At 35.5% G+C, this 72,089-nt stretch overlaps 1 protein-coding gene and 5 non-coding genes across 6 annotated transcripts; 5 read left to right on the top strand and 1 right to left on the bottom strand.

Moving 5' to 3' along the window:
• Positions 1-11,481: 11,481 nt before the first annotated feature.
• LOC143529184 (small nucleolar RNA Z157/R69/R10) lies at positions 11,482-11,584 on the top strand. The gene has a single exon (XR_013134606.1). It is a non-coding gene; the product is annotated as a small nucleolar RNA Z157/R69/R10 (small nucleolar RNA).
• A 55-nt stretch (positions 11,585-11,639) lies between these two features.
• LOC143529187 (small nucleolar RNA R11/Z151) lies at positions 11,640-11,735 on the top strand. Its single transcript, XR_013134608.1, has one exon. It is a non-coding gene; the product is annotated as a small nucleolar RNA R11/Z151 (small nucleolar RNA).
• A 32,974-nt stretch (positions 11,736-44,709) lies between these two features.
• Positions 44,710-44,812, top strand: LOC143529186 (small nucleolar RNA Z157/R69/R10). Its single transcript, XR_013134607.1, has one exon. It is a non-coding gene; the product is annotated as a small nucleolar RNA Z157/R69/R10 (small nucleolar RNA).
• A 55-nt stretch (positions 44,813-44,867) lies between these two features.
• LOC143529188 (small nucleolar RNA R11/Z151) lies at positions 44,868-44,963 on the top strand. Its single transcript, XR_013134609.1, has one exon. It is a non-coding gene; the product is annotated as a small nucleolar RNA R11/Z151 (small nucleolar RNA).
• Positions 44,964-45,169: 206 nt separating this feature from the next.
• LOC143529189 (small nucleolar RNA snoR80) lies at positions 45,170-45,294 on the top strand. Its single transcript, XR_013134610.1, has one exon. It is a non-coding gene; the product is annotated as a small nucleolar RNA snoR80 (small nucleolar RNA).
• An 8,223-nt stretch (positions 45,295-53,517) lies between these two features.
• Positions 53,518-58,896, bottom strand: LOC143529178 (uncharacterized). Its single transcript, XM_077025022.1, has 13 exons — positions 58,809-58,896; positions 58,650-58,726; positions 58,246-58,284; positions 58,041-58,133; positions 57,835-57,951; positions 57,512-57,607; positions 56,774-56,887; positions 56,629-56,682; positions 56,219-56,266; positions 54,902-55,052; positions 54,160-54,325; positions 53,957-54,026; positions 53,518-53,876 (listed from the first exon to the last, which is right to left on the bottom strand). Exons 1-13 carry the CDS (start codon positions 58,894-58,896, stop codon positions 53,625-53,627), a joined length of 1,365 nt encoding a protein of 454 aa, XP_076881137.1. The 3' UTR covers positions 53,518-53,624.
• Positions 58,897-72,089: the final 13,193 nt, after the last annotated feature.

Below are 72,089 nucleotides of genomic sequence, written 5' to 3' on the forward strand. Positions count from 1 at the left end.
ATAGATCCATGTGCAGGCGCTCAAACGGTAAGTTGATGGAGTTGATCATCTTCTTCGGATGAGGTTTCCTTGTTTGCTTCCTTTTCTTACATTCCAAGCAATCTTCGTTCATATGAAAACTCCTCAAACTAACCCACTCGACCAGATTATTGTGAACCAAGTGGTTCATCTTCCTCACGTTGATGTGTCCCATCCGATGATGCCATAAGACAGACTCCCGTTCCAAATCTATTGAAATGAAACATTGAGCACTTGATGCAGCCGTTGATGCGGTGCTCATGTTGAGACCACAGAGATCATTCTCACAAGGTGCACGCATCAATATCCAATCGTTGGGAATGTTGAAACCCGGTTTCAAGATAAGGCACTCCTTATCGGTAAAGTGAGTCGAGAAGCTTTTATCACATATTTGTGATATGCTGAGTAGATTGTTCTCCAACTCCGATATGTAGTTCACTGTCAAGCATAACCTTGCCATTTGTTAACGTTCCTTCACCCACAATCTGACCTCCTTGGTTACCAGCAAAACAGACAAACCCTCCACGAATAGATCTGACGTTTTCCAGTAGGTGTAGGGTACCCGTCATGTGCCTCGAGGCTCCACTATCCATTATCCAACGTGGGTCATGGGATCTTGGAAGCCCCTGCACATACGATTAACGATTTAGTGAAACAAGGAAACCCAAGCCTTCTTGGTCTTAGGTTGTTTAAACTTCTTAAACAACATCTTTACATCTTCTATATCTGATTCACTTGATAATAAATCACAACAAGACACATGTGAATCAGTAACAGATCTCTTGTCATCTTCAAAACTCAGTGGCTTATCATGTGACACTGTTTTGGCCACCCAGTTTTGACCAACGTTCTGTTTATTGATGTAAAAAGTGGATGGTGCAGCCTTGGAACATTCAAATTTGTTACACCCACTTTTTACAACCTCTTCTCTCTTTAAAATCCTAACCGGCTCAGATTTTAAAGTGACTTTAGGTTTGTCAACATGACCTAAACCCGGTATCTTAGAGATACACTTCTGTGGCCGAACGTGTTCATGCTTTTGACGATTTAGACATGCATAGAATACATGCCCAATCTCATTGCAATTAAAACCCCGCCTCCGATCAACGAATTTGTTGACCTGAGGTGCTGTTTCAGCACTCTCATGTTCCTCTTTCAATCGATAAAACTCCTGATTTGATTGATTTCTAAAGATTGCTTCTTTTTCTTATTCAGAAGTGACCCCTTTGACAAACACAATCTTGTTAACACATTTTGGTTTGTTAACTCCACGAGTTTGCATATTATAAACTTGTCTTAGCAAACCTCATGGAGTTACCAAGACCCTCTTTTTCAGAAAGATTAACCTAAACAGGTTGTTCGGTTAACACTGATTCTGCAACCTTAACCCCTGTTGGACTATCACAACCAGAACTATCATTTTCAGCAGTCTTAGAAGCATCAACTATATCATCAACCGCCAAATTGGAATAGTGAAGTGGGGTGGTAATCTCCACGTTTAACTCCTTTTTAAAACCTCTCGGTTTCTTTGGAATGTATGAATTCCAAATTGGCGGCGGAACAGCATGATATTCCATGTTCAGTTTGATGTTCTCGGTCACGTCATCCTCATATTTAACATATGAAGATGTTTTAGGCGTAATTTGATCGAGGACATAAGATGAAGCAGCATAACTTGTGAGTTTCAAGTTTACACACTCAGCCTCAATCTTGAGTGTTTGTAACTCAAGTTTGTGTGTTGCGTTTTCATCTATGTGCCTGTTAATAGCTATTTGTTTGTCCTTAACCGTGTGTTTCAGCATCAAGATGGTTTTCTCATCTTGTAGGATTTTCTCCCACAGCTTCTTTTCACACGTTTGGAGCTTATCATATGCTTCCTTAACATATTTTAAGTCAAGTAAAACATTGTCATAATGTTTTCTGACTTCTCTTAGTTCTAAGTCTTTAAACTCACACTCATTTCACGGTAATTCACACTTTTCACATAAAACATTTGAAGATTGTACCTGATTGGCCATGAATGCGTGTTCAGCTGTTAAACTTTCCTCTGTTGAATACTTAGATTCTTCATCAGTCACTTCTTCAACGATTCCATCAACCTGATCATCCTTAACTTTCACAGCAGTTGATTCACCCTCGTCCTCCTCTCCGAAGTCAATCTTTCCAAATGGTACCTCTTCTCCGTTGAACCATCCTGCAAAACTCTCAATAATATCAGGTGGAAACAAATAAGTAAGGTAATCAGAAGGAACCGGATGAATTCTGTCGTATGTGCGTGGCAAGTCATCATCTGAATCCTCAACTTGATCAACATCAACTTGATCATCATTCAAACTCTTTTTACCCAAATGGTCCTCACAAACCTCAGTCACATTCTCATCCTTACTAACATCATTTACCAACATAACCTCATTCAAACCCATATCCTTTTCCTCAATCCCAACCTTGTCATCAAACATAATTTTATCCTCTAACTCAACCTTGTCCTTAATATCCAAATCAACCTTCTTGATCAACTCTTCCTGAAGCTCAGGACATTCTTCAATCAAACCAGAATCTTCCTCAACAACCTCAGCAACATTTGCTTGGAACACCGAGTTCTAATTAAAACCTTCATCGACTTGTGCAGTAGCTGCCTTTGGTTGTGAAGTAGAAGCTTCTGTTGTTTGCTTCTTTCCATTTGAAGACTCAATATCACTTGGTCGATGATAGATGGCCTGTTTATAATAGTCTCTCCCGAATGGATTTGCCCCATTGTCATCAACAACCTTGCTTGTTGCATTCCCTTTTAAATTGGCCTTTTTCCTTGCACCTAAAGCAACGAACCTTGGACTTATCAAAGCCAAGTTTTTATGATGAGTACTCAAGCACATTCTTACCTGCAATATCTTTGAAGCGTTGAGCTCTACGAATGGAACTAGCCATGCACCATCTGATATCAATCATTTCCATCTCCTCGGGATCGATCTGGTCATAATCTTCGTTCGTCATGTTGTAGTTACCGATCCTCCCCGCAACTAAACATTCATATGATTCCAGAACAGAACCAAGAAATGCCATGTGCTCCTTGACCGTTTCAGTAGTCATCCCGCCAGTATTCTTGACATTCACAGCAATATTACAGTGAAGGACATCAGGATCAGATTGCTGTGATTTTGATGATGCTTGAGATGCTGGGATTGTGCCTGAGTAACTGCTACCATATTGTGGAGTAGCTGGCACATTACCCAAAAAGGCTTGACCCGTTGGTTCCACACAGAAAGCAGTTTGGATCTTAGGGCTTTGTGATACACGGATTGAGAACTCTTGTAATAGAGACCAATATCCTGTGAACCAGCAGTTCTCTTCATCTTCTGTTTCTTTCTCAGTTCCAGCTCGTGTGCCTCCAACTTCTCAATGAATCTAGCAAGGTTCAAACGGGCATAGGCAACATGATTGGATTGCTGAATCATAATGAAGGTGCCCCACTCCTCAGGTAAAGCATCAGCAAGCTTATCAATGTACTCATATTCAGGCTTGTCAATCCCCAGCCTCTTCATCTCATTCACAAGATGACAATATCTTTCAACAAGTTGTGCAAACGATTCACCTTTCACTTGGGTGAATATATCAAACTCCTTCTTAAGCAATGCCATCTTGCTTTTCCTCATATTAGGGTTTCCCCGGTCTTTGTTCAACAGGGCTTCCCATATGGAGTAACAAGACCCGTTGTGTTGCAACAGTTGGAAAATCTCTGCCTTGATTGCTTGTTGGAATAAGTTCAACATTTTATTTTCTTTCAGAAGGATGCTTTATCACGTTCATCAATCTGAGATAGTCTGTAGTTGCTTCCATTCTCATTCTTAGGAATTATGTATTGCTCCTCAACAGCAGTCCACATCTCATAATTTAAAGCTTGCATATAGGTTTCAAATTTTTCAGCCCATGATGGATAGTCTTCCATCTTAAGCAGCTCCGGCGACTTGTTAGAAGTATCCATCTTGTTCTCCAGGTTAATGTTCTGTAACAAGGCTGATGGCTGAGATACATAAGCACTGAGATTGTCCCTGGTTAAAGAATCAAGGTTAGAACAAGACAAGATTTGGATAACAAGGTAAAGATTTTGAGTAATCAAGACAACGGATATGTAATGATTTGAGATGTATGAGCGGATATCAAAGTCAAAAGGATATGTGAAGTGGTCAACGGATATGTGAGGTCAACAAAGTCAAACAGATATGTGAAGTCAACGGATATGTTTCACAAGCGTGTATGTCTCAACGTATAACATATACGGCGTATATGTTATGCGCTGTATATGTTATGCGCCAAAGACATATACGCTTAGAAATATCAAAAACTGATTTTGGCATTTTGGAGATGAATTTGATGATGAATTGAGATGAAATTTGGTAGGGTTTGTCACGGATGTATAATGAATGATTGGTGAAATTTTGAAGAAATTTGAACGGTGAAAAATGAAGATATAGAGAAAAAAATAGAATTTTTGCATTTTCCAAGTGAATAACAAGCCTAATGCTCTGATACCACTTGAAAAGACGTTGAAGGGTGACGTATGATGTACGTACGGATCTGAATGTTATTGCTCGAGCCTTGAAGTGCGGAAATCAACAAGGATGGAAGAACAGAAGAAACATTAATCTCATTTTCATTAATGTAATCAACAAAATACAAAAGATATGACTTTACAGATCACTTTCTTTCTCTACTTTCTATCTCTAGAATCTGACAATATGCATAAGTGTTACTATTCACGCATAAGTCAAACTATATATAGGTTTGACAATTAAGCACTATATGGCGCATATGTTATGCGCCGCATAACTTATGTGGCATCGTGACTTATGCGCTACCTTTAATACAAAACATACATTTGACTTTAAAAGCACACAAAACAAACTAATACCCTAGCAATTGACATTATGCTTCTACAGTCACCAGAACCTAATGGATCAATTAAACTAATGGAATCAAAACCATTCTACAATGAAGTGTATTTGAAAAACTCAAGTTTTTTTTGTCATCGCGTGCTTTGATCTCAACACTCACAAATGTTGCATACCTTCTATACGATAAGCCATTTTTGTATAGTAACCTGCCTCTCTCTCTCTCTCTATATATATATATAAGCCATTTTTGTACAGTAACCTGCCTCTCTCTCTCTCTATATATATATATATATATAGGGGAGGGTTAAAATAAAAATAAGTAGTTTCCTATGAATGCTAGGAATAAATCATAGCCATTGGATCATGTTAATCAATAGTTGAGATTTAAAATTACCAAAAGCCGACATAGTTTCCTAAAATTACTCTTTCACCTTTATAACCAACGTAGTTTCCTAAAATTGTTCTTTCACCATATGCTTTAATAACACATGTCAAAAATCTATTGGTTCTTAAAAGGGTTCAAATAAGAATAAGGTGTTTCCTATGAATGCTAAGAACTAATAGATTTTTGACATGTGGTATTAAAGCATATGGTGAAAGAACAATTTTAGGAAACTACGTTGGTTATAAAGGTGAAAGAGTAATTCTAGGAAACTATGTAGGCTTTTGGTAATATATAGAAAAGGGTTCAAATAAGAATAAGGTGTTTTCTATGAATGCTAAGAACCAATAGATTTTGACATATGGTATTAAAGCATATGGTGAAAGAACAATATTTGAACCCTTTTCTATATATATATATATATATATGGAAAAGGGTTTAAATAAGAATAAGGTGTTTCCTAGAAATGGTAAGAACCAATAGATTTTTGACATGTGGTAATAAAGCATATGGTGAAAGAACAATTTTAGGAAACTATGTCGGTTTTTAGGAAACTATGATTTATTCCTAGTTTTCTTAGGAAACTACTTGTTTTATAATAACACGCTCCCCTATATATATATATATGGGAGAAATAATTTGAGAATCTTGTTGTAACATCTCGGATTTTTTATATTTGTATTCGTTTATGTTTTAAAATGATTCAGGAATGTAATTCGGATCTTTCGAACTATTTAAAACTTGTATTTATTGGTATTTAGCTTGGTTCAACTTATTTTATAATTTCATAACTTTTAATCATACCAAATAGTCCTTAACAACTCTCAAAATCGCTTAAAATGGCTAAAAAATGCATTTTTGGGAACTATTGGGACTAATTTTGTCAAATCTTTCCTAATTCCAACAAAATTAACGACACTTAAACTCCAAGAAATGTTATAGCGGGTCTAAATTCATTTTCTTATTGTCCAGGCCGAACTTTTTTAGTTATTATACCCGACTTTCTCATTTATCGCTTATTTCCTTTCCTAATCGAGTGCGTTACTTCATAAACAAGTTATAATCCATTATACTTAATAAAAACGCATCTCTAAACCCTAAATACTACTGATTTCTAGCTATCCTCCCCATATCCCATGAAATTCCCTTCCCCATTGCCGGTTTATCCAAAATTATTCAATTTCTTCAAGCCTCGGTTGACTTTCAAGCTTCAAGGCTCTTTGACCTCGTTTATCTCCTTGTTCCTTAATCTTTCTGGGTAAGTTGTATTCTGATAAAATGTGTACTTTTGTATAACTAATAAAAGCCCTCAATCAATTTTACTGATTGATGGGGTTTTGTCGGTCAATTGCACTCTAACCCGTTCAACGGGAAACTCGATCAACAAAGTTGACTAATTGATTTCTGTCACTTATGGTCGGAACTAGCTTTCGGTTCAGAAGACTTTTAGTTTATCTTGAGATTTTGAGTGTACTGACCAAAACCCGGCTCCCAACTCGCTGTTCGGATTCTGGTCAGTACCAGCTCACTTATTTACTGAAAATCTTATATCCGGAGTTCTAAATATCCGTTTAGGTTGATTCCAATGGCTATGTTCACAGTTTTAATTGTAGTTTATTTTCTCTAAGTTTCAGGTCTATTCGGATTAACTCGGTCAGCGCGTTAAAGGATGGTTTACTCGTTTATTCTTATTTTAATCTTACTATCTCGCAAACTCGCTTAAGTAATAAGGTGAGAAGTCATTCCCCATTTTTTATAGCTTTTAAACATTTTGAGGACACTTGTGTATTTATCAATTTTGGACATATTATATATTATTCGCTCTAGCAAACTATGAGTGTTGCGTGTTATCAATTGAATGCTAATTGCTTAATTGTTTAATTGTTTACTTTTATCGCATTCGGAGAAGTCCATCATAAACACATTAAAGTATGATTATACGCCGTCTTAGTTGCCAAAGCCCGATTCGCTAGGTGATGATCAACCGACACCATTATTTGTATTTGCTTATCATAGTAGCCAAAGCCGATTCGCTAGGCAACGGTCAATTGACACAAGTATTTGCACATGGCTTGATTGATTTATACTCACAATATCAGTTTTGCTCATTTTACTTATGCATTATTATTAGTGTCAAAACTGGTGACTTTTCTCACTCAACCTCGTGTTGACAAATCTATATTATTTTGTACGCATTTGCAAGTTATCATTTGGTTGAAGCTAAGGAGAAACACTTAGAGAGATCTTAGTTAATGAAATAAAAGATATTTGTGTACTATTTTTATTTTGGTAATTTGTTAAACTTTGTGTACTTGATTGATATTTTGAAATAATTAAATAATTAGATGTTGTCATATTTAAATTGTATAATATTACCTTGTGAGCTGTGAACCAACAGTTCGCGCTCCTGCATTTCCGCCTTAAGTTGGTGTGTGACACCTATTGAGTTTTAAGAACTTAAGAACTTTATTTTTAATCACACATTTAATTAAATAGATTAGATTATGTGGTTAAGATTAAATGTGATTAATAAATTAAGTAGGAGAGAGAATAAAGATGTACAATAATTACACTAATTTAAACGCCCGTTACACCTATGTAAAAAGTCGACTCGGTGCGTAAAAAATTTTGTAATTTTTCTACGTACATGTAACCTACATATATTACATGTATGCAAAAATAACACAAAAAAAAATTTGTTACTTTGAGTTCTTTCAAGTTTTTAATTTAAAGTGGTTCTCAAAAGAAATCAATAATATATATATATACACACACACACTAGATTTTATCCCCCGTATTATGGGGGTTGTTTTACATTATTCGTTTTCAATATATATATATGTCTATTTGGATTTTAATTTTATTTATTGTAAGAAAGTTAATAATTAATATACTTGAGGTTTAATGATAAAATGGTTTCACAAATAAATGATATGTTATAATCCGGTTTAAAAGCTATCTGGGTTTGGTGATACCTATTACCTATTTATTTTCTTTATTATAAAATTGTTTCTTAATTATAAATAATATCTTTTTTTAAATAAAATTGGATATTAATTTTAATATATCCCTATTTTATAGGTTTTCATATCAAATATTTGATGAGATTAATTTTTAATATAATGAGAGTAACCCGTTTAAGAGCTATATGGGTTTGGTGAGACCTTTACCCGTGAATTCGAGTCAAATGCGTGAGAAGTCTTCATTTACAAATAAAGCAATCTGATGGCTTGAGAGAATGGTTGTTTTACATTTTACGTTTTTTAAGATTTACTTTTTGGATTTTAATTTTCTTTATTATAAGAAAGTTAATAATATACTTAGGGTTTGATGATGAAAGGGTTTCATAAAACAATGATATGTTATAACCCGTTTAAAAGCTATCTGGATTTGGTGACACATGACCTGCTTATGTTTTTACTAAAAAATTGTTTATTAATTATAAATAATATCTTTTTCTTTTTAAATTGGATATTAAATTTTTGTATATCCCTATTTTATAGGATTTTCCTATCAAATAATTGGTAAAATTAATTTTTAATTTAATGAGATGTTATAACCCGTTTAAGAGCTATCTGGTTTTGGTAAGACCCATACCCATGAATTTGGGTTAAATCAATGAGAGGCCTCCATTTAAAAATCAAGCAATCTGGTGGCTTCCATAAAATGGGGGAGCGACCACATCGGGACACGTAGGATTTAAGGGGTTTCAATTTTATATATATATAAAATTGGTAATAACTTATCATTAATTCAATTTTATATATATATATATATATATGATTAGGTTCATTTCAGAAGTATTCTTAATGCGAGAAGAAATTCTAACCAATCACAAGATTTCTTTTTTATTTTCTAATTATTTAAATACTAGGGCATATGAGTAAAATATAAAGTGCTTGTTTTGTAACTAATACTCATTAATAGTTTAATTAATGATAAGTTATTAACTAATAGTAAGTTACAAACTATCATTATTATTACTTTTTATTTGATCTCAAATGTGAAGTTTTTTTTTCTTTGATTTTCAATCATTAATATATCGTTAGTTTATCTTATGTAATGTAGATATAGCTACGTAATGTTGTGTAGTGACACTTTCAGATGTTATGTAGTCGAAACTAATATAGTGTAGGTCCACTTTCAAATATTCTGTAGTCATAACTAATGTAGTGTAGGCAAATCTAGCGTAGTGTAGGCACACTTTCAGATGTTGTGTAGTCGTAACTAATTTTGTGTAGACAAAAGTAATATAGTGCAGGCACACTTTCAAATGTTGAATAGTTATAACTATTATAGTGTAGGCAAAACTAGTGTGGTGTAGGCACACTTTCAGATGTTGTGTAGTCGTAACTAATGTAGTGTAGGCACACTTTCAAATGTTGTGTAATCATAACTAATGTAGAGTAAGCAAAACTAGCGTAGTGTAGGCACACTTTCAAATGTTGTGTAGACATAACTAACGCAGTTTAGGTAAAACTAATGTAGTGTAGACACAGTTTCAAATGTTATGTATTCATAATTAATAATGTAGTGCTTGTAAAACTGATGTTGTATATATTACGATGATATAAAATCTATAAAAGTATTAATTTGTTTTTTTCCTATATCATTAGTTAAAAAATGTTAACAAAAAACAAATATTATATCTATTTGAAAAGGAATGAATATAAAATGCAGCTAATTATAAATCATTTATGCTTTGATATTTATAAATGTTTTAGCTTAATTTTAGAAGTAATAAATGGGAGTTTCAATATTGAGTGCATACATTTAAAGTACAAAAATACCCTTTTCACATTAAAAAACATGCATATGAAACTATTAATAATTACTAGTTTGCCATTATCAATATACACCATTGATTAATGAAATCAATGGCACAGATTGATTTCTTACACTTCTCGCTATAACTTGATTTCTAGTATGAACCATCCCATATATATATATACATATATATATGTAGGGAAGGGATATTTTGAGAACCATGTTGAGTTTTAAGAACTTAAGAATTCAATTCTTGGCCACACATTTAATTAAATGGATTGAAATATGTGGTTGAGATTAAATCTGACCAAAAAGTTAAAGTATGAGAGAGAATAAACATGTAAGTGATTACACTAACTTTTACGTCCGTTACACATGTGTAAAAAGTCGACTCGGTGCATAAAAAATTATGTAATTTTTTTACGTATATTTAACCTACATATATTACGCATGTGTAAAAAAATTTCGAAAAAAAATTCGTTACGTTGAGTTCTTTCGAATTCTTAAAACTCAAAGGGGTTCTCATTTGAAATCTCCCCTATATATATAAGTTAGTTGGTGTGAATAAATTCATTATAGGGTAATAGTTAAATGCAATGTTTTAATAGCTGGTACGTACCGACCGATTGAACCAGTTATATCGAGTTCCGGTAAGGCAACTGACATTTCGAGCCTGATATTTTTAGACTGTTTGCTAGAACATCATACGCCGATTTAAAAAAAATACCAATTTAAACCGGCAAACCAGTTTAAAACCAAGAGACTTTTGATATGTTTTTGCGGCTTATATTTTTTTAACAATGACTTTTAACCTAGCAGATAAAACTAAAACAAGTAAACGCAGTAAAGTAGTAAACAATGATTCGTTAATCAACCAATTTTGTATCCTGCAAATACAAGGTTGGTTTCTTTACATATTTTGTAATCGATTAATTTCATATAAAAAGTACAAACTTCGTATTTGACTCGATCATTGTTGATGTGTGATGTTTGGTTCATGTGTGATATTTATTAATGTACTTTAGTGTTATTTTTTAAGTTGGTGTTGTATTTATATGGTATTACAGGGTAAATATTTAATCTGTTTGAACCTCCCGAAAAATTCCAGTTCAACCAATTGTACCATATTTGAATTAAATCCGGTACGAGTAAAATACCGGTTTTTAAAACATTGGTTAAATGATGATTTTATATATATTGTATAGTCGTAGGCTAGGGGGTAAATAACAGCCCAAAGCCCATTGGGTAGCCCATAAAACCAACCCTAGTTACGTAACCCTAATCTGATTCTTCTTCTATTAGTCTATAAATTCACACCGCCATTACGTCTTCTACCATCAATCAGTCATATCATATCCAAGTTTGATTATTGATGGTCGATTTTCATTTTCTTCATTTATTTATGTTGTTTTTGAAATTTTGATTTATTGTGCGATGATGAAGCAATTATTGTGGACTAGAGTTTCTGATGTTGGGCTCTTCTTCCCATTTTGTTTGACGACAAACCCTTGGCTGTCTGAGCACAATCGAATCAACTTAGTTTTGCGTTATCATTACTTCTTCTTTATGTCTGATTCATTTAGGGGCTTATGATGATAAATTTATATATCTTAGCGGATTTCAGTGAGATTTATTTATATATTAAATCAATGATCTGATTGTTACACACACTGAAGCTCTCTTCAATATTTTCTAATGTTTTTGCACATGGAATTTTTAATTGCAGTGATAAAGCACACACATGGGAGTGTGTTAAACTTGAACATAGTTTGTTTCTTATACTGTGTTCCCGGTTTCATTTAACGATGGAAAGGAAAAGAAGAGGAATTAGGAGAGAAAAGAAACGAATGTAAAAGTTTTATTTTATGTTCTTGAGTTTAAAAGGAAGGAAAGAAAAATAAAGAATTTTAAATATTTTATGTGTTCTTGAGTTGTAAGGAAAAGAAAAGAAAGTTATAATTTTACTATTATACCTTTAAGGAAAACTAATTTACTTAAAATAGAAAATACATTAGATGACATTTGTTGCTTCTTTTTGTTAACAAAATTCGGTCAAATAAATGGCACTTTGATCAAATCACATAATCTCATTGTTAAGCATGAGTAATGTCCAACAACTTCAAGATTTCCATCAATCGATTTTAAGTTACAAGCCATTTTCGGTATCTACTTAAAAAATATGTCACACGGAGTTTGTTAGTGTTTAATCTATGAAGTTTATATAGATCACTTAAAGTGTGTTTATAGAGGTGATGAGTGTGATGGGAACTGATCGAATTTGTATAGACTTACCGCCTTAACGTTTGGGACCGACAACGTCTGGTTTCGCCAGTGTTTGAGTTTACCGACTGACATCATCTCATTGGTACTCTTAATTTATATACTTTTCTCTTTTGTAGCTTTGGTACCGTAACGAACGTAGCTGAAACCAATCGAATTTGTGTCCGGCTACCACCTCAATGGTTAGGATTGACGACGCTTATGTTTTACCATTGCACAGGTTTACCGACCAAACAAGTGCTATTCTAAATAATTTATCTTTTTATATTTGACGAACATATTTTTCTAGGTTTAATGTTAAGATTTTACCAATGGTATCTATACCATAATGAATGTAGGATACCGACTAAATTCACGTTGAATTTTATCTACGCACTATTGAGGTTTTACCAACTCCTCTGGCACAATGCGTAAGAGACAATATAGTTTATTTTGAAAGAAGAACGGGAGGAGTGAAATGTGAAATAGACAATTGAGGAGGCCCTGACCACTTTCTCCCCTGTACCAACTCACACGTGATGTCACCATCAATCACATTATCACTCTTCCTTCCTTCAGATCTCATGTCCCGTTTGATTCCTCTTTTTCATTCTTCAATCCATGCTGTTGGTTAATAATAATGATACCCAAGTACACTAGTTAATACTTTAAATGAAAAACTAACATTTCCAAGTCAATCTAACATGATACCAACTACACTTTTAACAAACTTAAATTTGACTTAGGTTGAGGGGTGCGGGGCGCTAACCTGGGCGCGAGAGCCCCTCCGCTCGCGCCTCGGGGCGCTAACCCCACACCACCGGGGCGCGAGCCGGGGCGCGAGCGGGGCGCGAGCGCGGAAATCCAGGCAGGCGTGAGCCTGGTCGCGGGAGAAGAGAGAGAAATAGCCGTTGGGAATGGAGAAATAGCCGTTGGGAACATCTTAAATTAAAAAAATATATATATTTTTTACCTAAATAATACTCCATTTCATCTACAAAATACCCCATTTCACCCATATCAATCACCACAACTTCAAAATAAAACCCAAAATCAACCCATCTTCCCAATTTTTTTTTTTAAATAATGTCGTCGTACTCGTCTGATTCTGACTCCTCCGAAGAGGATGATTTGCTTCTTCATGTAGGGGGAGTTTTGACCGCAACCGTGGTCGATCTCTTGCAAAATCAAGCCCATCAACCTCGACTCCCGAGGGTTAGAGCACCACCTCGTGATCGTGATCGATCGGGTGCTAACGATACTTTGTTTAGGCATTATTTTAGCCCTCAACCGGTATATGAGGAGTCGGATTTTCGAACTCGTTTCCGAATGAGCAGACAATTGTTTATGCGTATAGCAAGTGATTTAGAGGCACGGTATCCCTTTTTTCAACAAAGGGAGGATGCTAGGGGTCTCCCCGGTTTTACCCCTCTTCAAAAATGCACGGCTGCTATCCGTCAATTAGCGTACGGCATCTCGGCGGACGCTTTGGATGAGTATTTACAGATGTCGAAAAGGGTTGCACGTGAATCCCTTCATTTTTCTGCCAAGGTAAAAAACATTTATTTTACTTTTTATTAAATATTTATTACATTTTGTAATATATATTATACGTAGGAGTCATATCGACTTACGCTCGGAGATATCTGCGTAAACCTACAATGTATGACATCCAACGCATATATGAGGTGCACGCAGAAAAACATGGTTTTCCTGGGATGCTAGGTAGCATCGATTGTACGCATGTTGGATGGGCTATGTGTCCAACGGCCTGGCGAGGTCAGTTCCACCGTGGTGATCATGAAGGGCCGACCCTTATACTTGAGGCGGCGGTGTTACAGGATCTTTGGTTTTGGCATGCTTTTTTTGGTGTTGCTGGGTCAAATAACGACCTTAATGTTATCGATCAGTCACATTTGATCAACGACCTTATCGACGGGGTTGAACCACCTCAATCTTTTGTTGCAAATGGAGAACTCTTCAAGTACGGGTACTATCTGGTCGATGGTATTTACAACGAATGGGCTTTGTTAGTTCAAGCTTTTACAGATCCAATCGCCGACAAACGGAAGTATTTTACGAAGAAGCAAGAGTCTGCTAGAAAAGATATTGAAAGAGCTTTTGGAGCTATAAAAAAACAATATTATGTTCTGGCGAACCCGATACGTTATTGGACTCGGGAGAGGATAACGGACGTCGTCTACACGTGTCTGATCCTACACAACATGACGTTAGAAGACGAGGGCAAAGCTATCTGCCAAAACTACCAAGGTGACATTCCGCCACAACCGTCCACAATCAGTGATCAACAAAGACTTCATAACATAGCAAATATCAAGAGCCGTGAGATACACGGGGATCTTCGACATGAGTTGGTTGAACATTTGTGGGCGGGGCGACCCGATGATCTTGTATTAGATTAGTGTTATTATTAAGTATTATTGTTTGTTTAATTTTTAGTATGTTTTTTTTTGTAATTTGAATTTTAAAAAAAATGTGTGTTTTTTTTAATAATTTATAGGTTTTTTTAATAATACGTTTTTTGAATATATTTATAAAAAAATAAAAAAAAATCCGCTGGAGCCTCTGCTGGAGCCCCTCCACACCAGGGCCAGGGGCTCCAACGGGGGCTCCAACACCCCCCTTATCCAGTTTCTCTCTCTGCCACACGTCACAATATTATTGACTGGAGCCCCCACTCGCGCCCCCTTAGAGCCCCCCACACCCCTCAGCCTTACACTTTCACATACTTCATATTGTCATAAATTCCCAAACTACCCTTCAACACAAATCAGATGGTTAACAAATACATTAATGACAGGGTATATTAAAGTAGACAATAAAACCAAATAAGCACAACAACCATTAAAAAAAATAATAATCCTTAAACCATTAATTGCTTTCAAGATCTATGAACAAAAGGACAAATAAACAAGAAAGAAATAAAAAGGTCATAAATGTTCTAAGATATCAAACAAAATCATAAATAAACTTTACTAGATAAATGCATTCTTAACTTACTTACGTAAACCCATCATACCTTTCAGCAAACGCAACCGCATATTAGGAGAACTAAATAATGATTTTGCTTTAGCTTGATTCTCCACCAAATAATTGAAAGCAAGTGGTATTTCATCAGGTCCCAAACCCATCGGCTCCAATTCTTTAATAATTTCATCACCCATGTACTCGCTATGATTAACTCTTTCAAGTATTTTATTTCTCTCATGAATAATTTTATTACCTTCAGCAATAGCATTAGCCACACTACCAACACTAATCAATATTCATAATCATTGAGGTTAAACCATCATCTTCTTGTTCGACTTTTCTTTTTCTACTCTTACATTTCTTTGCACTTGAAGATTGCTCAAGTAGAGAAGACACAAGATCAACCACATGAACATCATCATCAAGATTGTATTGGCTCTCTAAAATTACATCATTGGCAGCTAAGAATTCATCTAGATCTGGAGATGTTTTCTGTGTTATTTCCATCATCCTTCTACAATCGGGCATTTCTTTCTTTAGCAGTTTCAGCTTGTGCACCAGATGCCCTATCCTTTGCAAATAAATCTAGCATCTCATGATAGTTTGTGACTTTCTTCGTCTTCAACGATGCAACTTTTGGCTTTGACTATTAAACAAAATCAAGATAATTAGTATAATAAACGATAATCAAAATATTCAAGTAAATAATTAAAAAACTTGCATCTATTAGTTTTTTCCGGACTTCATCCTCAGTTTCAATTAGTTGAGTTTCAGGATTCCATGAGAACCCACTTAATGATATTCCGTTAAACATATCACACCAGATAGAAAAACGACTTTTCAAAGTTTTTAGACGGTTCTTCAAATTACTTTTGGTAAAAGTCATTGAAGATTTGTGCTAAGTTATGCAACCATATTTTTGTATGCTTGTGGAGTAAAATTACCACCAATTGTATAACCGTTGATCTGTTGCGTTATCATGGATTGTATAAACGCATTATCCGTAGTTTCTGTCCACATCATGTTTTCTTTATCACGATATTTTCACTGGCAATTGATAAACATAAACATAATAATAATAATAATAATAATAATAATAATACAAATTCAACAAGAATACATTGTTAGAACAATTAAAAACTTGCAATTGATAAATGTAATAGCAATTACTAATACAAAAACCAAATAACATAAATGTTCCCAAACACCAATCAATACAATGTCAAAACAAACAACTATAATGTACTATTCTAAAAGTAATCTGGCATATCTATTTCATCTTCTTGTAACATCAAATAGTTAGTCCACATTTGATTTGTGATTATGTTCCTTAATTGGTCTGCTTTGGTACTACTCTCTCCTATGCCTCTAGTACTATGACGTTCTTCCTCTATTGGTCCATTTAACACCTCATGTAAAACTTCATCTTCAAGATCTTTGTCATGATCTTCCTCTAGTAAAAAGTTATGTAAAACACAACATGCCAAAAAGATGTCTGGCTGTGTTTGACAAGAGTAAAATGGTTCTGTTGTCCTTCTAATGATTGGAAACCTCTTTTTTAAGACACCAAATGCTCGTTCAATTGTGTTACGTAACGATACATGACGAAGGTTGAACAATCGGGGCATGAGTGGAGTACTCTTTTAAATGATACCTAACACATCTATATGGTGTCATTAGTGAGCTTGTATAAGGCAAACCCGCATCTACAAAACAATATTACCTATAATTAAATTGTAATTAATATTTCTAAAATATTATAACAATTAAGTGAATTTTGTTTAAGAGATTACCATTGTAAATATAATTAAATTGTAATTAATATTTCTAAAATATTATAACAATTAAGTGAATTTTGTTTGAGAGATTACCCATTGGAATTACTAGTTTATCATCTCTACTAAGTGCATTTTTTATTATTCTTGAATCTGATGCAGTCCCCTCCTAACCAGTCAAAACATATGTAAATTTCAAGTCAAATGTACAAGCTGTCAATACATTTATCGTTGGGTATCCTTTACGACCACGATATCTGGCTGCATCTTTGTTTGATACTTTGACACGGACATGTGTTTTCCATCAATTTCCCCTATGTAATCCTTGAAAAAAGGATAAAATCTCTTTTTCTCTTGAATTTCTTTCAGGACAATATCACCTTTAGGTTGTTGAATATAATGACTTCCTAACGGTATAATCGCTCTTAGAACTCTATGGAAGCACCGACTGGTTGTTGATCTAGAATGGCGGTATATCCAAAAGGCTAATCTATTTCTCATGTCATTACCTACAATATGTAAAAATCTTGCAACTTGCTCTTCAACGGACATTCGTTGAGTAGGTCGAAGACCAGAGTCATGCTTTAAGATATTGCACAATGTCATATAAGCTCTATCACTCATACTAATAAGTTCACGACATTTACCGTTGTTTGAAAGGTCATGTAACATCTTTTCTCATGCATATCGCCGTTGTAAAACTATATCTCTAGTAGGTATATTAGCATGTTTTTTGGTAGACAATCTATGTCGTGTAATGAAAGCTATCAATAAGCAGATTAGGCTAGTTGCTAGCAATTGTCTAGCTCGCACAACATGAATAATATGGAGTATTTGATCACGAAGTGTTTGATCATCCATAGCAAAGTGCCAAAATTCACTTAAAAAACAAAAATGAAACATCTATGAATATTTAAAGACGCTTAATAATTAGGAGTAAAGTCCAAAGTAATAAACGAAAATCCTAGCATTGTCAAATTCATAATACAACTATTTATATTATACATTTTTTGTTATTTTTATTTCTTTAATATAGCTCAGGAGGCTTTAACCAAAGAAAATTTAACTATTTGTTAGTTAAATTGAATAATAAAACTAGTTATTACCATTAAGTGATATGAATTAGGGATGAACGTTTTCGATATGGGTACTGATTGGTAGGCGGTACCGATTTGGTATCATTGGTATCGAACGATACCAAGTTTTGAGTTTTCGGTATCGGTACGGTAACGGTAAAGTTCGGTACGAAACCAGTCAAATACACGACTTTACCCAGAACCGGTTCTTATCCGACCCGATTTTGATTTTTGTTGACCATAGCCGGAACCACTTCCGGTTCTAAAAATACCCGATTTCTGCATCTGTGTTGTAGAAGGTGCAAAAACTTGTTTTTAAAATAATAGAATATATGATGAAATGTGCCATTCTCAGCATCCGTTAATCAAAAACACGTGGTTATTAGTATTAATAATGTTGGTGGTAAGACATGAGTTATACGTAGAAATGGACATAAGTTGCTTCCAGACATTAGATTTTTTATTTTAAAGGTATAAACATGAGTTACTACCATTCAGTACTATGAATTAGAGATGTGCGTTTTTGGTACGGGTATCGGTACCGTTATCGATTTGGTACCGTTGGTATCGAATCGGTACCAAGTTTTAAGTTTTCGGTATCGGTACGGTTCGGTACTGTGCCGATATTTCCCGAATTTTGCACGAAATATTGGTACCGAACCGAACATTGTGGTACAGGTACCAATACCAAATATTTCCGGATTTCGGGATCGGGATTTTCGAGATCGGTACCGGTACCATCCCGAGCTCATCCGTACTATGAATCCCGTATTAATCAAACTATGAGTTAGATAAGAAAAAATAGCCTCCCTAAATTGTGGTGGCCTCAAGCTTCTACTATACATGCCCATGCCGACAGTCTTCATGTATCATCTAATGTAAAACAATGAATAATTGATTAAAAATTAAACTAACCTGATAGGAAGATGATGAATTCTCAATTGAGCCAAAAAAGTTTTGCAGTCTGTGCCAACAAAAGAAAACTGAATGGAACATGAGAACAGAACGTGAGAAATGGAGATCATATTTAAGCAACATGGAGATTGAGGCGGGTGATGGTAGTTGCAAACAGAGCATAACGGAAAAGGTCTAGTTCTTGTTAGGAGCATCTTGGTTGGAGGGTTGTGGGTTGGTTTTGTTAACAGCATAGTTGTGGGTTGGTTTTGTTAACTACTATCGTTAGGGGTGTTCAAAGTCGGATATCTGGAGTTTCGGATATCCGAACATTTGAAATAGAGTTAAAATTAAACACGCACATTTTCTCCTCAAATCTCTTCAATTTGGGAGGATGAGTATAGGATCAAATTTTCTAGCCTTTTCCCTCCCTTTCTCTTACCTTCTCTCTTTAAAAAAATCTCTGGAACATAACTTTTTTACATTTTCCTCTTATTTCCTTCCCCACCATTGTTAAATTAGACTCGGGAACACAACCTTGGTTGGAAAGAGAGTGTTTGTGGTAGTGATGATTGAGCGATGGTTGTAGGATAGAAGTATTTGTCGAAGGTTGGTTTGGATTTGGCATCATACTGAACATGGGTTTTCATTTTGACCCACATTAACTAGTCTTAGGTTTCCCTGCTGTCTGTGATGCTGTTGGCTGTGATGATGACATTGGAGTTTCAAGTTTGTGATGTGACAAAACGTTCTTGAAAAGCCATATTTACAAATGTGTGGGGGCATGAAGCATAGTGGGGCCATATTTAGCATCCCATTAAGTGCCTCACACATTTATAAAGGCAACTGTTCAAAAAACACTCTACCAAGCCAAAAACTCCAAACCCCCAATGTCATCTAAAACGATCATAACCAACGCTACCGGCAGTGAAAACAAATACGAAGGGGTATGGGTTAAAACCCAAGCCGAACCTGATGCCAAATTCAATCTAGTCCTTGACCATTACCTCTTTTCTAAAATCATCTCTTGCTCATCACTCAGACAGTCCCTTTCTTTCCATCTAGACAACTAATTATGTTCTTTCACTTTGTTGTCCACTCTCCAATCCCAAACCTGTATCCAAGTCTTTGAATATATACCCAAACATCCTCTTGTCGGGCTCAGTGACCGTGGGTTTGTTGTGGGGCAGGCTGCATTGAAGGCCGAATTGGGCAAAGTTTTCAAACACGAGAAAGCCTATTTAGAGAATCAACATGTGTTTCTCCTTTTTGCTTTTGATACATTTGGGTTTCTGGCCCCGGAGGCTGTAAATTTTCTGAGTAGGGTTCAGCGTGTCGTACATTGTACTTTTACGGCTCCTACGACCCAATACTTCGTTTTTAGTAGGGTTGGTTTTGCTATTCAAAAGGGGGTTGCGGCGTAGCTTGTTGCCCGTTTGCCTACCACTTTATTATAATCGTTTTGATTTTAATGAGAAATAGCAAGTTATGAGAAAAAAAAATTATTTTTTACATTATATATATACTAATTGGCAAACTTCATCTTACTCACAGAACGCAACCGTTAATAGCATGTACAAGTTTATGTGCCCATGGAACAATATGTGCCCATGGAACAAATATGTTCAGCTCCCAACCCCTCTTATTTCAATGATGTTCTGTTTTTTTCAGCATATGGCGATACATGCAAGTGTTCATGTGGCCTTTTACCATGCTATTACGTGTCTTTATGTATCTCTCACCCACTACTATACACAAAAGTCAAGTTATCAAATATGGATTTTATTCATATGCCACCGAAGGCAGCAATGAAGGACTGATATCCATATTAAAATCAAAATTTAACATAAAAGGACTTTCTGAAAACTACATGTTATTTCCTAATTGAAGGAATAAATGACATAAATATGTGCCTATATTACAAATACATCGTATCATTCAGTGTGTGTTGAAAGTAGCATCCATGAACAAAATTTTATACGTTTTCTAAAGCAGACATGACAAGCACAAAATATAGGAAGTTAATTATTGACAAAATATAAGAAGTTAATTGTTGTTATTGATTCACGCGACTTTGAGCTGATCAAACGTTTCCACGCGATGTTGGTCAAAATTATGTGGCATCTACTATGAATTAACAGTTTTCGCTCGCGCTTTGAATTAAAACCTTACGCCCTCCGTGAAGCACGGGTGATAATACTAGTTCAAACTTAAATGACAGAACTGAAGGTTGGAACCTAATTTCTTTTAAAAATAATAAGAAATAAGTCTAATTAACCTCGCTTGTTGGTCGTTCGTTTGTGTTGTGGTGTCCTCACTCCTTAGTTTTCACATCCAGTTGAAGTTTTCTTACGTTGTCAACCTTAACCATGACCACAAGAACTAATTTTAGTTTGAACTAGTGATTTACCTGCGCGTGGCGAAATTGGTTGGTAAATCTCGATGTGGTACTAGCGTGTCAACACGGATTTAGTCGGTATTGGCTACATCTGCTATGGCATCTAATGGTGTGTCGACGTGAGTTCGGTCAACTGAATGACATCTTATTATGATCCTAGTTATTATTAGCATGATATTGGGTGGTCAACTAATGTTTGTTTACTCATGTAGACACACCATTGTAACACTCCAATTTTTTGATATTCCTTTTTATTTCTTTTCGATCGAATGACATTTTATCATGAAAATCTTAGCATGATATTGGGTAATTTCATAGGGTCATTCAGTCTTCTTGCTACATGAAGAACATAGGCCAGATGATGGAACGGGAAGACCTAGGATGCAGAAGATCATAAAATGAGTGACTCGGCTGATTTTGATTCCTATATATCCACCCATGTGGTACTTCTTTATACCCTATATATAAGATCCTTTTGAATAGTTCACCATCTTCATCTAGAAAGCCGTATGCTTTGGAAGAATCCTAAAACAAAATAAGAAGTGGCTAACCAACTTTTAGGAGGCACATAATTGACTGCATTTGATCTCCGTAGCTACTCCACCAACAGAATTTAAAGAACCTAAAGGAGTATGAGCCGTATACTCCAATTCACATCTTTGTTGAAAAAATTCTTTTTGTAAATCCTTAGATAAGGATTAGTCTTTTTTTTTACACAAGCAAATTGTTGATTAAGTTCTAAAATAGCATTTTCTTTTAACTCCATTTCTTTTATCATTCATAAAAGACAAAAAGGATTGCTCAGATACCAGTGGGTGAGGCCTATTTGGGTCATGTTATCAACACCGTGGCTAAACCTATTGATCAGTATAGGTGTACCTTCATCTTCTGAATACAGGTTAATTGAATCACCTGAGCGGAACACTTAGCAGAGCTGCATACTTGATTTCATCCATGAATCGATTTGATTCCCTATTGATTTCTATGCACATTATTTTGATTTTTTAAATTAAAAATTCTCAATTCTCTACAACGTCTAGACGATAAAATTTTTTTAGGAACAAACAAATTAGAATTATTTTTCTATGTTTCCAAAAATTGAGATACAAATCAAGAAAATTAACTTTGAATTATTTTTGGAGACATATATATTGGTAGAACCCCTATAGCACCTAGTTTACACGCGGCGATGTTTTTCAGTGGAGTGCATTATGCAATCAAAAATATTGATCTTATTGATAAATGGATGTCTTACTCGATAACTTTGACGAGAGAATTCTTTAGTAGCAACGTATTCAATCAAACGGTTAATTCCCCCCCCCCCAACTATGGATCCCATACTACCCTCATAAATTTAAAATCTATAACCATAACGTTCTCCCGTGCTTCCAGACATTGGCTTTGAATAGGAGGTTGTTGCATTGAAACTATGTAAAAGTAGATTTGTCTTCATAAAGGATATTTTAAGATGTGATTTTGTATTCAAAATAGGTATAACGCAATTTAATGTGTGTGGTTTTTCATAATGTAGAGAGTGGTTTAAGGTATCTAATTTATCTAACTATATATTAAAGCAACATGATTTTTTCAAATGAAATCATTTTACGGATTTCACATAGGATGTTACATAGATGCCATGTAAGCAGTTTCTTATTTTATTATCTCTTCTTCCAACCACAATATGGTGCATAAAGCCTGTTTAGTTATGTTATAGCACATGACCTGGTTTCTCTTCAAATACATCCATCTTCAAATGAAGATAACATTTTGTAAAATTACACAATATGGAGGATGAACCCGTTTAGTTATGTTATAACTCATGACCCGGTTCTCTTCAAATACAACCATCTTCATATGAAGATAACATTTTGTAAAATTTTGAAAAATAAATTATTGTGTTGTCACATCCCCATCCAGGGCCTAGAGGTGTGACCAACAGTTGGTACCTGTTTTGTAAATATATCAGAGTAGCGGGTTCATTTTAGCGGAAGTCTTTAAATATTTTAAAATATTAATTTACATTATCAAAATTACTCGGGAATTAAACACCCGAGTTGCAGTTTTACAAACAGTGATATTATTAATACAAGGATTTATAATATTCAAAAACGAGCCATCTCGAGCGATCTTCTATGACTCCAATCCTTGTATACCATCTATTGTCATCTAATTACCTGCAAGGGTGGGAAAAACACATCAGCTATATGCTGGTGAAACGTTGACTCGATAAAACATTTATAACAATCGTTAAATATAAACATAGTTTTCTGTTTCACAAACTCAGCAGGAATGCCTGTCCATTCCCGGGATTTGTACCACTGCCCTACACACATAGTCCCTTCGGAGACAACCTTCCTCTAGGCTATGTAACCCTTATGGAGAACTGGTTATGACTGACTTGGTTTTGTATGCCAATTATTAGTTATGTTTGGATCTAGACACATGTGTATTCGGTCTGAATTGCTTTTTATTATCTATTTTGTATTATAACGATTTTAGAGATTTTATCTCATGCAAGCATTTATCAGACTCTTTGTAATAAACAACTAGTCTATTACAAGAGTAAAATCAGTTCAGACAGTAAAAGGTTAACGTGTTCACCTTATATTATCAGTTGGAAATATCAACCTCCTTGGCTTTAGTATGCTATTAACCTATATATCATAATAGGTTTGCATAAGTACCTAGTTGGTATTATTCAGCAGACTTTAAGTCTGTTTCAGTTTCAGCAGACTCGAGGTCTGATTAGCAGACTTGAAGTCTGATTTAGTTCAACAGACTCGAGGTCTGATCAGCAGACTATTAGTTCTGACCTAACCTTAGTATAGTTATATTCGTTTTATGAAAATACTTTGGATATACATATGACGTTTGGAATAGCATGCTATGGCCTAATAAAGGATATCACATTGGCAAACTTCTCCAGGTAAGCAAACGGGTCCCGCGGTTGATTGGGATGTATATGGATTGCTTTCCTTAGGCAAGAAGAGTCTACTAATGATACCCCCCTTCCAGTTACTACGTGCCCGTCAGAATAATAGTTTTGGTAACATTACTTCACGTGGAAGCAATCGTTTTTGCTTTATAAAACATTACTTGGAAAATATTAACAGTTTAACGACTATACCCTTAACTAAGTTATATCTATGTATTTAAAGTATCTAGTAAAGTAACTTAACCTTAATCCTACCTTAATCGGCTAGGCGGAACTTAAGAACTTAAGAAATTAGCAGCACTTCGGCTTGCGCTTCGTTTACAAGATCAACAGCTCGTTTAACAGTGTAACGACTCCTCGTTCCTTTGCAAAAACAGCCCTTGGCACCTCGAAACGTCCTTGGCACGAATCCCTAGGTTAAGTGTGTGAAAATGAGTGTGAAAATGGGATGAATGGGCTGAGTTCGTAACGGCCCTATTTATAGGCGATTTTGTGCATCTTTGCGATACGCGAAGATGTATGATGGCGCCGCAAAATCAACCCCGTGCTAACACGTGTCACCACATCACTGGATAACGTTGAAATGTGTGCCAGAATTTCTATTTTCAGTCCCTCTACTTCCAGATTTGGCATTTTTAGCCCTTTAACTTCTAAAATTTATATTTTTGGCCCAAAACTAAGTGCGGTATTTTCACGGTGTTACATGTGTGATACAAGTCTCGAATGCAAGACCTCATGTTTCAAACTAAAGATGCTTACCAACTCCACTCAAGTAGTTATTGTGTTGATTTTCTTGACTTATAAATGATATATTGTTAATTCACTTATAATTAATACTAGAAAATCATTAAACAATTAAGTTAACATCCAATGTTGTATTCCAAGAGGCTTTTAGAGATTTATGAATTGTAAAATTTTGTTTATCATTTTAGTATCTTATTAATCTATAACGTATGTTATCATGTATATTACTAAATTTAACTTTTTTGTTGTTTTTTAACCACCCGTGTATCACACGGACTCTATCCTAGTTGTGAATGAAGGAAAGAGAAATGCAATGATTTTTTTTATAATATATGAAAATTTATTTTTAATCACTGCAATTTTTTTTATATTTGGTGAAAGTGATGTGATTATAGAAAGAGAAAAATGTATAAGAGAGACATATATTGTTTTTAATGTAATTTTGGATTTGAAGATAAAGAAGAGATAAGAATGCTCTTAGATTTGTTTACGGGTGTATTTATTTTGAGATATGGTCACTTTAATTTTGAAACATTTTTATTTCTATATTTTTGGATATCGATTTATGAACGAATCTAAAATTTCTGATACAAATTTGGATACTAAAATTGACTATCTGAAATTTAGGATATCCAGTTATGAACACTCCTATCCATTACAATTTGTTTCTCAACACGTTTTTCGTCGATCCCTCTCTCCTCTTGGCAACCGTCACTGACCTACACACTCCCTATCAATGGGACTCCACGTGCGTCTTATTCATTCAATGTTTTCTAAGTTACAAAGGCGAGTTATTTTTTTCGTTTTTTTAACTAAAATGGTAGTATTTGGCGAAAGTGATGTTGGTTAAAAAACAGCTAGACCACTTTTTTGAGTGACTTTTGACTCAGTCGAACTGGAAAGTGGATGGTCTATTCATGCCTATAAGTAGTTAGTTAATAAACCGGCTGGTTTTTACGGTCGTCCAAATGTCTGATAACTGTGATCGAGCCAGGTAGGTTGAAAAAAAGATCTTGACAGAGGGAAGATACTGAAAACAGCTTGATTTACTTTTAGTTTCCGAGACACCCTCATCTTGGAGTGGAGGTGCGGTGTTGTAAAAATCGCTAGGCGCTAGTCGGGTGGTGATGTAGATACTAGCGATTAGTCACATTTAATAGGGATTAATCAGATTGGAGTTTATATATAAATTCTCAAATATTCATACATATATATTCCAAATTTTATATATAGAATGCTCAATTTTGATCGATTATGGACAAATAAGGATTAATCAGCTTTAAGTCGGTTGGGTAGCGACTAACAAATGTTCAAGTTTGATCGATTTTGGGCAAATGAGGTGTCACACCCCGACCAAAGGCGTCGGAATATGCCGAGGTGTAACGATTGTCCATAAGCACATGACACTAATTAAAGTGACAGTATTTAATAAACTCATTTCATATCACAACATCGAAAATGTCACATATCAATTATCCATAAAATAACCATAAACAAGATATCACAAAATATGACAAATTTGATATTGTTCATTTTTACTAATATCCTAAGGTCTTTGATGTCGTTTTCTTCACAATCATAAATCAACCAAGATGCAAACCTGCAACATTTCATAAGATAAAGTTTGTCAACACAAAGGTTGGTGAGCAATTCATAAGTTTAATCATATTAGTATATAATAAAGATAGCCACAAAACTTGCATACGAAACGATAAATAAAAGTGGTAATTTGGATAAATAGATATCGCTAAACACATTAGCGACACCTAGCTATAAGGGGATGCCAAATAGTCTAGGATTTTATAGTTATCGTTAATTGCATTACGTTAACGACACCTTGCTATAAGGGGATGCCAAATAGTCTAGGATTTTATAGTTCCACCAACCAAAAGCGATAAACACATAGGCAAATAAGCGACCTAAATATGCGTCTATAATTGAAAAACTTTCAACAAGACACATACGGAACAAAGATCAATAATAAATCAAAATTATATATGCAAACACATCAAATCAATTATAAAAAGATTCTTTACATTAATATTAATCAAACAATAAAAATCATAAACCAATAAAAATCCTAGAATCATAAAGCAGTCATCAAAAACCTAGGTAGTTAGGGGGTTTAGCAACAACCATACTTAAAAATAACCCAAAATAAATAAAGTCAAACCGAATAATCATGATGTTTGATGAGTTGGATGTAAAACTTGATTGCTCTTTCTCTCTCTTTCTTTTTAATTTCTTGCAGCTGCTATGTACAAATCTTCTGTACGAATCCAAAGGGGCAGCCCCAAACTATGCCGTCACCTTTTCTAGTCAAATTCTTCCTATCCTTGGCGGCGCTGTCTTCTCCTCTATACCTTTCTTTCCAACCCAATAACTTCTCTATATATATATTAACGTAACATATATGGCGGCCACTATTCCCTGCCACGAAGTGTTAAAGAAAATATTTATCAAATATTATGGCTTTAATTAAATCCAAATATTCCTTTTGTTTTGTCTTTGTTTTTTATTTATTTATTTTATTTTTATCCATCATACTTTTAAAAATCATCACTTGATGATTATTATTTTATTATTATTATTAAATTCTTACGTTAAACTTCTTTTCCTTTTTTTCTTTTTCTTTTTTTCTAATACTTTAAATAATTATAATAATAATTAGTATAATATATCATATGCTTGACTCGTCATTCGTCGGTTTCAAGTTTAGTAAAAGTGCTTCATTTTAGCTCATAGTCTCTCGAAACCATTAAACTCACATATGAACAAAATATTAATAATATTTAATAAAAACTTGGCTCAAAAAGTATCTAAAAGTATAGGTAATATTTATATATAATATGTATCTCATAGTCTCTCGAAACCATTAAACTCACATATGAACCAAATATTAATAATATTTAATAAAAACTTGGCTCAAAAAATATCTAAAAGTATAGGTAATATTTATATATAATATGTATATTTTAGACCACATCAAATATCCTCACACTTAAATCTTTTTCGTCCCTGAAAAAGCTGTTTGCAATGAAATCATAATCGGAAAACTGATTTAAATATTTAGGTTACTTTAATTAATAATAGATAAACGAAAAAACCGCAATTGCCGATATCATTGTCCACTTAACCCAGCCACCAACCTATTAAGTGTAACACCCCGACCGAAGGCGGATTATACATCGGGGCGCCACATATTGTTTCATTACTCGTGACACTATTGGGTGTCAATAATTAATAAATACATTCATTCGCGCACGCGCAAAGTAAACAAGATAACATAAATCATCATAAATCAATATATTATAAATCATAATATTCGAACAGCAAAAACTTGTCTTGATACATTTTAATCTAGGTCCAAAATAAAGAAAACTTCCTACGTGTCCACAAGCTCCAAAACAGCTACTGCAAACCTGAACATGTGATAAAATAAACGTCAAACACTTGCGTGTTGGTGAGAAATCAAGTTTAATACAATACATAGATAACAATAAATCTGCGCGCAACATGTGTATGTCTGGTTTTCAACAGGGGTGTAATCTGATCGGGACCAACTCTAAGATTCATAGACTGCCAGTGCTCACAATTGAGCTCACAAACAAGACAAACTGTGCAAGTGTAAACAAAAGAGAAAATCATAAACGATAGTTCTCCCGTGTTCATCTAATGGTACCATGAGAACTGCGGAATAGACCGACAAGACGGTTAATGATCCACACATACAAATAAACAGCCAAGTCTACGTCCTCAACACATGGGATACTGCGCGACTAAAGTTCATAAACAGTTTAAGACTCTAAGTTTGTATGAACACATGAACATCCCAAAACATTAAAAGCAAAAAGGGATTAGGTACGAGATTACTCACTTGATAAACGATGCGGTGTAAGATAAAGCAAGAACCAACTTTAAACAAGCACAAGTTAACCTATAAATAAGATTATTGTTTTAATGATCGGTTTTAAGTCTTGATATAAGTTAGCATAAGTAAATTATTATATATATATATATATTACCGGAAAAGCAGGACAGAACAGGGAGGAAGACGGAGGCAGAGAGGGAGGCGGCAGAGAGAGCAAGGAGAACAGGAGAGATTAAGTGTTTTGTGTGTGTAGTGTTAGGAAAAATAATACTATTATTTATAGAGAAACCCTAGGGAACACAATCCCTAGAAAAAGGGGAAAAGATCTCCAAAAAGCAAAAGATTCCAAAAGCAAAAGATATCAAAAGATATGGCAGCAGGGAAAAAGAGAAAAAGCTGACAGGGAACAGTAAAAAGGCATGGGCAGGTCAGATAAAGGTACTGGTCAAGCATGGCAAAAGCAGATCTCAAAAGATAATGTCAGTCACTTTTTCTGCCAACCAATGGGGTTGGTGCGCATACTGCGCCGAAAGTAACTTTTCAGACATAAAGCAGATTAGGTCAACAGCACAAAAGATAAGACAACACAAAAGCAAACGGCTAGATTAAACAGAAGAAAACTCAAAGGGTTCAGCGCGAGAAAGCTCGAGCGCGAAGGCAGACATAGAAGGTCAAGAGAGCGCGAGCGCGAAGGCAGACGGAACCAACCTTAACGCGTCGCGGAAAGAACTACATTTCTAAGCGCGCCGCGGGAAGAATTACATTTCTTAGCGCGCCGCGGGAGGAACTAAAATTCCTAGCGCGCCGCGGGAAGAACTATAATTCTTCGCGCGTCGAGGGATGAACTACGATTCTTAGCGCGCTGCGAGAAGAACTACAAATCCTTAGCGCGTCGCGGGAAGAACTACCGTTCTTAGCGCGCTGCGAGAATTACAATTCTTAGCGCGCTGCGAGAAGAATTACAATTCTTAGCGCGCTGCGAGAAGAGTTCGTCTCGCGTATCGCTGAAACAGGTGGTCTTCACGCAGGATTCCTTGTAAGGGGTCTGGCGCGTGGAGCTGCGCAGACAACCTTAGGCGGGAAGGAACAAAGGACAAGCAAAGAGTTAGAAGAAAGAGGGAAACAAGGCGTAAGGGCGGGACGGCGACAAGAGGGAAAAGAAGGCGGAAAGAGAGAAGGAGAGGGACGGGACGGCGGAAAGAAAGAGAGAGAAAGAGGCGGGAAGGAAAATATATATTATTATTAAAAGTAAAATATAAGTATAAATATTAAATCATAAAAGAAAGAGATCGGATCGGAGAAACGGGTACCTGGGTCGGGTCGGATCGGGGCAGATGTCACAGTCTCCCCTACTTTAAGAAATTTCGTCCCGAAATTTATCTCGAAGTAGGTTGCGCAGAGAACAGGTGCGGGTACTTGATCTTCATTTGATCTTCCCTTTCCCATGTAAACTCGGCTCCGCGCTTGGACTCCCAGCGAACTTTCACGATAGGGATACGACTGCGCTTGGTTTGCTTTACCTCGCGATCCATAATCTCAACAGGCTTCTCAATGAAATGCATAGTTTCATCAACTTGAACTTCATCAAGTGGAATGTGAAGGTTCTCGTCAGCTAAACACTTCTTGAGATTGGATACATGGAACGTTGGATGCACATTACTGAGCGCGGGCGGCAGGTCAAGTCTGTAGGCAACTTTTCCTACACGCGCGAGAATCTTGAATGGACCAACATAACGAGGAGCAAGCTTACCTTTCTTCCCAAAGCGGACAACACCTTTCCAGGGCGACACTTTGAGGAGAACAAGATCACCAACTTGAAATTCGAGAGGCTTCCGCCTACGATCTGCGTAACTCTTCTGTCGGCTTCTGGCAGTCAGCAGATGATCACGGATCTTGGCGATTTTATCGGTTGTCTCTTGAACAAGTTCGGGTCCTGTGATTTGAGTTCCACCCACTTCGTTCCAACAGATCGGGGAGCGGCACTTACGACCGTAAAGTGCTTCAAATGGGGCCATACCGATACTGGAATGATAGCTGTTATTATAAGAGAACTCAATCAAAGGCAGGTGTGAATCCCAATTACCTCCAAAATCAAGAACACAAGATCGGAGCATATCCTCAAGAGTTTGAATAGTTCGCTCAGACTGACCGTCAGTCTGAGGATGATATGCCGTACTCATGTCCAAGCGAGTTCCTAGCGCAGATTGGAGAGATTTCCAAAAGCGAGATATAAAACGGCCATCGCGATCGGATATGATGCTCAAAGGAGTACCATGGCGGCAGACAATTTCCTTGACATAAAGCTGCGCGAGTTGCTCAACACGGTAGTTTTCACGAATGGGCAGAAAGTGAGCAGACTTAGTCAAACGATCCACTATTACCCAAATGCTATCATGTTTGCTTGCTGTCAAAGGTAACTTGGTAATAAAGTCCATCGCTACACATTCCCATTTCCACGTAGGAATTTCTGGTTGTTCGAGCAAACCAGATGGGCGTTGGTGTTCAGCTTTCACTTTAGAACAAGTCAGACATTTAGCTACGAACACAGCAATATCCTTTTTCATACCGGGCCACCAATAAGTAATGCGCAAATCCTTGTACATCTTATCAGCGCCAGGATGAACGGAATATCGAGATTTGTGCGCTTCACTCAGGATATCAGCGCGAAGATTCTCATCAAAGGGAATCCAGATGCGATTGAGATAGCAGAGAATTCCACCCAGATTAGGGACAAAATGCGCTTCCGCGCCACACGCTAACTCGGCGCGAAGGTTACCATTACTGATGGATGCGCGCTGCGCGCCACGAATACGCGATTCAAGGTTGCTTTGAATCGGCGCGAAGTGAAGCTGGGTGCGCGGCAAGATACAGTTAAGCTGGCAGGGTTTTCGGCTGAGCGCATCGGCTACCACATTAGCCTTACCAGGATGATACCGGATCTCACAATCGTAATCGCTGATGAGTTCGTTCCATCGGCGTTGTCTCATGTTGAGTTCCTTTTGATCAAAGATATGCTGAAGGCTTTTATGGTCAGTGTAGAGGATACACTTAGTACCATAAAGGTAGTGTCTCCAGATTTTCAAGGCAAAAACAACTGCACCAAGTTCGAGGTCGTGAGTTGTATAATTCTTTTCGTGAATCTTGAGTTGCCTTGATGCGTAAGCGATAACCTTGCCTCGTTGCATAAGAACACAACCGAGACCTTGGTTGGAGGCATCGCAGTACACGAAAAAATCATCATTACCCTCAGGTAGCGCAAGAACAGGAGCTTCACACAACAAACGCTTGAGCGTCAGAAAGGCTTCTTCTTGCTTCGAGCCCCAAATATATGGTTTACCTTTGTGCGTTAGAGCTGTTAAAGGCAAAGCGATCTTCGAGAAGTTCGAAATGAAACGCCGGTAATAACCAGCTAAGCCCAGAAAGGAACGGATCTCAGAAGGAGAGGATGGCGTAATCCAGTTCTTGATTGCTTCAATTTTGGATGGGTCGACATGAATACCCATCTTGTTAACAACATGACCAAGAAACTGTACTTCATCAGACCAGAATTCACACTTGGAAAACTTAGCATAGAGTTGCTCAGCTCTAAGCTTTTGCAATACCAATCGGAGATGTTGCTCATGCTCGGCCTTGGTCTTAGAATACACCAGAACATCATCGATAAACACGATCACGAATTTATCCAAGAAAGGCCTACACACCCGATTCATTAGATTCATGAAAACGGCGGGTGCGTTGGTTAGACCGAAGGACATGACCAAGAATTCAAAATGGCCATAACGAGTTCGAAAAGCAGTCTTCGGAACATCTTCATCGCGGATGCGCAACTGGTGATAGCCAGAGCGGAGATCGATCTTCGAGAAACAAGAGGCACCTTGGAGTTGATCAAAGAGGTCGTCAATACGTGGTAAGGGATACCGGTTTTTAATGGTGAGTTTGTTCAACTCGCGGTAATCAATACACATGCGAAACGATCCATCTTTCTTTTTAACGAACAACACCGGAGCACCCCAGGGCGAAGAGCTAGGGCGGATGAATCCTTTAGCAGTCAACTCTTGAAGTTGGCTTGCCAATTCTTGCATCTCAGCGGGCGCAAGACGGTAAGGAGATTTAGCTACGGGGGAAGCACCAGGGACAAGATCAATACGGAACTCGACTTCACGAGCGGGAGGGATACCAGGAAGATCATCAGGAAAAACTTCAGGGAAATCACGCACAACAGGGATATCGCGAAGCTTCTTTTCTTCAGCAGGTTTAACCACATGAGCTAAGAATGCAATACACCTTTTCCGCATGAGTCTTCGGGCTTCGGCGCAAGACATAAGTTTAAGACCGCGGGAGGGTTTTTCGCCGTAGATATGAAGATCACCATTTTCTCGAGGAATGCGAATCAACTTCTTGGCGCAAATAACTTCGGCGCGATTATGCGTAAGCCAGTCCATACCAATAATAACATCAAAGCTCCCAAGAGGCATGGGGATGAGGTCGATCAGAAAATCGTTTTCGTTAAGGTTAAGCGTGCAATCTTTAATCACCGAGTTAATTAAAACAGTTTCACCGTTGGCCAATTCAACTGAAAAATTCTCTTTTAAGTTATCGCGCGGTCGCGCAAGCTTCTGCTCGAAGGCGCGAGAGATAAAACTTCGATCGGCGCCAGTATCAAAAAGTACAGAAGCATAAAATCCGTTAAGCAAAAATGTACCATTAACTACGTCATTATTCGCTTGCGCTTGGTGCGCGGTTATGTTAAAAGCTCGTCCACGCGTCACTTGGTTTGAAATCTGGTTCACCGGATTCGCTTGCGTAATCTGAACTTGTAGTCTCGGGCACGCGTTCCGGAAATGACTGGGATCACCGCAGTTAAAGCACGATCTGGGTCGTGGGTTTTGGTAGGTTGGTTGTGGATTCTGCGGGTACTTGGTGGTGTTGGCGCAATTGGGTTGGCGAGAAGGACTCTACAGTTTTCTGCAAGGTGACCAGCGCGGCCACATCGGTTACAAAGTCGACATGGGACTTGAGGTGGGTGGTGGAGTCTACAGGTTGGGCAAAAGGGGTGGTTTCCTGTGTAAGGTTTCTTAGTTGGCGGGGCAGGGAGTGCGGGATTGGTTAAGGCATAGTTGTGGGCTACAGGAGGTGTTGGGTAGGCTGACAGTGGGTTAGGCGCGTATACTGGAGGTTGGTAGATGGGTTGCTGGACAATGGGCGGGTTGGTAAGCGCATAGGCCTTGCGCCTGCGCTTGAGGTTGTTACGGTTTGAGGGTTCTGGTTTGGTTTCTATTGGTTCAGGAACAGTCTTGGTGAGTTTGGTCTTTTCAGTTCCCCGCAGGAACAGGGTTCCTGCTCTGACATGGTTGTCGCTGAGCACAGCGGCCAACTCAATGGCGTCAGAGAGGGTTACTGGGTTTCTGGCCCATACAGAATCTTGAATTTCCATGGGGAGACCCCCAAGGAATTTCTCTATGGCTCGGCGGGAAGGGGTAACAAGGTGAGGGACAAGCAGGCTTAGTTCATGGAAACGCGTCGCGTACTCGCGCGCTTCGCCACTGTATTGCTTAAGATTCCAAAATTCTTCCTCCAGGCGCTTAACTTCGTTGGGAGGGCAGAATTCTCGCGTCAGAATTTCTTTGAATTCCTCCCAGGGCATGCTAGAAGCAGTTTCTGCGCCACGCGCGTGAGCTACTCCATTCCACCATGTAAGCGCTCTAGATTCCAGGACACTGGAAGCATACAGGGTTCGTCTGTCTGAGGGGCATTGGGTGTGGAGGAAAGTGTTTTCTATTTTCTCAAGCCACTGGAGCATCACGGTGGCTCCTTCAAGACCTGTGAACTTTGGAGGGTTACCCGCGTTAAAGGATTTAATGTTGTAACCAGAGGTGTTGGTATTGTTTTGGCTCAAAGCTTGGGCTATTGCGGCGGCCATTTCCTGGGAACGTTGCTGCGAGCGTCTGCGCGCGGCTTCTTTCTTCTTGAGATGGCGACGAGATAGCGGAGGCATTCTATAAAAATTTTAATTTTAGTTAATATCTTGGTTATAGCGCAAAGTATAACCTCGAAAAGCTTGGTTTCGCGGAGTCAGTTACTGTCAAAAGTTAAAGTAAAATAAATGACCCTAAATGCAGACTTAATAAAGGTAATAAATTCGAATCAAGAATCGACAATTCATGTATCACCATGACTTTCCGAATTCCCAATTTAAAATATACGAGCAAACGAGTATTGGAGATTGACGATTCATGTATCACCATGACTTTTCAATCTTCAATATAAAATACACAAGAAAATGAGTATTGGAAGTTGACAATTCATGTATCACCATGACTTTTCAAGTCTCCAACCTTAGAACATAATCGTAAATGGAAATTGAAAATCAACTATTCATGTATCACCATGACTTTTCGGATTTTCAAATCCAACAAACGAATATGTAAGTAAAATCAATAAAAATCGAAATTCAACAAAAATCGAAATATCGCGAAATAAAACATAAAATCATATACTGCGCAAGCGCGAGCATATTCATAAATAACGAGTAATTAACAATAAGCGCGCAAACATGAGATTTCTCTCATGCGCGAGAAGGGACTCTTAGGTATTCTAGGCCGTTACGTCTAACCACCTATCCTAAAGTCAACGAGCTCTGATACCAATCTGTAACACCCCGACCGAAGGCGGATTATACATCGGGGCGCCACATATTGTTTCATTACTCGTGACACTATTGGGTGTCAATAATTAATAAATACATTCATTCGCGCACGCGCAAAGTAAACAAGATAACATAAATCATCATAAATCAATATATTATAAATCATAATATTCGAACAGCAAAAACTTGTCTTGATACATTTTAATCTAGGTCCAAAATAAAGAAAACTTCCTACGTGTCCACAAGCTCCAAAACAGCTACTGCAAACCTGAACATGTGATAAAATAAACGTCAAACACTTGCGAGTTGGTGAGAAATCAAGTTTAATACAATACATAGATAACAATAAATCTGCGCGCAACATGTGTATGTCTGGTTTTCAACAGGGGTGTAATCTGATCGGGACCAACTCTAAGATTCATAGACTGCCAGTGCTCACAATTGAGCTCACAAACAAGACAAACTGTGCAAGTGTAAACAAAAGAGAAAATCATAAACGATAGTTCTCCCGTGTTCATCTAATGGTACCATGAGAACTGCGGAATAGACCGACAAGACGGTTAATGATCCACACATACAAATAAACAGCCAAGTCTACGTCCTCAACACATGGGATACTGCGCGACTAAAGTTCATAAACAGTTTAAGACTCTAAGTTTGTATGAACACATGAACATCCCAAAACATTAAAAGCAAAAAGGGATTAGGTACGAGATTACTCACTTGATAAACGATGCGGTGTAAGATAAAGCAAGAACCAACTTTAAACAAGCACAAGTTAACCTATAAATAAGATTATTGTTTTAATGATCGGTTTTAAGTCTTGATATAAGTTAGCATAAGTAAATTATTATATATATATATATATATTACCGGAAAAGCAGGACAGAACAGGGAGGAAGACGGAGGCAGAGAGGGAGGCGGCAGAGAGAGCAAGGAGAACAGGAGAGATTAAGTGTTTTGTGTGTGTAGTGTTAGGAAAAATAATACTATTATTTATAGAGAAACCCTAGGGAACACAATCCCTAGAAAAAGGGGAAAAGATCTCCAAAAAGCAAAAGATTCCAAAAGCAAAAGATATCAAAAGATATGGCAGCAGGGAAAAAGAGAAAAAGCTGACAGGAAACAGTAAAAAGGCATGGGCAGGTCAGATAAAGGTACTGGTCAAGCATGGCAAAAGCAGATCTCAAAAGATAATGTCAGTCACTTTTTCTGCCAACCAATGGGGTTGGTGCGCATGCTGCGCCGAAAGTAACTTTTCAGACATAAAGCAGATTAGGTCAACAGCACAAAAGATAAGACAACACAAAAGCAAACGGCTAGATTAAACAGAAGAAAACTCAAAGGGTTCAGCGCGAGAAAGCTCGAGCGCGAAGGCAGACATAGAAGGTCAAGAGAGCGCGAGCGCGAAGGCAGACGGAACCAACCTTAATGCGTCGCGGAAAGAACTACATTTCTAAGCGCGCCGCGGGAAGAATTACATTTCTTAGCGCGCCGCGGGAGGAACTAAAATTCCTAGCGCGCCGCGGGAAGAACTATAATTCTTCGCGCGTCGAGGGATGAACTACGATTCTTAGCGCGCTGCGAGAAGAACTACAAATCCTTAGCGCGTCGCGGGAAGAACTACCGTTCTTAGCGCGCTGCGAGAAGAATTACAATTCTTAGCGCGCTGCGAGAAGAATTACAATTCTTAGCGCGCTGCGAGAAGAGTTCGTCTCGCGTATCGCTGAAACAGGTGGTCTTCACGCAGGATTCCTTGTAAGGGGTCTGGCGCGTGGAGCTGCGCAGACAACCTTAGGCGGGAAGGAACAAAGGACAAGCAAAGAGTTAGAAGAAAGAGGGAAACAAGGCGTAAGGGCGGGACGGCGACAAGAGGGAAAAGAAGGCGGAAAGAGAGAAGGAGAGGGACGGGACGGCGGAAAGAAAGAGAGAGAAAGAGGCGGGAAGGAAAATATATATTATTATTAAAAGTAAAATATAAGTATAAATATTAAATCATAAAAGAAAGAGATCGGATCGGAGAAACGGGTACCTGGGTCGGGTCGGATCGGGGCAGATGTCACATTAAGCACCCCATCATATTCAGTGATTAAGTTCAAGTGATATCAATAAACCTATGGGTCTCACATTTAAAGAGTTACAGATCTGCTTACCCCCATCTCAAGCATAATCAAGACAATATAAGCCGGGTTGAAGCAGACTAGTTCAACCTATCACCATAAGTTAAAAACCCTCTAATGGTAAGAAGAAAATGCACTTATATGGAATTTAGATGGATGTAAGGTCAAATGAGGTCGTACGAGCAATACCGAAAATTAAACTATATTTAGTGGATTTTGGCCCAGCATTGTTTCACCCAAGCTGCAACCCAGTATATGACGGTCTCAGGCCTCCACCCTTAGTATTTCCTAAAAATATTTAATGACTAAAAACCTCGAACCCCAATAGTGTATTCTCAGAGTCACCATCCCCTTGGTAACACATAAGCTCTCAGCTCTGTCTAGTATGTACCTTTTGGTCTCTTTTTCTATCTTTGTTTTCACTTTTTTTAGTGAATGCTTCTTTGGCATTTGCATAACTTTCTCACTTTCAAAATAATTGCACATCTTTGATGTTCGTGCAACAAATTTTTCTGCTCTAAGGCATCTTTTACCTAAATATATAACTATTTTCTAAGCTCGTATGAAATTTGGACATGGCGGGGCGCCACCACTCGTTATTTATTTTCACAAAATAGAGTGGTGTGCTAGTAATTCTCACCACCTCAAAGTAGTTAGATTACGGTAATACTAGCTATGCCTTATCGAATTTTCAGCTTCCCTATCTCCCCTCAAGATGAGAACCCACAAGGTCTATGACTATTAAGTATATTAATAATAATCAGGGGAAACCTTTCAAGGCTAGTTGGGCCTACCGACACATCCCAAATTAAGTGCGCTTTCTATTTATTTTTTTTTATCTCATATATATTAGTAGTTTTAAAAACCAATCCCCAATTTTTCTATCATTTTCCATTTTGTTGCAATATATATAATTCAAGGGACATTTTTTTTAATCTTTTTTTTAAGTTTTTTTTAATTAATAATTTTTTTACTTTTTTATATATATATATTTTTTAAACTACCTAAAAACGTCAGTTTCCCATCCCACACTTAAATTTCATATTGTCCTCAATGTGAGACAGGAAAAAGACAAAAATAAAGGAGAAATAAAATAACAAAAATAAATAAGAAAAAATAAAAAAAAAATGGAACAGACTCCCCTGGTAAATATGACGTGAGAATGTGTGGTGAATCATGTTCTTTGCCCTCCAATTCGAACGCGATAACAAAAATGCTGCAATAACGTAATCTCCCACGAACGAAAGCGGCAATCCTGAAGCAACTTGCATCCCCACACTTGTTTAAAACTATAGCTCTGCAACCATCTCACAAGAAACTTTGGAACAACCTGCAAGCAAGAGAGGAAACACCTGACAAAACAAAGAACTAAAAATAAAAATGAAAATAAAATAAAAAGAAAAGATATTACCGGGTTGCCTCCCGGGAAGCGCTAAGTTTACAGAAGAGTCTTCAGCCACACTCGCTTCTAAAACCTTAATCAGGAGGCTTCTCCTTTATCCGCTTCCCATCAATGCTTCTCAACACTCTTCTCTTATACATGGTCGGGAAGAAACCAATTGTAAAGCTCTCGTGGACCAAAAAATATGAATTCAACTCGGCCCACCAACTCTTGAATTTCCCAGGACCGAACTGTATGATATGCATGTAACCCAAGAGGTGGTCATCCCTACATAATGATTCTGTGAAGTTAGGCGGGTATGACGATTTCCTACGCACAATTCGATCCTTAAGCCTCGGTACCCTTTCTCTTCTAGCCAATTTTTCAACCCTCGACACGTCCCGAATGGAAATCGAGTATGGTTCGTGTTTTGGTTTATCAGATTCGAGCTGTAATGTCATAATAACCGCGTCACTTACATCCTCACGGCTCTCCTCACAATTCTCCTTCTCGATCCCCACACTTGGCTCGTTATATTGTAAATCTTCAAGACGTTTTAAATCACCAAGTGGGTCAAACTCTTCTTCAACAAAACACGGAGTAGGCAAATCTAATAACTCATCACCAAATTCCGACTACCATGAAGGAATGTGCTCCTCCTCCGTGACGTTTTCCATCACCTCATCAATTTCAACCTCACTGTCATGAGCCAACTTTACCACCTCTATCTCCTCATCATCCCAAAAATCATCATCAAATGTACGTAACTTAAATACACAAATAAATGTAATGTAAAATCATTGAAACATGAAAAAACCTATATATATATATATAAATATTTCATAACCTTTGAAAAATTTTCAGTCGCTTCACCGACCGGAACACTTAGCAGAGTGTTTAGAAATTGGTTAATAGGTAAAGATACATGTACTTGATGAAATTATAATGTAATTGGATTTAGACGAATTGGCTAATTATTTATAATGGACCCAAAAAATGTTGCCGGTTGCACCGAGGAAAGTAAACTAATGCAATGTTGAAATCTGTAGAAAATAATATATTTCTAAAAAATCATAACTTCAATAGAAATATCTAAACAATATACTTTAAACTTTTAATAGTTAGTATTCATTACATTCACTTAAATAAACATAATAATTTAATTGGACTTAGGTTGGTGGCATATTACATCTAATGTTACACTTTTATTTATTACAGGCTAACAAAAACAACCAAAATTGAATTTCGGCATTACATTAAAATGTATTGAGGACGGGTAAAGACCATCACCTACAACAAAATTGTAACCTAATACCTTGATATTTCAATTAAAATAATAGTCAAATTCCCCGAAACTTCATGTTGACGTTATCGCAAGTGATTAACCTAAGGCCATGTAAAAGCACACTGCAAAAAAAGAAAAAAAAAAGAACAAACATAATAGTATTTTAGTTTTTTAATTGATTTACTTATGAATAGGACAATTTTGATTTTGGCAGGTGTGCATGAAACCAAAGCAGACTCGTAACCGAAGTAACCTACATAACCCAACCGAACCTAAAATTGAATGAGCCAATTTTGCCGGATTTAAAACCAATAATAGTAATATATTTTATTTTGGTCCATCAACATGATACCAAAATCGGCCGTTCATTAGTAAACGGGTTGAAATTGACACTTTTACTCAAAACATGATGACCACATTGAAAAAGTCAAGGAACCATTATGTCTATACTTAAGACCTTAAGTAAATTTTTTTCTACTTACATGAATTAAGCCATTTAAATAATATAAGTGGTAACTTATAAAAATAGAAAAGTAGCGTATTACATTAAATAAAGACGAATTTAATTTACACTAATGATTTACAAAATTATAAACAAGTCACAAATCTTTAAAAAATTTCCTTAACGAATACACTACAAAATGAATGGAACAATATAACGTACCTGGATATTGGGATTATTTTGATGACACAAAACATATGATTCAAAACGAATTAATGTTTAAATGAGTGTATTGCATTTATAACATGATAGAGCTTATAAAATGTTATAAAATTATTTTAAAATGAATTTCAATAGTTACAGTAAAAATAAAAAGTATATTTCGTGATTTTTTAACTTAATTAAAAAAAATAAGACAGCATCTACAATTCAAACGTACGTAATCAAAAGGTTTCCTTTGATTAATTTAGAAAGCAATCAAATAAACAATGTAAGTTAGGAAATAAGTTACAAGTTAAATTTATTAGTAATAATAGTAAGTCAATTATCAATAAATAAAAATTTATATGTGTTTTAATTTCTTTTTGAATTATTTAATTGTGAAGAAAATCAAAAAATACTTGATACATATGAAAGTAATAGGGATGGACTAATCAGAAAATGTCATTTGTCCAAAATCTCTATTTCTTTAATTAATAGTATACTTAGATTAGATTATTAATAAGAAAAAGAAATTTATTTAATATGATAAAGAGCAGGGAAATTTTTGTAAATATCAGCTTGATGATGACATGTGCTTTTGCAAAGCTTTGTTTATTATATACAAAATTATTAATAAGAAAAAAAATGTATTTAATATGATAGAGAGGAGGAAAAATTTTGTAAAAATCGTCTAGGTGATGACATGTGGCTTTTACAAACCTTTGTTTATTATATAGTATATAAATTATTTTTTTGATTTGTGTAATAATAAATGTCCATAAATAATTAAACCAACTCGGCCATATTATTGTTTCTTTGTCCATACTATTGTGGGTGTTATTAACTTTTCTATTTTGAATTTTAAACCATTTGTACTTTAGTTTTGAACTTATTCATGTGGTATTGTAGTCACTTTAAATTTATATGTGTGTTTTGCAATTATGATTATGGTTTTCGAAGTTTTTTGTATAGGTAAACTTATATCAGATCGAATTTATTTGAATTCGAATCGAATTTTGGCTAGGGCATATAATACGAATCAAATAGTTCGACTTTTAATTGAATACGAATATCGGCAAAAAATAATTATTCAGATTATTCAATTCAATTTAACTTGAAAGTTCGTTATTCGATTCGATGAACACTTCTACCACAAATGGACTTAACACGTTCACACAATAGGTTATGGCTGGTCGTATATCTTGCAAATAGTGGAGCTTGCCTACTAATCTTCTATATTTATATTGGTTGGCATCTACTTTAGCTTCCACATCTCCGTTGTCAACCTTTGTATTCAAGAATATCCTAGTGTGTCCTTTCTCTGGCTAAGGACGAGATCTTCTGAAGTTTGAGCCACTTCAATCGATCCTATCAAAAATACAACTAACTATTAAAAAGGATTTAACTAAAAGATAAAAAACACACCTTTGTAACAAATTATGACACCAATATCCAATATCTATCTTATGTTATAATTATAATATAGTGGAGTGAATAAGGAAATAAAAAGAAAAAAAGAGGACTAATAGTTATATACTTACTAGATTTTATTCCTCGTATTACGTGATTGTTTTACATTATTCGTTGTTAATATGTATATTTGGATTTTAATTTTATTTATTGTAAGAAAGTTAATAATTAATATACTTGAGGTTTGATGATAAAATGGTTTCACTAAGAGAAACATTCATTTACAAATAAAGCAATCTAATGGCTTGAGAAAATGATTGTTTTACATTTTTTGTTTTTTAATATTTATTTTTTGGATTTTAATTTTCTTTATTGTAAGAAAGTAAATAATATACTTAGGGTTTGATGATGAAAGGGTTTTGTAAATAAATGATATGTTATAACCGGTTTAAAAGCTATTTGGATTTGGTGACCCATGATCCGCTTATGTTTTTTACTATAAAATTGTTTATTAATTATAAATAATATATTTTTCTTTTTAAATTAGATATTAAATTTTAACATATCCCTATTTTATAGGATTTTCATATCAAATAATTGGTAAGATTAATTTTTAATTTAATGAGATGTTATAACCCGTTTAAGAGCTATCTGGTTTTGGTAAGACCCATACCCATGAATTTGGGTTAAATCAATGAGAGGTCTCCATTTAAAAATTAAGCAATCTGGTGGCTTCCATAAAAGGGGGGGAGCGACCACATCGCGACACGTAGGATTTTAGTGGTTTCGTTTATATATATTATATAGGTATAAGGTAGCGTTTGGTATGCATGATTGATAGGAAGAATGGAATGATTCATTGCGTAGGAATGAAAAAAGTGGTATTTGGTTGCTCAATGGAATGGAATCATCCATTACACATGGAATTCAATTCCACCAAAACCATTCCTTCCCACCCCCCCTTTTTTCATTCCATTCCTCCTTCACCTTAGGTAGTATTTGGTATGAAGTAATGATAGGTGGAATGAAATAGATCATTGCAAAGGAATGAAATAAAACATGTTTGGTTGGCATTTATCAATGGAATGAATCATTCCTAATGAATGAAATTCCTTCCATATATAGTATTTTTTATTCCTTAGTAAAATGTGTTTTTTTTTTTCATTTCTTTAAGGAATGGAATGTAAAATTATCAACAACAACAACAACAACAAAAACAATAATAATAATAATAATAATAATAATTATTATTATTATTATTATTAGAGAAAATTCCCAAAATAGCCCCTTCTAGTGAGAGAAGTCTAAAAATAGCCCTTTTTTCCTCAAAATCTTTTATAATTTGGACTGTCAAGAAGCATTGGGAAAAGATAAAAATAAAGACGAGATTTCGAAAAAAAGTCAGGTAAAAGACGAGATTTGGGGTAATAATGTCAGTAAAGTCCAAATTATTTGTAATCTTGAAGAAAAAGTTCAAATTTTTCAAAAACTTTTTTACTAAAAAAAACCGTATCGAAAGACTGTTTTTTTATGTTTCCTACCTTTCCCGTCCAAATTTTAAATTCTTGGAAAATTATATTTTTTACAATTATACCCCTCAACCACCATCACCACCTTGAACCACCACCTTGAAACACCACCATCACCGACGCCGTTGGCCCCACCCCATCACCACCACCGTCACTACCACCATAGCCGCCTCCACCACCGCTGCACCATAGCCGCTGCACCAAAACCGAATGACCTTATTTATTCCATTCTCTCGTTCATTTCATTACCAAACAGACCCTAAGAGCATTCTCATCCAACCCCTCAGTAGTGATTTTTCTGTATATTTGAAAAGTTACAGTTCATCCTCTATAATTTTTTAATATATTTTGGGAGTGGTTGTGAGTGAAGAAAAGAAAAAAATAATGATAAAAGATATAAAAAATTTTATTTAATTAAAATAAAGAAAAAATTTAGTAAGTTTTATTGTAATTTTTTGTTTATAGATAGAGGGTGGGATGAGAATATGGTAAGTGAATAAAAGATATAACCACTCCACCACATATATTGCGATGGGCCGGGTGACCCAAGTTGGGTTGGAGAATAAAAACCAACTATTATCATTATCAATATCAAATCAAACACTATAAATCCAGACCGCCATCGCCTCTTGTTCCACCACTCACTCATCGTTTTGTTTTCTCTCACCCAAGCAATCTTTATTTATTTTTTCAATTTATTGTGCGATGATGAAGCAATTATTGTGGACTAGAGTTTCTGATGTTGGGCTCTTCTTCCCATTTTGTTTGACGACAAACCCTTGGCTGTCTGAGCACAATCGAATCAACATAGTTTTGCGTTATCATTACTTTTTCTTTATGTCTGATTCATTTAGGGGCTTATGATGATAAATTTATATATCTTAGGGGATTTCGGTGAGATTTATTTACATATTAAATCAATGATCTGTTTGTTACACACACTGAAGCTCTCTCTGTCTTTTTTAGTTTGTTCAAATAGTTTTGTTTTCAAAAAGCATTCGAGTGGTGAATTGCGATGATACACATGGGAGTGTGTTCAGGGAAGTGAAAGCTGTCTTGCCGTGATCCCATTCTAAAAACCCTTCCACTGAGCTTTTCTATTTATCATTCCCATATTATAATTTCTGAAAGTTTATAGTTACTGATGCGTCCATTTACCAATTCTGGAGGATTGAATTAGTTCCTCACGGTGTAATGGCTCGGACGCCAGATGAATGTTTGGGGCTATCCTGATAAATGGGTGCTCACTACCATTCTCTCCTGGAAACACCTCTTACACTTTTAATAACGTTAATTTTATTTATCACTTAGAGCATGTTTGGGATTGAGTTTGGTGTTTTCAAAAGCCATTAAGTTAAAATGTAAATGTTTTTGGCAATCATGAAATTTCTTTTTATTTTTTTTATTTTAGCTTATTAGAAAAGAGTTAAAAAAGTAGTTTTTTGAAAGTCTATAATTCTTTTTTAAAAGTTTAAACTCAATCACATACATGCTCTTAAAATGTAAGATTATGATATATAACAGAGGTTACAGATTTTAGATGTCGACATTTGTGAAGACGTGGTAGAGTTGGCTAATGATCTTGTTTCAATTTGCTCTAAATGGTGGATTGCACTTGTTTTTTTTGGAAAATTGATTAACCTTAATAGTGTGCTTGGTGATGTCAAAGGGCTAAGTTTCTAGTGGGTAAGGAGCTGTTGGAAGAATGCGGTTATGGGTGAAGTGGACGGGTTTTATTTTCTTTTTATATATGGAATATCCGATGATATATGTGTTTACCTCTGGTGTATTTTATGTTCTTTCCGATGGTGGGTTTTTGTTGTTATACTAAAGCTTTTGTTTTTTTTGAACGACGACTTTCTCAGTTAAGTGATAACGCGACCGCATTTACGGCCCCATCACCCTTGGTCTAGACTATGTTGACATTATCGAGACCCACGCAGGAACCTAAGGATCGTTTGGCATTCCCGGTAAAACCCTTGCTCACCCCGTCTGAAGCCACGACAGGTTTTATGCATTAGAGAAAATCCGGTCAACATTAGGGATCGAACTCGGGTCTCGTATCTTCCCATCCTTTGCTTGACCAACTGGGCTAGCCCAGCTGGTTTACTAAAAGCTTTTGTTGGCGAAGAAAATGAAATTTAAATATCCAATTATTATTGTTATTAGGGTTAACACCATGTGGGCCCATAACACAAGTTTGAGGTAGCCTCGTAAAATGAATGGTAATTAAAAAGACTTTATTTTTCAGAGCCTTCTCATCCTATCCGATAAAGTTACACAGGCATGTTCAAAACGGTTTAGGACTAGGAACCGGAACCAGTTCCTATATTCAAAACCTTCTTTTAAACCGGTTCCAGGCTCGAACCGGTTCTCCCACCCTTGGACCCCTAACCTATCTAACCGGTTCTTACCGGTTCCTAACCCGGTTTCTGTACCGTAACCGGTTCCAACCGGTTACAGTGTAAAATTTTTTTTTTTTTTCGTTTTTCGTTTGCGATTTGGATTCTAAACTACGATTCGTATTTGTATAACATGAAAAATAAAAAAAACAATTAACATAAAAATAAACAATTAACTGATGAAGAAAAGACAACTACTGAAGATGTTTGCCACTTAAGACAACTACTGAAGGTTGCCACTGATGACAAGTTGACAACTACTGAAGGTTGCCACTGATGACAACTACTGAAGGTTGCCACTGATCACAACTACTGAAGACTGCCACTGATGAGGAATACTCATCAGTGGGAAAGCTGCCACTGATGAGGAATACTCATCAGTGGGAACAGTCATCAGTTGAATCAGTGGGAAAGCTGCCACTGATGACAACTACTGAAGGTTGCCACTGATGAGGAATACTCATCAGTGGGAACATTCATCAGTTGCAGAGTTTGTTGTCACTGATGCAAAATATGAATCAGTGACACATCAGTTGCAGAGTTTCATCAGTTGGAACATCATCAGTTAAATATGTAACCATTGTACAATGTAAACTTGTTCATTGGATTTGCAATACAAGTGCATTTAGTTTTTTTTTTTCGTTTTTCGTTTGCGATTTGGATTCTAAACTACGATTCGTATTTGTATAGCATGAAAAATAAACAAAACAATTAACATAAAATTCATTTTATTTACTTTAAGAAGTTCAAAAAAAAAGGTTACATGTTTTAAAATCTTCAAAAACAAACTAACAAAACATTAAACTTATAAATATAAAGTTGTGACATATTATTTCTAGAAAAGCCTTCTTGTTCGTCGTAATTATTGAGCGACGACTTCTTCCTCGGAATTACTTGTAGAAATGCCTTCTTGTTCGTCGTGCACTCGAACATCAAGTGGTGTTTCATCTTCGAGAGTGGTTACGTGTTGAATACGATCGATTGAGTCCAAGTGATCCTTTAAGCAAATGCACATCTCCACCGACTCCGAATTTAGTCTTGTTCTTCTCACCGATATTACCCTGCCACTAAGAGAAAAAACGGATTCCGAAGCTACCGTAGAAGCTTGGACGGTTAGTAAATCACGGGCCATGGTGGCAAGAATCGGAAACTCGGTTTCCTTTACCTTCCACCAAGCCAAAACATCAAAAGTGCCATATTCCTCTTCGGATAAACCGGTAGAGTAATCATTTGCACTATACCTTCCTAGTTTGCTTGAAGGGGTGTTACCCCTTTGTTTTTTAGCCGTTACGTTGCGAACGGTGTTCATAAGGCTAATCATGGGATCTCGTACTCTAGTAGCACTTGAACTTGATGAAGACCCCCCCGGCATAGGCATGTGTATGTTTGACCCATATTTATTTAAATAAAAGTCATACATAAATTTAAAATTCAAGTTAAAATCATTTTTTGTCTCTGTTGAAAAGTTTGGGTCAACTTCATGCATATCTAAGGCTGAAAAAATTTCGTCTATCACACATTCAACCCCCGTAACATTTAACATTGGGTTTAAAGCGGCGGCGCAAGTAAAAACCGGTGGCAATTCAAGAAAGTATTTTTTTAATTTAAACTTCATTGGTAATATGATGTTTGAAAACATTGGACTTTTATTTTCAAATTCTTTAAGATTGTTAACGATTAAAAATAACTCCGAAAGAACCAAGGGACTTGTCGGATAATACGTTCCCGATAGTTTCGTAGTTGATGTTTTAAAAACTTCAAGAAAAGTCAATAAGTCATTGATAATTTCCCATTTCTCATTTGAAAAGGGGATTGCCAAATCATTCTCGGCAAGACTAGAATGAAACATTTGTAAAGTTTCTCTTTGTTTCAAAGCACTTTGAAACATTATGCAAGTGGAATTCCATCGATGAGGTACATCCCAATTAGCTCCCAAAGCTTTTCTTCCCGTATCTTTACAAAATTTTCTATATTCCATTTGTCTTTTTTTACTTTTCTTAAAAACTTCATGTATCATTAGTTTAAAATCGTTTATAACCGATGTAACCTCATCCGAAGCAAGTCCGTCTTGCACGATTAAATTAATGATATGTGCAACACACCTTGTGAAAAAATACACCATTGCAAATCGGCGTATATTTTAATTTTAATTTATCAACCGCCGATGTATTATTCGACGCGTTATCAAATGCCATTGAAAATATTTTATTTTCTAGTTTATAAGTTTTTATAACATAATCTAAAATTTCAAACAAATTATCTCCCGTATGTGGATACTCAAAGAGTTCGAAAGCAATGGTGCGTTTCATCATTTCCCACGATGACGGGTCTACCCAATGAGCGGTGACACAAAGATAAGATTCGGGTAGACCATGTGGAGCCGACCAAACATCACTAGTTAAGTTTATTCCCGTATTTATATTTTCAAAATATGCAATTAGTACCTCTTTGGCCTTCTTCCACAATTTTAAACAATAACGTTTAAGAGTATGACGACTTACGTGAGTGTATTGTGGTTGAAGCGTATCTCGAATCATGGCGGTTAAGCGAGGGTTGTCGAAGTGGCTAAACGGCAAAGCTTCTTGAATCACAAACTTCGCCATACGATCTTGAACTCGATCAATTTGGTATGTAAATATTCCGCCTTCACTATCCATTTGCGTTTGTTGCGAATCGACGTTCTTTTTCAACGCCTTGCAATACGGTTTTTCGATGTGTTTCTTCAAATTTGAATTCGAAAGTGGGTTTAAATAAATCCCACAAAACTTGCACCGAGCCTTCAATGAATGGTCATCACTCAATTCAACCAAATCCCAATTGCACCAAATCTCTTGATTACGATTATGAGGTACAATACGAACGAAACTTGGTTCGGCGTTGGAACCTTGACCAACCGATGATTGTGAGGCAGCCATAACAACAAATATGAATATAGAAGAAGAGAAAACAAGAGATTAGAGAACTCAAAACGTTGTAATAGCGTTTTTTTGTATTTTTTTGCGTTCGGGTTTGCGTTTTGACTGTTGTGATGAACCCATGACACCAAATACCTATTTATACTAGTAGTGGGGTGCTTGGGGGAGCCAAAAAACAGTTATTTTTGACCCCAACGGTCAAAAAACGGCCAAAAAAAACGATTTCCAACGGCTATATTCGATCCAACGGCTAGAACCGGTTAGGAACCGGTTCCGGATGGTTCGGTTCCAGAATCGGTTCCGGTTCCTACCCGCCCCCACTCAGAAATGCAAGAACCGGTCACGGATCATCGGGTTGAATCAGATAGGGTCCGGTTCCTACAAAAAAAGGGTAGGAACCGGTTCGGGTCCGGTTCGGGTCCACCGGTTCGGTTCCAGGAACCGGTTTTGTTGAACATCTCTAAAGTTACATGAGAAAAGTTTGCAAAATGTAAGGTGGAATTTTGATTGGTGTGAGTGTAAGTTTCAGCATGGTTTAAAGTGTAAGGTGGAGTAGTGAAGGGTGGAATAGTGACATATTTTTTAAAATTTGTTGAATTGTTTGTGAACTGTAATGACAAGTACAAAAAATTTTATTTTGAATAAAAGAGAACAATCTAGTGTTTTTTAGTCTAAATGTAGAGATAGTGTTGAATGATAGGTTGAGAATATAAGGGTACTCAATTAGTCACCAAAATGATGAGTGTTGACCGAAGGTTCATTTGCGGATGGAATAACAGGATCCAACTCCCATTTACAGGTTCGTGGTAAGTATGTTTTAGTCGTGGTTTACAATACAAGAGACTAATAGAGAGCATGGTGAGTTGGTGACTATATAATTGACCCGCTATATAGTCAGAGTAGGACTGACCTGCTCGTCATGCAGGAAAATTATTATTAGAATTCTAATAAGGCTAAGTGGAAAAAACAAAGATAACCGGGTGGTAAAAAATAATGTGTCACGGTTGTAGTTATAAGTCAAGCCAACATGAATCCAACGGGTGGTATGAAATGTTGAATTGCACTGACAAGGCAATTGTTGATATTTGTTGCTAAAAAATATAATGGGGCAAGGAAGGTATCGATATCTTGAAGTGGTTCAAGTTATATGAGGGAGCCTCTTGCGATCCACATCTAGCGTCAAAATAGGTTAAATGTGGTACCGGTACCGAATCCTTTCCAAGTTTTAAGTTTTCGGTACCGGTATTTTTCGAATCTAGTTCAAATATTTAATGTTTTCACGAGCGACTCCGGCATGATCTTGAGCTCATCCCTAATGCAAACCTGAGGTGCTAAGACACCTTTTATAGCGTGGAGAAAACTTAACCTATTTAGCTCGTCGGGTGCATGGAAAGACTTGTATTGCATAGTGGTGGATTCATGAATTTTTTTTAGTGAGTTCAGTGTTCGTATCGGTTCAAAGGTTCCGGTAGTTTCAATGATTCGGGTAGTTTCGACGGTTTAGGGCGGTTAAGGTTTATCATATAATAAAAATTCGACACAATAACAAAAAACAAACATCGTCAATTGAAATAAAAAAAACACATAATAAATAACACTCTGTAGTTGTTCTCTATAAGCTTTCATCTTTTGAAAACATTGCATTACATTTTCGACCGAAACCTCTCGACGGAACTCCCTTTCTAATGTAACAAATGCAAAAATTGTTTAAATATCCATCACTCATAATAAAAAGAGGTGTTCAGCGTTTGTGTTACAAATAAAATGGCATTATAACGTTTTCGACTATCAAATGATGAAGGCATATATCCACAAGCATGATCAAACTACCGAAAAAGTAAACAAAACTTAATTAAATATAAGAAGGTGTATATGTATATTCCATGAACTCAATTAAAAATGATTTCTATCGGGTGATGTTTTTTAAAACTTATACGAGGCCCTGTGACTATTGTGTTTAACCAGTTAGAAAAAAAACAAATAATAAAATAAAATAAAAAACAACTAAAACAGGGAATCAAACCCAGGTTGCCCAATAAGACCATGGTTTCATATTATTTGTGGGTTCATTCACAATTTATATGTGGTTCACTCTCATATTTTATATAGACGTTCTATATAACATTTGAAACTCAGTGGGTTCCCGTGAACATGAATCCGCCCCTGGTATCGCACCATTCCTCTTTCCGGTATCGCGAGGAGATCTTACTCTTTTGGGGAAGTGGGGGGTTTTATCTGCTGGAGCCCTCTCACCACGCGCTACTATAGTGCCTTGGTCCACGAGATTGGTGATGTGGCTCTCACGGTAGTTCAAATGGCTTAAGAATATAAAGGATTGAGATAGAAGAGATAGTACTTGCCTCAATTTTCATGTCATTCATAAAAGGAACCCTTTAAATAGGAAAACAAACAAACTAGACTCAACTGCCCCACTAAAATCATGGAACAATAACCACCTAAACTTGGGATAGGAAGCATCTCCGCTATCCCTTTATTCTCACACATGCTTAAAAAAACAAACAAAACAAATAACTTATGAAACATCACCATAGAATGACCCCTCATGCATGCAGACCCAACCCGGTACACATCAATTGGCTCACTGATTTTATGGCATACGGTGGTTGTCATGCCAAGAAGATATCATTTGACTTTCTGAAGTATATAAGACATGAAGATAATGAGAGATCTTAATTGACTAGCTTTGATGCTTAGAGCATTCTCATCCTACTCTCTATCTTTAAATCAAAAATTACACTAAAACTCACTACATTTTCTCTCTCTATTTCAATTAAATAATACTTTTTATACCTTTTATCATTACTTTTTTTCTTTTCTTCACTCACAACCACTCTTAAAACTCTTCACTCACAACACCCTGAATCACTCTTTAAATTATAAAAACACCTCTCACACAAAATAATAGGTAGGATGAGAATGTTCTTACACTTCTTTTGGTGGCCAACAGAAGTTTTTTTTTTTTTTTTAATCTAAACTGATTTTCGAAAAACTTCTTTCATTTCTAAAAGAAAAGGAGAGAACAAGATAAAACATATAAAAGAAGACAACCAATGAAGAAGTGATGAGCAATATTCTTATGTGCTCACGTAAATGATTGACTAAGGGTGTTTGGGGGTGGAGTTAGGCTTCACTTTGGGGGAGTTCGGTATCAAATATTTCAAGCTAAAGTCTAACACCTTTAATGTGACATAAAGCTAAAAATTAAGTAAAAATAACTGTGTTTGCTTGCTGGCTCAAAGCAGACTACAAGTCACATCAAAGAGGGATGACTTGTCTGAGTAAGCTAAAAGGAAGAGTTGATTCATTCCTTTTATAGAAGCTTAAGCTTTACCGGAGAAGCTCCTACAGTGCCTATAAAAAGACCCCCACATATTGTGTTATCATCTCATTCTCTATACTCTCTCTTTATTACAACTCTCCCACTCTCTCACTATATTCCCATACTCTAGAATAAATACTCTACAGAATATTATCTCCAAAATAACTCATTAAGAGATTTCCCTCTTCAAAGATTAATTGTCATTAATTGAGTTGTTAATCCTCTGAGCTGCTGAAGAATAACACTATCAGCTCACTCCAACCCCAACGACTAGTCATCAGTTAAGCAACCTGAAATCGCATCAGCTGCTCTCTAACCGTCGGGTCTCAACCACTATCTCCTCTTGCATCCTCTATCTCTAGAATACATGTATATATTTACAATTTATATACTTTCATTGGATAAACTACTAATGTTGAGTGTCAGAGGGTGGTTTAGAGACCCGGTCTCTGGTCCCCTTCTAACGAGTTCTTTCGTTGTAGGTACAAACTGAAAGCTGGAAGGTGACCATGGAAGCGTCCATATCATCATCCTATCATACTTTCATTGTCGCTATACCCGTTGTAGCAACAGGTGGTGCAAATGGTTCAGTAACATAAATCGGGTGTCGGTTTCAGGTATGTGAACCCGATGATGGAAACCGAAAAAGAATGAGGCAGGTTGATGATTGGGTACTTGTGTGTACTCGGGTAATTTGCTACACCGCCGCCAACATTGCTACACCGCCGCCAACATTAGAGGAAGTCGATATAACAAAAATACTGCTAATCAACTTATGTTAGAAAAACGATGACCGGTACCAGTATCATTACTAACCCTAGTAACCATTTCTCCAAAATCAAATATACAAAAACCAAGTTTTACCAAACATTAAAAAAATAAGAAACAAGAGCTCAATACGATCGAATATCAGTTTTAGTCGGTCATATATGATATGATGTAGGTCAAATAAGTCTATACATTATGATTGTTCAAGTTGAGTAGTTTTTCTTCTTCACCTGATATGTCTTGCATCTGAACATTTTGTTTTGAGTTCATTTTGTTCCACTCGTTTTCCACCCGAAAAAAAGCCCATTGGAATCTGCGGAAAATCTCCAACGCGGTAATTGCGAAAACTGTCAAGTGATTGTGGCGAAGATGGGCTGATAGCTTGTATGTCCATGTGCACCTTAATATCAAATTGCTTCCTATCACCCAAAGATATACCTGCCAAAAGAAAAAATATATCACCAACAATGGTATCACAACAATCTATCTATATTGCTGTAAGAAAAAGCAAATCTAACCCAGTTCTGTCCATAAATCAGTTGTGAGACGATATGCGGTTTGGTGAACTTGAAGATTCGAGTAAAGCAGCTGTAAAGAAACAAAAGAAAAGAGATGGCTGTTAAGAAACTACTTCCTAACATGTAAAATGAAACTAAAAAAAATTTACTCTGCACATTCAGATTGGAATATAAATATATTTCACCTAAACTCTTTAACTTACCTTAAATCCCAATCTCGAGTGATATCCCAATACAACGAGTACAAAGAATTTAAGAAACTTGAGAATAACCAGAGAGGCCGGTAGAAGTTTATCCAATTATCAGGGAACACGTGGTACTTCAATGCAGAAAGAAAAATAACCGGTACAGCAGTTGAATACTTTAATGCTGAAACCATACAAGAAAAACAATTAAATTAAACTTCATATATGAAGAAAATAAACAAATTTTTTGAAACTCTACATTTTTCCGTTTTAGCTACCTTTTATTATTTTACCCATTAGACCTGCAATACTAACTAGACTCCACATTCAATAAACATGGTAGACCTATGAATGGGGCAACTTCATATATAACCCTTAAAACTTGTGTATACCCAACCAAAAATACAATATCAAATACACACATTCAAAATACTTAAAATTTCATGTTAACCCATTTCGTTTAATACAAATTATCACATGACCATTATACCCTTATCTTTCTCCTAGCAATCCAAACTCCCATACTCTAAGCAAAATTTTAAGAGAAGGTTATAAATGTCAATTTAAAAAAAGGGTATATCCAAAATTGTGATTTTTTTGTTGGGTAAGTATGATAAAATACCAAGTTTTGAGGAAGATAATGAAATTATTCCATTTACTAAGAAGCTTGCATATATAACTTGTAATTATAGCGCATACCCAGGTAAACAAATGATATTTGAATAACTGAAGGAAGCATAAGTTTTGAAACAGATTTTACCATTTAGTAGAGAAGTTTTTTCCTTGGTATCCTTGTATTGCCTTAAACACTGAAAGAGACGGAATATGTAAGGCAATACAAGAACAATAGGTATAGCAACAGAATGACTGCCACAAACCGAATCAGCTTCAAACCAAGCAATCGTTGCCACCTATAAAAGCCCATAAATGTGATAAGAACCAAATTACTACTAGAATGCAAACATACCGAACAAAATAGAACAAACGAAATGAAAAGATAGATTAATTCACTCTTAGGAGGTAAACCAACGCTCCCTATGACACAAATCACTGATCAACTTTATGGAAAAAAGGCACCTTGATCCTAACACTTGCAGGACTAGTAACTTGTTCTAAAAGTCTTATTTATTCATATTAAAACTTTTAATCTTTATCCGAAATAAAACCCTACAATAATAATAATAATAATAATAATAAAAATGTGCTCTGCTTGCAGTCCGCGCATATAATGTATATATGTGTGAACCCTTGGATGGGCAAAAGTGAAATTGCACTAATTTTGACGTTATTTTACTAATCTCGTGAAAATATCGTTAAAAGTGGCGGAAGGTTAATCAAGCATCATGTGGTGGCGTTGATAGTTGAAAGACAAGGGTACATACACCAATCGGCCGGTGATCCGATGGTTGAGTGTTATGTGCCTTAGTCCAAGGCTTGATGCAAAACTACTATCGAGCCGGGGCTCTCACCAGAAGCAGCCTCTCTATTCCTAAGGGGTAGAGGTAAGGCTGTCTACATCTTACCCTCCTCAGACCCTACCATAGCTTTGCTATTGGTGGGATATACTGAGTACGCTGATGATGAATAATAATAATAATAATAGTAATAACAAAAATTATTATTATTATAGTAATAATAATAATAACAATAATAATAATAATAAAATAACAATAAACTGAGAGTTACAAGTGAAAAAAATCTATATACCAGAGCTTCGTATAGCATAATTAGGTTCAAGGTTAATCATACTTGCCGAATATCACATAAAAATGCAACAATTCTCATATTCAAAATGTAAGCATTCAAAATTTAATTGCAGGCTTCATTCCCAGTTCATAAGCCTGTTCTAAAACACTAAACCTGTTGCGGTTGACTTTTGTAATTAAGTATGTAGGGTTTCAACTCAAATTGAAATGAAAACAAATTTGTTAATGTGATCATCATCGTGTTAAGATTGTTCATGATAAGCTGAACAGGAGCTTATGTAATGTTAAGTATGTGTGGCAAAACTCAACTATTAGCCGTAATCTCTACTAACAAGTTAATATGAATAAATAGATAAAGTGTGAATACCAACCTGCCTATGAACCATTCTACAAACAGAACGTTCTAAATCTGAAAAGACCTGCAAAACAAAAACAATTCAAGCAGGCACGTTATTTATGTGCTTATAGATCCTTTTCAAAATGGTATCTGTAACTAGAATTAACAAAATCAGAAAATCAATTACAGAGGTGTTTGGATGTGTGTTCTCAAAATTATTATTTTAACGTGAATGATTAAAACCAGATAATGAATTGAATGATTGATTAAAGCTATCCAACTCTGATTAGTTCTCCATTAAACAATCACAATTAGCTTCTCAATAAACACTATCAGTTTGACACTGACTATTTTCAAAACTATATTAGAGTAATACAAAATTATCATATGCACATCCTACTGAACATGTTAACTGAAATATATCATTGACTTCAAGATACATACCTTTGACATTGAGGTCAATATATCAGCCACGAAAAAATCTGCAAATGCTATTGCCTGCATTCATCATAGAATCACAAGAATACATTAAATAAGGGTTATTTAAATACAATCATAAGAAATTACATATTAATATCTATAGACTTGCCTGAAAAGGGAAGACTATTCTCCAAAGCGTCCTTAGCAAAAAGAAGCGTGATGACAAATAAAATATATCAAAGGGGAATATCAAGATAATAGCAACAACAGTGTATAAGAGTACCTGCAACATACCGTGTGTAAATATTATTGTAACCAAATAACATTTGTTTGTGTGTCAATGTCGAACTTTAAGTGCAAACACATTCAGGATATGCATAATAGCACGATCACTAAGTTGGGTTGGGCTCACAAAACCATATGTATTTGTCGTTCTATGTTTCTAAGTTACATGTATGTAGATATCAGGTCACACATGCTTTAAAAAGATCTTTAATTAGATTTGCTAGTGGTGTATACATAAGTATTCAACGTCTATTAGATAAATATGTCACGTATTGCATTTTATTTTATCTTATACTAAAATAGTAATATTTGCACATGAACTCGAAAGGGCATTCTACATAATTTCTGAAGTAACTAGAAAAATAATAACCATGATATGCAAATACATCAGGTAAGCACATCTCAAACCGACAAATCCTTCTACTGCAAAAGCTTAATCATAGAATAGCAAACTCAAAACTAAGTATGACAAATAAAGATATTTACTCTTGCAATATTGTTATTCACATTGTTGATTACACCATGAGCGCAAAATAAGCGGAGTTAAGAATATGGCATGAACAAACATTAGTCAAAGTCAAAGCGCAGTGTAACAATATGTGAAAGGAAGCATCTATTACACTGGTTGAGATGCAGCCCATGAGACTTCACCATGAGAGTATAGATACAGGTATGACGTCATACTCGTTGGAACAATAATTGTCATCCATGTGGCACACTGCAACATAAAATGAAACTATGAGCAACTACAGAAATAACGTTTAAACATAAAGTATATAAAAAAATTACTAAATATGTAAAAATCACGGCATAAGCATCGAAAAAAACCTTGAATCAAATTATATAACTTAATAGGTAAAAATAACAATAATCTGATAATGCATATATTAACAATATACTATTTAAGCTGGTGAATGACTATTAAATGCACTGTTCTAAATATACCTTCCATATTTCTTTATGAGTAAGATGATTCTGATCAAGATCAAAAATCTTGGAATAATTGACGTTGGACTGAGCAAACACCCATAAATTTGCGCCCCAAAACCAAACTGCAGCTGTCTGCAGATATTTACATACAGCAAATGATATGCCACTGGTTTAATTATGTTATGTTATAAAATATATTAAAGGAAAACGTTTTCACACACCACAAGAAGAAGAGGATTATAGTACAGAAAAGCCTCATAAAGAAAAAGATCTCGCAGGTCCACACTCATTCTCATGGCAGAATCCCAACTAATCTGATATATAATATGACATGCATGCATTAGTTATACAAATCCAATAATGATATATAAGATACAGAATACATGCGTAGAATATATATCCTCAAATAAGAAATATAAGCTGAACCTTGCAGCAGCTGAATCCCCATAAAAAGAACAGCATCACCTGAAATAGGATATAAGTTCAACATCATTATAGTCACACGACCTCAAAAACTAAAGAAATCGGTACAAAAAGGCTAAAAAGGGTTTAGCACCCTAAATCAGAAAATTCCCAGAATCAATGTCAACACTTAAAAACCAAGTACTCGGGAGTTAAGATCAAACCCGAAGAAGTATAATATAAAAAGTAAAAACGAGTAAGTGAGCCTTGCTTAACTTAAACCTCAAACATAAACAACAGCTATATTAAATAATCCTGATATCTAAATTCTTTGCATCGGGAAGAAGAAAGTTGTTATATTTAAACAGCGCATCATGTAAAACGACATCCTCAAGTTCATAAGAAAAGGGATCTACGGCTACATGTACCTTAAGCCTCCAGAGCAAAACGGGAGAGGGCAAGATGGCAGCAGCTGCCAAGGGTGTGCTCTTCATTTCGCTTGTCTCTATTATTAAGACAAAGAGGAGTTATAAAAACAGAGCAGCATATAATAAAAGTGTAGTAATTCATCTAACAATTAGTATTACCGAGGTCGGAAAACAACTGCCTACTCCCAGACTTCCTAAGATGTGGACTGTTAACAGGAACAAGAGTAGTCACATGACCTCCAAACATAGATACATAGATAGATAACCAACAACAGCAACAGCAACAGCAACTGCAATATAATAATTAACAATACAATTCCTTCCTTCTTCCTATAATAACAATAATAATACATACGAAACGAACCACTAGATCAGGCAGCTAGCTAGATGTATGTATAGATTTAGACGAATGCATGTTGAAGATTATTATTATTAAATGAAATGAAATGAAATTGCGAGATCAAACTTACTTACGGAGGGAGGGTAATGAGAATTAATTAGGGTTTCGATTTGATTTGATAATTCTTGATTTGCGGGATCTCCCACCACCCGCTGGATCTCTCCAATGAAAATGAAAATGAGAGAGGCGTTTGGTTTGGGTTGGGGGAAATGTCAGAATTAATCAAGGGACAACAAAAAGCGAGGGCCTCTTTAGCGTATTATTATTATTATTATAAAAGAGAAAAAAAAATCCTTAGATAATTTGAAAAATACTTTTGAAAAATACTTTTGGATCCGTCACTGTTAAAAAAACATGAAAGTATGCGAATTCGGTCGATTAAACTGAGATTTATCCAGATTCTCTTACATTCAAATGTAACGGGTTGAGAATAAATAACCGAATTTTTTTTCCTCCGCTTTAGACCAAAAGGATGAGTTTAGTTATTTAGCCTGGATTAAACCGTAATGTATCCACAAAAATAACTGGCTCATCGGCTAATTCTTAGTTCCTTGCGAGTTATGGATTTAGTAGTTTTGGTTAGTATGGTAAAGGAGAGTTTTGAAAATGTAAAGCCTTGCATCAACTGGCAGGGTTGTTCACGTTATTTATCTTGTCCTCTAATGTGCGATATAGAAAACTTCGAGTGTACAAATACATTCTTGTATAAGAGATTTTTAAGTCAAGGGTGTCAGGACCGGATCTAATGCAAAACTAATAGTAGTCGACAAGAACACACCAGATCTAATAAACTGAAGACCTTCCGATTATACCGGCGGAATCAGTATAAAACCGAGGTTAGGAATGAAGATTAGAATGAAATAGCAAACACGAGAAATAAACAAAAGAATCACTATATTTAATATATCATTAATGAACAATGAAACAATTGATTAGTTTTGCATGGAATGTCTAGGATTTCGTGGCGGCGGTACGAGATAACATTAATGAGGAATAATCGTTCTAACTGTTATGCTATCGTATTCCGTATATTCTCGTATGCTTGTGCGTAAAACCTAGGATTCTATTTATAGTCACCTAGACTGTAACATTTGTTATTTTTGAAACCCGAAAACCCGACCCATTCGAATTTTCGGTTTTTGTCTATAAAAATATATATATTATTATATTCTCAAGTTTCGTTCAAATGCATTTTTTTTCATTGTTTATTATTAATATAATATTCACGAGGAATTACGTTTATCGTTCGTTCGTTTCTTTCTTTCGTTTGGCTCAAGAAACGAAACTCCGGGATTTAAAGTTTTACGTTTAAAATATTCATAAACTATTCGGGCATAATACGAAAAATTATTCAAGTTATATAACTACTTTTGATTCATTAATTAATACATTCCAAAGTTCAAGGTTCATTTGGTAACTTATATTTAAATTCTGATTTAATATAACTTTAAAGATTAGGGGTCCAAAGTGTACATGCTAAATTATTCAACCATCACCCCTTTCCAATCCCGCCTTCAAATCCGACGCCGGATTCTGGGAACTTTGCAACTCTGGCGACCATTTTGACCATTAAATCCCGCAAAATAAGTCAATTAAATCTTCTAACGGTTTTGGACCTTGACCGCGACCTCGTAACCAACCACCAAAACGAATATTAACAGCCAAAAATAGAGTTATTCAATCCCGTAATGTCCGTTAAATGGTCGGATTATCTTAAATTAGCATTAACATGCATTTAATATCAATCTTTTAATAAATTACTAGTATATATAGGACCTAAAACACCAACTAAACTCGTCCATAACCATAAATCCATCTAACAAACTCTATGTAATCCGTATTTAATCATCAAAGACTCGTTTTCCGGCCACCGTCGTTCATCATCTTTCCAGCACTATATCGGGTAATCTTTACATGGTTTTTCTTAGTTTTTAGCCGTCTATTAAAACCCCTAAACTAGATTTAACAAACATGGCACGGATTGAGAGTATTGAAACCTAGTGTTTGTTAAGTTGAAGATGAACATGAACCTTTACATTTATATCTTTTGTTCCTGTATTTTGATCAAATTACTAGGTTGGCCCAATGGTTTAGTTTTTATGCTACTAGTCAACAGACCCGGGTTCAATGCATCTCTTCTTTGTATTTTTTTAAAAACCATTTTACTTGTTATTTTATCAAATAAATTACTTAAAAATCATAATAAATTAAATAACATTATTTTAAAACTAAATAAAATTTCTGTAAATTATAATTAAATCATTTTCAACCAAAACTCAACTTCCACACTCGTTAAACTATCAAAACTAATTTATGTTTCCATTACTTTAAATTATTAGCTCGTTAACTTTAATACGTTTAAACCATTAATATTAGTTCCGTTAACTTAAATTCGTTAGCTTTTTAATCGTTAAACTTTAATTCGTTAACTATGAATTCCATCTTGTTGATCTCTATAATACACTAATGATATTGTTTTCAGACAAAGTTTAACCGTTACAGCCGACGTTCCATAAACGTTAAAATTCTCATATTGGTTGAAATAATATAAACGTCAATATTACAATTCTTCTTCGTTAGCATAGTTCAAGATAAATTTTCCCATTTAACATCCGTGTCTTTGTATTTATTGTAACTTTCTTATTAGTATTAAGTTATAATATTAAATAATAAACATCATTAAAATTTCGTTAAACTTAAATATAATATTATAATATTAAAATGTCATAAAATGCTTGATCATAATAAAATAACATTAAAATAATGCAATATCCCGTTAACCTAATTATATAACTCTTACGATCCCGTTAGCTAGTTAGATTTTGTTTTTGTTTTAATTATAGTTCGTGAAGTTTGGTTGTTTCGGTTTTGTTATTATGCTTTCGGCTTATTACAAGTTTATTTTCGATTTCGAGGTGAGTTCTTCATAACCCCATTTTTAACGCTTTATAATGTTTTGGGGTGTAGCACGTCATAAGTTTTTCTTTCGTTAGTTATGCGCTTGTTTACAAACTGATTCACTTATATCGTGTAACATTTCGGATTTTTCAAACCCGTAACTGTTTCCATATAACCGATCCGGGAACTTATTTCGAATCTTTATTAGTAAACAAATTAAACAATTTTAAGTATTTAAGATTCATATTTACATTTTATACCCTTTACCTTTTCTAAGTTGTTTAAGATTTGAATTAACTTTAAAAATAATCACGAAATAGCAATTTTCTATAGTTTAGGGACCATTATTGCCAAAAATTAAAATCTCTCCTCCCCAACCCCAGAGCACCGCACGGTGGGACACCTAATCAGTTCGTTTCGTCGTTGATCGTTTCCTAGTTCGTTTTGGCCCGAAATCGCTTATTTTAGGCATAAATCGAGTTAATTAAGGTCCAAGAAAAAGATATTAACTAAATATACAAGTCCATACTCTAAAATACGGATCATGAACGAAATCTACAACTTATTTCATTGATTTAATCATTAAATGCATATTCGGTTTCCTAAACGAGTAAACCTTCCAAATATAGTTCGTTTTTGTAATCTCCATATAAACACATCATAATTCTCTAGCACAAACCTGTATCCTAACCCTAGAGAGACCCTCCAGCCGTCACCTACCTTCAACCTTCACCATATTCTTCGGTTTTCGCGCTATTGTTGAAGATACAAGTTAAGACGGTTGACTTTGCTTGCTTTAGGATCTTTGACTCTTTGTTCTCTTGATCCTTTCACTTTCCGGGTAAGTTGTAAACATAAGAATCGTTCATATATATTCCCTACTCAATAACCTTCAATCAATTTCGGTGGTTGAAGTGTGTTGACTGGTGAATTCGCTTAAAATTCGTTAAAGGGCAAATCAGTCAACAAGTTTGACTTTACGTTTTCTCATACTTCTAGTCGGATTCAACGTTCGGTCCAGAAGACTTTTATTCTCGTAACGAAATTTTAAGGCTACTGACCAAAACCCAACTTCCAAATCGCTGTTCGGATTATGGTCAGTACCAGCTCGCTTAAATCTTTAATTTAACATAACCGAAGTTCTAAACGTCCGTTTGGGTTGATTCCAGTGGCCACGAGTTCGTTTTTACTTGTATTATCTTATCCCAAAGTTTTAGGTTCTGATAATTAATCTCGTTTGACGTTTAGTGGATGACTTGCTTAATCTTTAGTTCGTTTATCTTAATTATTAATCACTTGCCTTTAATCTAAGGTGAGTTTTATCATTTCCCTATTTTACTCAATTTTCACAATGTTTTGGGGACATATGCGTATATCATAATATATATATATATATAGGATTAGGTTCATTTCAGAAGTGATTCTTATAGCGAGAAGTGCGAGAAGTGATCTCAACCATTAGATTATTAATCAATGGTTGAAACATTATTGCATTTATTGTAACTAATAAAATTTAAAAGACATTAAAATAAATAAGAAAATGGTAGTTTAGGTAGAATAAAATAATTCATCAGTTAATTTATTTTATCTATTCCTAAATAAAAGCTCAAAGCATAAATATCACTAATTTATGATTTGTAAGTTGCAATTTATTTATTTCATTATATGTTAGTGTAAGATTTAATTTTGTTCTTTTTTCATCAATAAACTGTTTTTAATTATAGGATTTAAGCAAAATAGTATCTTTATCTTTGATTACTCATTTGTAAAAATAAAAATAAAAATAGTTTGAAGATGTGTAAGATAGAAAAAAAATATGTACGAATAAATTGAAAATGTGTAGGAAAAAAATAAGATGTGTATGAGAAAATCAAAGATGTGTAAGGAAAAAAATTAAGATGTGTATGAGAAAATTAAAGATGTGTAGGAAAAATTTGAAGCTGTGTAGGAAGAAATTAAATATGCATAGGAAAAAATTGAAGATGTGTAGGAAGAAAAAAAGTGTACGACGAATGTAGATGTGTAGGAAAAAAATATGTTGTGCATGAGAAAATTAAAGATGTGTAGGGAAAAAATTAAGATGTGTATGAGAAATTAAAGATGTGTAGGAAAAATTTGAAGTTGTGTAGGAAGAAATTAAATATGCGTAGGAAAAAATTGAAGTTGTGTAGGAAGAAAAAAAAAGTGTACGACGAATGTAGATGTGTAGGAGAAAAATATGTTGTGCATGAGAAAATTAAAGATGTGTAGGGAAAAAAATTAATATGTGTATGAGAAATTTAAAGACGTGTAGGAAGAAATTAAAGATGCATATGAATAAATTAAATATGCGTAGGAAACATAAGAAGATGTGTAGGACGAAAAACATACGTATGAAGATAATTGAAAATGTGTAGAAAAAAAATTAAAACGTGTATAAAAAATATTAAAGAAATGTAGGAAATATTTGAAGGGGTGTAAGAAAAAATTATAATTGTGTAGGATGAGCTCAAGATATAGGGTAAAAAATTATAAAGATAAATTTATTGTTTTATGAATTTATTGATTTTTTAATTATTTTAGTTATTTTGATTATATTAATTAGAAATGTAACTCATATGGTTTAATTATATATATTAATTGGAGAGAGAATAAATTTATATTACTTTTTAATATCCTTTTCATATATTTTTAATTATGTAAGATTGAAAATTAAATGGGTGGTCCAGATTGACTTATTGCATTTCTCGCTATAACTTAACTTCTCGCATGATCCATCCCCTATATATATATATATATATATCAAAAAATAACAAACGTGTAATTGTGTGTGATTAATCAAATATACTTGTTATGTGCTTACTTGTTTATGTGTGCATTCGTTTGACATATCCCCTTGTGGAGGGTTCTCATTGACCAACGCCCGATTCGCTTGGCAAATGTCTTATTATTATTTGCTCATGGTTGATTTACCGGCGCCCAATTCGCTTGACAATAGTTTAATCGACAACGTATTTGCTCATGGTTTGATTTCATTAACGCATTTATTACGTTTTGCTTATTTCTCTTATTTACTATTAACATTATTTTATTGCAAAACTGGTGATAAACTCACTCAACATGTGTTGTTGACAAACTCCATTTTCTACGCATATGCAGGTTGCTTGAGTTGAAGTTTGGACACTTAGAAAGACCTTAGGGTTTTATTGAAGACAAACATGAATTTAAATTGTTGTATATATTTATTTGAATTGTTTTGTTGTATTTGAATATTGTGTGCACATTTGAAATAAAATAATTAAATAAATATTGTCACATTTATATTATGATAGTATCTTCGAGCTGTGAGCAATCGGATCACGCCCCGGCATTTCCGCCTTAGGTTGGGGTGTGACATATCGTACATGTTAATATTATTCGTGCATATTGTTTATTATCATACGTGAACTTGCTTGCAACGTGTTTATTGTTTCATTGGTGGAAGTTACGCAAACGCATACGCATACACATAGTGGGAGGGTCCGACGGGACGTACCCGTGCAGTCTAACGTTACGACTTCGGTTGTTTACGTAAGTGGTTCTCATTTCCCTGACTTCAACGACTTCGGCTAAGTGAACGGGAGGACGACACTATTTGATTTCATTTACTTTACGCTTGAATATGTATTGCATGACAATCGTTGAATCACGCGTTTATATATATATATATATGTATGTATATGTATACACAAAGCTTATGAAAACTCACCAACATGTGTTGTTGACAAAATATATTATTTTAAACGTGCTGTAGGTTGATACGATGAAGTGCTAATGTCACACCCCGACTAGCACAATGCGGAAGCGTAAAACGGGAATGTAACAGACACCTCTGGTATCAACACATTGTTTATAAAGAAACATTACAAACTAATTTACAATATATTACATTTCTTTGTTCTATCATTGTTTTACAGTCTAGGCGATACAAACAAAACTGGTTCGTTAACTATACGTTCTTACTACTAACACCCTTGCCTCTATTCACATAGCATCAACCACACACCTTGGGCAAGTAACAGATCACCAAATCATTCCGATTTAGGTACACCTGAAAAGCAGTTTAAAACGGTCAACTACTAGAGTTGGTGAGTTTCACGAGTTTCAAGAAAACAATAATGAGTATTCACAAGTCAACACTTGTAATCATGAAATAAGTATGTATGTATGTAAATGATGTAATTATGCTAAGCTACAGTGAAGCCTTGACTGTATGTGCTGCGTGCATCCATTTCCCACGCTCCGTCAACCACTGTGGCCTCTTTCCGCCCACAACATGCCCCGGTAGCTATGTCTAACACTACATAGCCTATTTGTATAAATATGGTCATGTGCAAATAGCGATATGTGACACGGCAACCAGGCCGATTCCGTTTGGGTTTGTCAAACCAATAGTACTATTCACAAGCCACCGGCTCGAAGTTAATCACTGTGATCGTGGGGACTTTCGTGTGTTAGCACTTAGATAATTCACCTCAATACATGTTTCAGATATGTATATGTAATCAAACATGCTTTTCACCCCGAAAGTTCGTAAAACAGTTTAGAAGTGGGGTCATGAAACTCACGGTTTAGTAGATAATCAGTACTGTATCAGCTCGTGGTTTGTTTGGTCCGTTATCAGTAGTTCCTATAATCAATATTATAATAATATTAATATTTTAATATTATTATAATCTCAATACTAAACTGGGGTGTATAACTAATCTGGGTGTAGCTGGAACGCCCAGAAAGTGGCAATAGGCTTAGGTTGTGATGTTGTTCAATGTCTAATACTTAAAACCGAACTTGGCTCAGATTCCCGTTTTCCCAGCTGGGCCAAGTTGTTCGTGTACGCGTTCAGAAAACAGTTATGGGGAAATAAGCTTGGGTAAATGTATTGGTTAACAAAATGATTAAGTTATAAAGAAGGATTACCTATTAGGGTCCCGGATTAGCCACGGGGCCCGTTTCCGTTTATTCAATTTGATTTGAGAAGAAACGCGCACAATCCACCCGGATTGTTCAGGTTTCTCATAGAAAAGTTCATTTTCACTTAATTAGTCCAAAAATATGATTTTTGATCACTCTTGGTGTTTTGGTATTCCCGCAGGTTCGTTAGTCGCGAACTTGCCGGTTTTTATAAAAATTGAATTTGTTTAATTTCAAATTAGCATAATTAATTAACCATTAATCATTAAATTATGAAAATTTAACAACTTATCAATTAAAATATGTAGATTTTTATAAAAATATTTCTGGAATTAATTACTGATTTATTAATTTATAAAAATTCATTTTATCAGCTATATTTCGCCTGAAAATCGTCCGTTTACCCCAAAGAATTTCCAAAAATTCCACAAAAATTCCTAAATTCTCAAATCATGTCCCAAATCAAGCTGTACCAATTTCAAAATGTAAAAAGTTTGTGCGATATTCTTCTCGGCCCAAATTCGGCTATAAAAATTCACACAAACACATATAAACAAAACACCTTTAAACTTCTCCAAATAATCCCAAAATTCATATGTAATCAAAATACATCAAATCTGAGTTCCCAGAAAAGTTTCATAATTTTTGAAGTATTTTAGCTATTTTTCCCAAATAAACGTCCCATTTCGGTAATAAATTCGCCAAATATTCTCGGATGGTCTAAAAATTACCAAATTTGAACAGGGACTCATTGACATGGTCCCTGATGTCCCTGAAAAATTTCAAGGCCTAATAATATGCACATCACAACCTTAACCTAAATAGCCCGTAAGCGAGTGTTTCAGCATTACCTTAGCGGGTTTGGCTCGTTTCCGACTTTCTAATCAAGTTTTCAGGTTCTTGTGCTTCTATGAAAGCTAGATACAAGTCCTATATCACAAACCAAGCAATTTTTCATCAACATAACAGCCCTTAACTTAGGGTTTCGGCTAGTGCACAAAAACGAACTTTTGAACCGTAAAAACGCCGTTTCAACCCTTTAATCCGTGTTTATGGCCGAAAAAAACTATCAAAACAGGTTCCTTACCATGTGTATAATCAAAACATGTTTATGGACCATTTTTAGGATTTTTACACGGTTAGGAATGATTTTTAGTAATCAAGATATGTTTTTATGGTATTAATCAAGGTTAGACAAGTACAAAAGCTACTTATTTAAGCTCCTTACCTTAGGGTTTGAAGGATTTCTGGAAAATCAGCTTGCAGCTGCTTGGACCTCAACTTTTATAAACCAAAATGAATAAACAAGCTTGTGGAATAAGTTTTATAAAAAAAATGGGGGGTGGGGTGGGCTGGTCCTATCGGAACCCCATGGGCCTCCCCTTTGGGCTGTTCTGGCCCAATAATCTGGTTTCTCAAGCCCAAATACGAAAATCCCAGTACAAATTTAGTTCGGGTTCGGTTTTTGGTGCCAAAAACTTATCGGGTGCGTTAAACAGCGCGAAAACGAGTGTTTTTCGGCTAGTTTTGTGTAAAATTATAAAAACATACTATATGTTTGTAAAAATCAAAAATATTTTTACGGATCGCTTAAAACATTTGAAATAAGTGTTTGGTAAGTCTTTTTCGGCTTAACGGATGATACAATGCTTGGTTTGTAACTATCTTTCGCGTTTAAATCTATAGCGGGTAGTTAAACGAGCATGTTTTCGTTTAACTTGTTTGCTATCAAACTAAGACCATATTTCTAATATTTTAGCTTGTATAGATCGTATATCACTTATAGATGCCCCCCTGAGATATCTGGGTCATAACCCGACCCGTTCGGTTAATCGTTCGTTTGTTACGCAAAAGGTGTTTATTTGCTTAATCGGTAAATACGTACTAAGGTGTACCTTGTTTTGGCTCAAAGATCACAGCTAAGAATGAAGATCATTAGTATACCTTAGGTTATTTAAATAAAGAACTTATTTGTGATTTGATGAAGTGTTTATTGTTCCTTTTACTCTTATGAACAAGTTGTGTACTTGCTATGCTATGAAATGAAACAAATATAATTAATGTCGCTTTAATAGCGTTACGAGCTTATGAGTGATCTGTATGTTACACCCGAGCGTATTCCGCTTAAAGCCGGGTGTTACATAGACATTCCTTATAGAAACCCTAATGATTACATAATGAATGACAAAATAATTACAAGTGTAAAACTGGTCTTCGAGTATGATGAATCCTTGTCGAGCAGACGTTGTAGTGTATAGTATGCTCGAAACGGGTCTTCGAGCAAACTTTAGTTAGAATATTTTCACAAGAAAATATTCTTCTCCAGCAGACTTCAATCTTCACAACTTATTAAGCTTTGTTCGAATAGGTTCTACGAGCAAACATGTTCTCCTTGATCTCTTCAATCTTTCCTTAGGATTTATTGTGAACAACTTCAGCATGCTCAGGATTGAACCATGCTCGAAGGTTATACTTAGAACATTTGAGATCTACTTTTATTGTATCCATACTCGACCCACCAATATGCTCGAAAGACTTAGTTTAAGATGGATAGATCAAGTTGCTTGCTCGAATAGCAATCCATACTCGGTGGAGAACATCCTTGCTTGACGAAGTGTAGCTTGCTTGAAGCGTTCAACACTTAGAAGAATTTCAGAAAATAGTCTCATGAGCATAAGACATCATGCTCGAGGTAGTAAATCCTTACTCGAAGGTCCAAGCTTGCTCGAAGTTCATACTTAGCCATTTCTTGAGGAGGTTGAGAAAATTCCAATCTTCCTTAGCAAATACCCGACTCAACAATCTCCACCTAGATTGGAACAAGCTCAGATGCACCAAAACATACCTGTATTAAGTTACACATGTGTCAAAATATAATCACAAATCATATGAAGAAAATAGTCATTACATTACATAATCAAAATTATGCCATTAATGAATTACACATCAAATTACAAGTTTATCAGATTACAGATTTAAGCAAAAATACATGAAAAGATAAAAAAAACTACAAATAAAAATTCATAAGATATTCCTTGTCAGCACACATCCTTCCAGTTCTCATTTTTCACTCTAGTCTTCAAGCTCGGATCAGTTTGTCATGTCTAACCGCAGCTGCTCGTTGGTTAAACATGTCCAGTTCCACACTGTCCACAGAGTCTAGTGGAACATCTACTTCCATAATATCAGCTAAGTCCTGGACATGCATAAATTGTAGCTCTAAATCATTTTCCACTATTGCAATCACCCTTCCTTCTGCATTTCTGAGTGACACTGTCTCACATTTTTTGTTGAAGGTGATGTTAGCGATTCTTCCTCCTGCTTGGACCTGGGAGTTGGGTACCATCATCTCCATTCTCATGGCTAGACTCTCTCTGAGTGTTCTTCTTGTTGAGCTTGAGCCACTTGTTCTTTGTTGAGTATTTGAGCTTGACGGTCCTCCTTTCTTTGATATTTCTTTCTTTTTAGATTAAGGGAAAGAGAGCTCAGACCACCTCACATCTCTTAATCTTTTCTCCATTCTGGTCTTCTCAGCCTCAATATAAGTCTACTTTCTCTTTTTGTCCAGCAATAGAAATCCTTTCTCAGCTTGTTCATGTAAATAGTTTGAAAGGTCATTCTTTTGTTTTCCGGCCAATATATCATTTTGAAGATAGTCATATAGATCTAACTTGGCCATTTCTTCCAATTGCTCCCTTCTGAATTCTCTAAAGTCTTTGCTAAATACGACTTGGCTTTCAACTCCATCCTTAGTGACAACTTTAAGAGTTCTTGATCTTGAATCAAAATACAAGTGAGTAGGCAGATTGAAGTAATTTCTTTGTGGTTGCTGCCTCAGCACCTCAGATCTGATGATTTGTCTTGCAGCTGTTGATGATGATGATTTCTTTGAGTACTTCTGTTCAGATTCATCATATTGCCTTTTTATCTCAGATTCGTTTTTGTAAAACAACTCTGGATATTTTGCTCCCCTTCTGCACAGCACACTGATCATTTCAGCAAGTTGACTCTCTGTTAGTCTTCTTTCTACAATTGGATCAGATTTTTCTTCAACAGGCGGGTGTTCCCTTAATCTCAAATCTTCCTTCAATTTTCTCTCTTCTTCTAAGTACATCCTCGTTCTCTATTATAGATTTCAATCATTTCTTCTTGTGACAGACTTTCAATTTGATATTCTTCATACTTTCTTTAATAACACATCCTTCAAAATTTTCACCCTCTCAGGGTCCTCAAACCATTTCTTTTCTTCTTCTTTCTTCCGGTCAGCATGTAATTTTCTTCTGCTTCTTTATCCTTCCTTTGTCTCTCCCTCTGAATTTGTAATCTTGCTTTTTGTAACTCATGTGCTTCTTTCGCTGTTCTGACTTTCTCTTGCAGAATTTCCTTTGATATATCTTTAACAGCGTCAAAGTGATATCCATTCCCAACTAGGAATCTAATTTCCCCTTTGTATTTTCTTTTCATTTCTTCATATATACTCTTGAGTTTCTCATTCAATCTATTTTGTTCTTCTTCAATAAATTTAGCCTTTTCAAACTCAACTGCTGTCTTGTAGAGTCTGTCTATCTCCACAAAAGGTTGTCTATTTAGGTAGGAGATGACATGTCCTTTCTAAAGTAAATACTTCCTTTTAGACTCTCTCTCTCTCTCTCCACCCATCAGCTGCATCCATGATGCCTTCTCATTTCCCCGACTTCTATGGCTTCGGCTAAATGAACGAGAGGACGACACTATTTGATTTCATTTATGTTATGTTTGAATATTTATTGCATGAGGATCGTTGAATCGCGCATTTTATATATATTTATATACGCAAAAACTTATGAAAACTCACCAACATGTGTTGTTGGCAAAATATATTATTTTAAACGTGCTGCAGCTTGAAACGATGAAGTGTCAGGACAAGAAAACTAGTTATACCTTAGGATTATTTTAATGAATAATGTTGTTTCTCTTAGATGTAATGTTGTTTGTCTGATTATCAAAATATTTGTGTACTTGCGAAGTTATGGAATAAAATAAATATATTGTAACTACTAATAGTGTTACGAGCTTATGAGTGATCTGTACGTGCGGACGTATTCCGCTTAAAGCCGGGGTGTTACAGTCTATTTGTCCCTGAAAATCAAAAGTAAACAAATAAATAACTTATTCGGTAACTATGCTAGAAAATCGCTAAAACCAAGCCCGAATGAAATGAAGTATATGTATTT

The sequence above is a fragment of the Bidens hawaiensis genome, unplaced genomic scaffold (genome assembly GCF_021521415.1).
Source record: "Bidens hawaiensis isolate Kalapana, Puna unplaced genomic scaffold, B.hawaiensis_p1.1 tig00008513_1, whole genome shotgun sequence".
Lineage (NCBI taxonomy): Eukaryota > Viridiplantae > Streptophyta > Magnoliopsida > Asterales > Asteraceae > Bidens > Bidens hawaiensis.

Bases quoted from the DNA above. Each gene is read 5' to 3' on its own strand.
- LOC143529178 (XM_077025022.1), bottom strand. From the start codon at position 58,896: ATGTTTGGAGGTCATGTGACTACTCTTGTTCCTGTTAACAGTCCACAT. The intron at 58,285-58,649 runs GTACATGTAGCC...ATCCTATTTCAG, and splicing joins TTTTGCTCTGGAGGCTTAAG to GTGATGCTGTTCTTTTTATG. The intron at 55,053-56,218 runs GTTGGTATTCAC...GGGCTTTTATAG, and splicing joins GTAGAATGGTTCATAGGCAG to GTGGCAACGATTGCTTGGTT.